Source organism: Carya illinoinensis, chromosome 14 (assembly GCF_018687715.1).
Source record: "Carya illinoinensis cultivar Pawnee chromosome 14, C.illinoinensisPawnee_v1, whole genome shotgun sequence".
NCBI classification, from domain to species: domain Eukaryota; kingdom Viridiplantae; phylum Streptophyta; class Magnoliopsida; order Fagales; family Juglandaceae; genus Carya; species Carya illinoinensis.
Genome location: NC_056765.1, coordinates 5,881,108 through 5,953,196, shown reverse-complemented (window position 1 = coordinate 5,953,196; position 72,089 = coordinate 5,881,108). Strand labels below are relative to the sequence as shown.

At 34.5% G+C, this 72,089-nt stretch overlaps 5 protein-coding genes and 1 long non-coding RNA gene across 14 annotated transcripts; 2 read left to right on the top strand and 4 right to left on the bottom strand.

Moving 5' to 3' along the window:
* Window positions 1-26,549: 26,549 nt before the first annotated feature.
* Window positions 26,550-26,999, bottom strand: LOC122293491. Its single transcript, XM_043102069.1, has one exon. The coding sequence runs from the start codon at window positions 26,997-26,999 to the stop codon at window positions 26,550-26,552; it is 450 nt and encodes a 149-aa protein (XP_042958003.1).
* Window positions 27,000-29,235: 2,236 nt separating this feature from the next.
* LOC122293490 lies at window positions 29,236-29,910 on the bottom strand. The gene has a single exon (XM_043102068.1). The coding sequence runs from the start codon at window positions 29,908-29,910 to the stop codon at window positions 29,236-29,238; it is 675 nt and encodes a 224-aa protein (XP_042958002.1).
* A 1,823-nt stretch (window positions 29,911-31,733) lies between these two features.
* LOC122293489 lies at window positions 31,734-32,419 on the bottom strand. The gene is made up of 2 exons (XM_043102067.1): window positions 32,263-32,419; window positions 31,734-32,221 (listed from the first exon to the last, which is right to left on the bottom strand). The coding sequence occupies exons 1-2, from the start codon at window positions 32,417-32,419 to the stop codon at window positions 31,734-31,736; spliced, it is 645 nt and encodes a 214-aa protein (XP_042958001.1).
* Window positions 32,420-41,155: 8,736 nt separating this feature from the next.
* Window positions 41,156-46,647, top strand: LOC122293253. Its single transcript, XM_043101776.1, has 4 exons — window positions 41,156-41,235; window positions 44,520-44,583; window positions 45,262-46,017; window positions 46,563-46,647. The coding sequence occupies exons 2-3, from the start codon at window positions 44,523-44,525 to the stop codon at window positions 45,765-45,767; spliced, it is 567 nt and encodes a 188-aa protein (XP_042957710.1). The 5' UTR covers window positions 41,156-41,235; window positions 44,520-44,522; the 3' UTR covers window positions 45,768-46,017; window positions 46,563-46,647.
* A 4,555-nt stretch (window positions 46,648-51,202) lies between these two features.
* On the bottom strand, window positions 51,203-51,870 carry LOC122293368. The gene is made up of 2 exons (XR_006237254.1): window positions 51,606-51,870; window positions 51,203-51,524 (listed from the first exon to the last, which is right to left on the bottom strand). It is a non-coding gene; the product is annotated as an uncharacterized LOC122293368 (long non-coding RNA).
* A 3,399-nt stretch (window positions 51,871-55,269) lies between these two features.
* Window positions 55,270-57,981, top strand: LOC122293290. Of its 9 annotated transcripts, XM_043101818.1 has the most exons (8): window positions 55,271-55,733; window positions 55,856-55,896; window positions 56,115-56,223; window positions 56,365-56,415; window positions 56,618-56,723; window positions 56,818-56,853; window positions 57,432-57,485; window positions 57,702-57,981. In XM_043101818.1, the coding sequence occupies exons 3-8, from the start codon at window positions 56,171-56,173 to the stop codon at window positions 57,885-57,887; spliced, it is 486 nt and encodes a 161-aa protein (XP_042957752.1). In that variant the 5' UTR covers window positions 55,271-55,733; window positions 55,856-55,896; window positions 56,115-56,170; the 3' UTR covers window positions 57,888-57,981. The 9 variants fall into 9 exon arrangements, 6 of the variants coding, with proteins under 6 accessions (XP_042957756.1, XP_042957752.1, XP_042957753.1 ...); XM_043101819.1 differs by lacking the exon at window positions 55,856-55,896; XM_043101817.1 differs by having other exon boundaries at window positions 55,271-55,896.
* The last annotated feature ends 14,108 nt before the right edge of the window (window positions 57,982-72,089 follow it).

Below are 72,089 nucleotides of genomic sequence, written 5' to 3'. Positions count from 1 at the left end.
TATTAACAGAATTATCATCATCTCATTTTCTAGACAAGCCCTAAAATGCAAGGTGAGAGTGAACGATCAACCTCAATAGTTTTTTTATGATCAAAGCTTGAAAGAGAGGAATCAAATTTGAATGAGTAATGTGGTATATTATGATAATATTATTCCTTTTGGCTTTTACTATTAAATATTATGCTCTCACCATCATATTATGTGCTATTAAATGATTAAAAAATATATATTATATTCTACTTGTGAATCAATCATTTGGTGCCATGTTAAAATATATTAAGATGATGCTAATAAAAATGATATTGAATATAATTTCAATTTGAAAACGGCATATGATTGATTCAATTTGTTGAATAGAGCCATTCATGACAATTTTAAATCAAATATTTGTTTAAAGCATATTAATATATATATATATATATATATATATATATATATATATATATATATATATATAATGTCATTCAAGCATTTAAATTAATGTATACAAGAATTTGAAGTAAGATTACATTTACTAAATTCAATAAGAATATAGTATTAATTTAAATAGATTCAGTAAGCATACAATCTATGTATTTGACCTCATTTATCATCATTTTTGCCTCAAATACTCTGGTCTACGAAGAAGATAAATACTCTCAAGTTATAATTAAGGTCATGATATGGTAGTATTTTGGGCAAAACTACAAATTAAATAAAATATCACATAATCATAAAAAATTTTCTTCATAATTTGCACCTTTATTTGCTTTCGGTCACATGCCCACCTTTTGTCCAGCACATAAGGATATATTTACTTGCAGACTACTATTAACAGTTTATGAATTTATTTTTTAAAATACATTATTAAAATTCATTTTTTTTATTTGACATATTAACTTTTAGAATATACCTTATATCAATTTTTTTTTAATTTTTTTACATCATTTAAATGTTATATATTATTTAATATGTTGTTAGGCAAAAAGTACAATGACAGAGAAACTATTGTGGGGGATAAAGTACATGAAAAGAAAAAAAAAATAAACAAATTTTTTTTATATTTGTGTACATTTCACACTATAGCAAAATGTAAAATAGATTTAAAGATACATAATCCGTTGGAGGTAATTTTGAATTACTTTTCTTTAAATGTTACATAAAAATAGATTTTACAAAACCTATTGGGAGTGACCTCCAAAATTGAGAGAAATGATATAGAAGATTTTATTGATTTTCCAGATAATCCTTACAGAATGGTCCCACTGCTATTTACAGATCTTGCCTCAAGACGTATTCCCTGACACAACGGAAATGACTAACAAAATAAAGGACATTAATGTAAAATCTTACTATCATTTTTAGTTGTGTAAAAAAATCGATTAATCAGTAAATCAAACTAGACCGGATTAAATTGGTAGGATCGATTCGGTCTCGAATTTTGTTCGGTTGGATACTGATTTTATTTTTTTTAAAATCGGTCAAAATTAGTCATGTTCTAATTTTTCTTTTTTTTAAATTAGACGGGACCGAACGTGTTTATATATATATATATATATTAATTTTTGATATTGTATATAATATTTATATATAATATATAACTATATATAAAATAGTTTTGTATTTTATGATAAATTAATAATTAATATAATATTAAATTTTAAAAGCTTATATCATTTTGTTTATTATATTAATAGTAATATATCACTATATATTATAAGGGTCCGGCTTGGGTCCTGTGGCAAATATAACAGGAAATTTCTTGTTAATCAAAGCGACGCCGTGTAGTGATTTTATGTTCGAATCTCTGTTTTTAAGTTCTAATTTTTTTCCCACAAGTTACAATTTCGATTCCAAGCAAAGAAATATTAGTACTGAATTCTCGACATTGAGGCATTAAATATTATTTATTCTAAGCTAACACATAGTAATATTGTTCATGAATTTTAAATAAAAAAAAATATCACCTAAAGAGTTGCTTACCATAATCTGTTAACCCATTTAGACCCCATTTAGATAGTAAACATATTTTATCTTATTATTATAATTTTTATAAATTTATATACAAAATATAATAAATAATTCAATTTTTTTAAATTTTAAAATAATAATAATAATAAAAAATAATATTTTAACAATATTTTATTTAACTTTTATATAAAATCATATCATCTCATCTTAATATCCAAATCACACCTTAAACCAATTTTTGTTTTCTTTGAAGTACTATTTTTATTTACAATTTTACTTGCATAACATGTGTCAACTACTAAAAATAGTAAAAATCTTAAAATTCAAATTCAAATTAAAAAAAAAAAAAAGTCTTATTGAATGGGAAGTACGTATAATATTGTGCATGCGTAGCACTATATTTCTTATTGAGTAATTATAAATACATAATATGTAAATGTCGTGTACTCATTAAAAAAGGTGAGGCCCCCATTAAAAATAGAATTTCTTATATAAATAAAATTTTATTTACATTTTTTAAACAATATACTTGAAATTTATGACATCTTAAAAGAGATTTAAAATTATTGTAAGGCAAGATCCATGAATAGCATTAAATTTAAAAGTTATTATTATTTAGTCATTTTAACCAACTGAAGATTCCAAAATCCAATAGTATTAAACTCTCGTGTTCTTAACCTGTTAATTAGATATTAAACTCTCATATTTTTTTCCTTTAACTAAACATTACAGAGCGTCGATTGGACTAATCAGGAAATTTCCTATTGTTTTCGCTACAAAACTTAAGCCAGACCTATATTATAATATACTATAATATATCATTATAGTCTATAATATAATTATAATATAAATTATAATATACTATAATATATAATCATTATAGTATTATATATTATATAATAGAGTACATTAAAACTTATGAAATAGGATTGAACCGGATCAAAAATCTGTAAAACTAAAGTATTAGTTTAGGAAGGTAACCGGTACGTAATCGGTTTTAAAAAATATAAAACTGGTGCATATCAATTTAATCTTAAATTTTATTCAAAACTAGACCGATTATATCCATAATCATTCTAGATTACTACTACATCTGATCTGGTCCATGGCCTTACAATAATAACTAAAACAAAAGAAGAAAATAAGCTATGGTTCCTTCTAAATGACTAAGGCCCACTCCAGCCTTCAGCCCAGTTCCATCAGCAGCCTCTAATCCATTCCCTTCAGACGGCCCACGACCCACCATCAAACCCATCATCACCTTCCTTCTGGAGCCCTAGCCTTGCGATGGTTGACACTTTCTTCCTTTAAAAAGGTACTTTCTTTTCTTCCCTGGTTTTTTTGAACTAGTTGAAACTCAAATCCTAATGTTACCTTTCTTTTATTATTTTTAAAAACAAAAATTGTTATTAGATAAAACTTTTGATTTCCAAGGAAAATTTTTAGAGAAAAAAAGTTATGCATATATTTTAAAGTATCTCAAAAAATTTAAAACACAAAAAGATATATTTAGTATTGATTATTTTTTACCAACTCTTTTTGTACAAAATTTATGCATATAATTTTCAGTATTTATGATTTTTCTTTTAAATATCTACATTTACTCAAATTTATACACTAGTTAATTAAAAAATTACTTGAGTTTTTGGTATTTTATCTCTGAATCTGAATTTTTCAATCTTATTTATAATTATTTTTCAACACAAAATGATATTCGTTAATTAATTACTAGTGCTATTAAAAACATTGAAACAACGACACATATTAGCTCTCAAGATTTTAATTTTGGCTTGGTTAATTAATCTTGTCACACACTATCTAATACTTATGCATTGGGACTACAATATTCAAAACTAAACATTAAAAAAAACACATATAATACCATTCAAAAATAAAGAATCAATGATACTTAATGGTCCATACTGATTTGAACAAAATACTTTTTGTGGAGGAACATCTAAAGAGACAAGATTAAGGGAACCAAATTAATGTAGTACCTTCCTTTCATTTTCCGACATCCAAAAGTATTGGGAACCAACGACCAACTATCTAGCTAATATTCCCTTCTTTTATTAATTGCCGGCTTTCAAAAGTTGCGAAAATGAACCCTAGCTAGCTCTAATACCTTGCTTTCATTAAGCAAAATCGAAAGCATAGGTAATAAAGTGACCCCCTTTAAAATCTCGCATTAGTATTCTCACATCATGAATAACGCATATTGGTGTCTCCAAATCAAAGCAGTCTTTCTTTATATTTATACTATTTCTAAATAATTTGGTATGTATGGTTTTTGCTAGAATTTTAAGATTTAGAGTGTGAGAGAGATAAGCAAAGTGGATCTCACAATATTTATTGAGCATTTAATATGTCTAAAAACGTTATTTGAGCAATTATAAATACTATAAAACTCACTTTATATCTTTATTATTTACCCACTATAGACCCTAAAATTCAGATAAAAACTCTAGAAAATCTAAATCTTTCATTTCTATCCGAGGAAAAAAGAGATAATGTTACATCATTAGGTATGCTCAAAAATCCACATGATTCCATAAGAAAAACTCGTACAAGTAAAAAGTTATTTATTTTGATTTGAACTTCCTTGATTCAAATTTAGTTTTAGCAAAAAAGTTTTTATGAGAGAATCTACACAATTTTGAATTTTGCAGTTATTTTATAGGCTTCATAAAGTAATCTCGAATTTTACTATTAATCAACACCTTTCAGAGTCTTTTTTCTGTTTTATATCTTTTCTTAATCTCTAATCTCTAGTTTTCATTGATTAACTAATCGTCAAGATAATTCTACTTCTGTCCGATGTCACCATGAAAGGAGTCTTTCCCCAACCGACCCTGAAAGCATGACATACTCTTTATTGTGTTTTGAAGGATATATATATATATATATATATATATATATATATATATATATATATATATATATATATATATATATATATATATATATATTAATAGTTTTTGAATTTGGATCTCTTGAAAGTTTTACTGAATCCTAAAGTTTAGAATATGAAAAATATAAAAATGTTGATTTTTTAATATTTATTGATTAATTAATGTTGCCAAAGAAATTAATAAGGACAATTATAAATATTATGAAACTCACTTTATGCATGTATCTTTCATTCGCACTAGACCTCATAATTCAAGCAAAAATTGATCTAAGAGATCTAAATTCTTCTTTTTCTATAATCTGAGATGCGACAAAACTAAACATTCCATGAGAAAAATGTTAGAATATTTTAATAAAATGTGGGCTACTGCTTTAACATTTTGATCAAATGTGGGCTGCTGCTTTAACATTTTAAATGTGGGCTGCTATTGATTGCTGCTTTATAAAACGTGTTAGATATAAATAGCTCATAATGGTACTTTGGTTGAACCCAATAAGTTAAGTGATCATTTTGGGGTTCATTGCACCTTAGTAAAATAGGATTATATCCTATTTAAATTGTGGTTAATTGTATGTAGGCCTAGAAGTTAAAAGAGTCTTATTCTGTTTTTCTAGACTCATTAGGTTTTGGAGTTTTTAATGGGAGGACTCCATATAAGACTTCTATATATATGGCTAGGTCCCCTCTCCTCTCTATATACGTATTGAATTTATCAGCTTGTCCCATTGATAGCTAATTTTTGTGAGGAGAAGGAGGGAAAGAGTTGGCCACTAATATTTACCAGTGGGATTTCAATTTGGTCTCTGCAGATGGCTTCCGCAGGTATGATTTCTATATTTTTTAATCCTCTTGTTTATTAAGATTCTTTTCTCTAGCATGTGTTTCTGGTTTTTCTATCAACATGTGGTATCAGAGCCGATCATGCTAGAATTAGAATCCTTCGTATAAATTGGTATAAGATATTACCTTTCTTCCGTTTCGTTTGTTCCAAAAGCAATATTGTTTGTAAATTTCTTTACTTCTCCGTGGGTTTTCAATTTACATATTCGGTTGAAAAATCAATTGATATCTCAACTATCCTCCTTTTTCTTATTACCCATGTCGTTATTGTTGTTTTTCCTTGTTAAAGATTATATGGATTACATTTAATTTGTAATTTTCTTTTAAGTTGATACCCATTATTTTAAAACACTATATATGTGTTTTTCGGGTGTTTAATATTGTTTCCCCTAAATTAATTTTAATTTTTGATCCAAGAATTGCAAGAAATTGAGAAAAATCCATTTGAAAAACCCTTGACCCGAATTTCAAACCCGCGACCCGTTTTTGACCCGGCTGGAGGTAGAAGATGAATTCTCCTCCAGCCTTGACAACGCCCACTCGCACCAAGTGGCGCGTGCGGCGCGTGACGACATATAGAGAGTGAGTTTTGCTCGTTTCTTTTTCCAGTATTCATTCACTCGCCCTATTAATTTTTTCTATATTATTTGAAAAATTTTTGTACAACCATAAGACACTGTTTTATAATTTAGAGCATTATTTATGCATTTTTTCAGGAGCTACATTATACTGAAAATTGTGATACATTTTCTGGTGAATATTCAATGCCTTATAAGATCTATGCATATGTGTACTCTCTCTAAGCATGAATGTGGATGCATTTTATTTTTGTAACTTGTTATAAACATTCTTTTAAAAATATATACTTTTCAAGTTCATATTCAATTTTAGACATATCTATTGTCTTATATGCTTGATCTGTTTATATTATTTTTTGTCTATCAATCACATTTGTATTCTGACTTTGATGATTATGATTATCATTTTGTGATTGAATTTTTATGGGCATTATGATTATCCTTGTTTTCTCTTTAAAGAGAAATCTTTTGATCTTTTTGAGGGTGGTAGCCGCCAAGGTGGTACACTCATTGATATTAAAAAAAAAAAAAAAATTTGCACATAATATCTTGCCCAAAGGTGTTATTGTGTGTGATATTTTAGAAAATTGTGAGAAGTAGTTAATGAGATTGCATTAGTTTAGAAATTTCCTTCTGCCTAAAGGTAATGGTATTTTGAAAACTGATATGATTTTATTAATTTATTTCATGATATGTTTTAAGAGTACCTTATAGCATGTTGTTCAGTTAGCCCAAATGTGACTTTACAATGATGCATCAAGGCTCTTACTGATATGTTTTAAGAGTACCTTACAGTATGTTGTTTAATCAGCCCAAAGGTGACTTTACAATGATACACCAAGGCTCTTATCGTAATGAAGCTCATATGGTTCCGAGCTTATTTCGAGCTGTCTAATTAATAGCCTATATTAATTAGACAGATTTGTTATCATCCATTAATTGCATGCTTTAGTTTTGGATGATATTTAAATAATATGTATTATTTAATGTTTCCGCAGTTTTGAGTGCCTCCTCTATTTCAAGTCAATTGTCTGCTATTGAAACTTTGACTGGAAATAATTATGTGAGATGGAAAAGAGATGTAGAAATTGCACTTGGTCTTTTGGGATTGGATTTTGCCTTGGAAGAGCAGCCTTCAAAACCTACTGATAAGAGCACTGCTGAATATGTGGTTGAGTATCAAAAGTGGGAAAGAGCTAACAGGCTTTGTTTAAAAATCATCAAACGTTCTATATCTAATTCCATTATGGGAGCTATTCCGGACAATGACAATGCTAAAAACTTTTTGGGTGCCATAGGACAAAGGTTTATTGAATCTGATAAAGCTGAAACTGGAGACCTGATGGATAGACTGATGAGTATGAAATATGATGGTTCAAGTGGAGTTAGGGAATACATTATGAAGATGATACATATATCCTCCAAATTAGAAGCCCTTAAAATTCCCATTGCAGAGCCTTTTCTAGTGTATCATGTTCTCAATAGCCTTCCTAGCCAGTTCAATCAGTTAAAGGCTGCTTATAATGCTCAGCGGGATAAATGGGATTTAAATGATTTAATTGTGGTATGTGCCCAAGAGGAGTGTAGGATGCGTCGTGAGACTGTTGAAACTGTGCAATTAGCTTTTCAGCCACAACAAAACAAGGGGTCTTCTCATAATCATAAGCCTAAATTTCAAAAAGGTTATAAGTCACACCGAAATGAGCACAATAAAAGATTTGGAGGTCAGACTTCTGGTGGTTCTAAAGAAATTATAATAAATAGTGATCAGTGTAAGTTTTGTAAAAATAAAGGTCATTGGCAAAAGGATTGTTTTAAGTTTAAGACATGGCTAGAGAAAAAGAAGAAGAAGAACTTGACAGGTATCTCCTTGGCCTTAGTTTGTTTTGAGTCTTCTTTGGTTGATGTACCTTTAAATTCTTGGTGGATAGACTCAGGTGCAAGTATTCATATTGCAAATTCGTTGCAGGGGTTCGTAAGCAAAAGGAGGCCAAGTGAGAATGAAGTGAACTTGTGTGTTGGGAATGGAGTTCAGGTGAAGGTCGAGTTTATAGGAGTAGTAAAGTTATATTTAGATTCTGGTTTTTCTCTTGTTTTGGAGAACACAATTTTTGTACCCACAATGAGACGAAATTTGATTTCTATATCAAAACTTGATAATTCTGGTTTTTCATTTAAGTTTGGTAATGGAAAAGTTGAATTGTTTTATGATTATCGTCTGGTTGGAAATGGTCTCTTATGTGATGGTTTATATAGAATGTCTTTGAATTCTTTTGGTGAAGTCTCTTGTGTTACCAATATAGCGAAGAAAAGGCCTTTAATCCGTGAATCATCTTCTATGTTGTGGCACAAGAGATTAGGACATATTTCAAAGGATAGAATGGAGAGATTGATAAAAGTTGAGATACTTCCCGCTCTAGATTTTTCAGACTTTAACACTTGTGTGGACTGTATAAGAGGAAAGTTGACTAAATCCACAAGGAAGGGTTCTACTAGGAGTAACAGTATTTTGGACTTAATACATACTGATATTAGTGGACCTTTACCTTTTACCATATGTGGAAATAAGTACTTCATAACTTTTATTGATGATTTCTCTCGATATGGATATGTTTATCTGATTAATGATAAATCTCTTGCTCTTGAGAAATTTAAGATTTTCAAAATAGAAGTAGAGAAACAATGTGGGAAAAGCATTAAAGTTGTAAGATCTGACCGTGGTGGTGAGTATTATGGAAAGTATGATGAATCTGGTCAAAATATGGGTGATTTTGCAAAATTTTTACAAGGATGTGGAATAGTGCCTCAATACACTATGCCTGGAACACCCGAGCAAAATGGTGTTTTTGAAAGACGTAATCGGACTATGAAGGATATGGTTAGGAGTATGATGAGCAGAACAAATTTACCAGAATATCTATGGGGTGAAGCTTTGAAAACTGCCATGTACATTTTAAACAGGGTTCCTAGTAAAGCTGTTTCAAAAACTCATTTTGAATTGTGGACAGGCCGTAAGCCAAGTTTAGCTCATCTCAAAGTTTGGGGATGTCCAGCTGAGGTTAGAATTTATAATCCTCTTGAAAAGAAATTAGACCCAAAATCTACCCCTGGTTATTTTGTTGGGTATCCTGATAGATCAAAAGGATATAAATTCTATTGTCCTAATCGTGGTACCAGAATAGTTGAGTCCATTACTGCTAAATTTTTGGAGAATGATGTTGGTGACAGTGGGAGTTCTGTATTGAAAGAATTTTTTGTTGAACCAGATCCAGTTGTTGTTCCAATCCTTGTTATACAAGAAAGAGTTGTTTCTCAACCAATTGAAATTATTAGTGAAGAATCTGGGCAACAAGAAGAACTTCCAACAGTGATTGAATCAGTTTCTGAGCCACAAGTGAGAAGATCACAAAGGGAAAGAAGGTCTGCATTGCCTATTGATTACATTGCATATTTGTCAGAAAGTGATTTTAATGTTGGGCATATAGTTGATCCTATTACTTTTAAGCAAGCCTTAAGATGTCCTGAGTCAGATGAATGGTTAAGTGCTATGGAAGATGAAATAAATTCTATGGAGAAGAATAGAGTCTGGGAACTTGTTGAACTTCCTCCAAATGCTAAGGCTATAGACAACAAATGGATTTTCAAAAGTAAACTGGACTCAAAAGGAAATGCTGAACGAAAGAAGGCAAGATTAGTTGCAAAAGGATTTACTCAGCGAGAGGGCATTGACTATACTGAAACATTTTCACCAGTTTCATCAAAAGATTCTTTTAGAATTATCATGGCACTTGTAGCACATTATGATTTGGAGCTTCATCAAATGGATGTGAAGACAGCGTTTTTAAATGGAGATCTTTGTGAAGAGGTTTATATGAGACAACCTGAAGGTTTTATTGAGAAGGGAAAAGAAAATTTGGTATGTAAGTTACATAAGTCCTTATATGGCCTGAAACAAGCATCTCGACAGTGGTATTTGAAATTTGATGAGATTGTAACTTCTCTCGGTTTTGTTGAAAATAAAGTTGACCAGTGCATATATCGGAAGACTAGTGGGAGAAATTTTATTTTTCTCATTCTATATGTTGATGATATTTTGCTTGCTAGCAGTAACTTAGGATTACTTCATGAAACAAAGAAAATGTTATCTGCTAATTTTGAAATGAGAGATCTTGGAGAAGCTTCTTTTGTGCTTGGAATTGAAATTTGTCGTGATAGAGCTCGTGGTTTATTGGGACTTTCTCAGAAAGCTTATATACAACGTGTACTACAGAGATTTGAAATGCAAAACTGTGCACCTGGTGATGTACCCATTATAAAAGGAGATAAGTTCAACAAAACTCAATGTCCTAGAAATGAGCTCGAGAGGGAATCTATGAAGAATATTCCGTATGCTAGTGCTGTAGGGAGTTTGATGTATGCTCAAGTTTGCACTAGACCAGATATTGCCTATGCAGTCAGTGTTCTTAGCAGGTTTCAATCAAATCCAGGGCAAGAGCATTGGAAAGCAGCTAAGAAAGTTATGAGATACTTGAAGAAGACTGAATGTTATATGCTCACTTTCCAGCGTTCAAATCACCTTGAGGTGGTAGGCTACTCAGATTCTGATTTTGCTGGATGTCAAGATGATTTGAAATCAACCTCTGGTTATGTTTTTATGTTAGCTGGAGGTGCTATTTCTTGGAAAAGTGTTAAGCAAACTTTGGTGGCGTCTTCTACTATGCAAGCTGAATTTGTAGCATGTTATGGAGCTACTATCCAAGCTGTTTGGTTAAGAAATTTTATTTCTGGACTGAATGTTGTTGATTCCATCTCAAAGCCTATTACTATTTATTGTGATAACAGTGCAGCAGTGTTCTTCTCAAAGAATAATAAGAGCTCTAGTGGGTCCAAGCACATTGACATCAAGTATTTGGTGGTCAGAGACAGAATTAAGGAAGGACAGACAAAGATAGAGCATATAAATACAGAGGCGATGTTTGCAGATCCTTTGACTAAGGGACTTGCTCCTAAAGTTTTTAAAACACATGTTACTAATATGAGTATTGTGGAAACATTTGATGTTTTTGGTTAGTGGGAGTTACTTATGTAAAAAGAACTACGTTTTGGCTTGATCCCTTTACAGGGTACGCAACCCATATGTTATTTGGGTACAACTTCTTTCAATAATAATATATATCTCCCATATCCATAAACTATGTTTTGAGCATGCATCTAGTTTATGTCTTTTATTATGATATTATTGAAATCTCGAGATACTATGGATAAAGACATAAGATGAGTCTCTTTTAGAGACATGTGACTTCATTTTGAAGCATTATGAGGACTGATATGAATTAGCACAGCTTTTGATCACATTGGTGCTAAGATCATACTACATACTACCACATTTGGTCGGAGGATGGGGATCCATGTCGATGGGGATATTAGCATTTGTAACTGTGGAGTGGTCTTACATCTTTTAAGTGATGTAACGACTTCCATGTTCGATGTTAATATTCTTGTTGGACCGGATCGTGTTTTCTAAGGTGCTGTCATTTGAGCTATTTTATGTGGCCACCTATGTTGTCTAACCCGTGAGTCTTTTTCAAAACAAGTTTTATTTTACAGCAATCAAAATTGCCTAAGTGGGAGAATGTTAGAATATTTTAAAAAAATGTGGGCTGCTGCTTTAACATTTTGATAAAATGTGGGCTGCTGCTTTAACATTTTAAATGTGGGTTGCTATTGATTGCTGCTTTATAAAACGTGTTAGATATAAATAGCTCATAATGGTACTTTGGTTGAACCCAATAAGTTAAGTGATCATTTTGGGGTTCATTGCACCTTAGTAAAATAGGATTATATCTTATTTAAATTGTGGTTAATTCTATGTAGGCCTAGAAGTTAAAAGAGTCTTATTCTGTTTTTCTAGACTCATTAGGTTTTGGAGTTTTTAATGGGAGGACTCCACATAAGACTTCTATATATATGGCTAGGTCCCCTCTCTTCTCTATATACGTATTGAATTTATCAGCTTGTCCCATTGATAGCTAATTTTTGTGAGGAGAAGGAGGGGAAGAGTTGGCCACTAATATTTACCAGTGGGATTTCAATTTGATCTCTGCAGATGGCTTTTGCAGGTATGATTTCTATATTTTTTAATCCTCTTGTTTATTAAGATTCTTTTCTTTAGCATGTGTTTCTGGTTTTTCTATCAACAAAAAACTCATGCAATTGACAAATTATTTATTTTGATTTGAATTTTCTTGATCTAAATTTAGTTTTAGCAAAAAGTTTTTTTTGAGGATGAAGGGAGACGTGCAAAGAGAGAGAAAACTAGCTATGTGATCCAGATGTACGAATATATACCGCACCTTCAATTGCCGACATCCAAAAGTTGTACGAACCAAATTTCTGATACATTGATTTCATTCGACGACATAATAATTTCAAAAAAAGAAAAAAAAAAGAAAAAAAAAGTAAAAAGAGTAAAAAGGAAGGAATAAATGGAATAAATTAAGCGACAGTACTATTTCGAATTACTCTTTATTCCCATACAACAATCCATATCGAAATGTTGGCAACTTGATTAAGAGCATTCATATCTGATTTTTCATCTCCATTTTTATAATTTAATTTAAAATTATTTTTATTTAAATTTTTTCTTAAATTTTATTCATCTTTTAAAAACCTCATACATCTCATTCTCTATCTCTATCTCTATTCTATTAAATAATATTTTTCTATTCTTTTTTTATTACTTTTTTCTTTCACTTCTATTTACAAATTTAATTACTCAATATTTTTTCTTATTTTTTGAATTATTACTCTAGTGAATATTTTAAACAAAAATTTAAATTATTTTTTGTGGGTATGATAATATTTTTATAATTAATTTTTTTTATATTTTCGTAATTATTTAAATTATTTTTACAATTATTATTTAAAACTATAATAAATATGAATATAATAGAAAGTGTAGATGATTAGAAGTAGAGAAATATAATAGAAAGTGTAAATAATTAGAATAAAATATTAATAAAAAGCAATATGGGGAATCACTGTACATTTCACAAATACTTTCTCCAAAATAGAGATCCGGATGTAGACATCATTTTAAGTAAAACCCTAAAATTTCTATCAAATTATGGGGATAGGTACCCTTTGCGGTACCGAATGGGGATGCTCTAAGACTATCTTTTGAGTATGGAGATCACTCTATTATTATTTAATAATTTATTATTTATTATTTATTATTATTTATTACTATTTAATATTTTATCAATACCCTTTTACTATTATTGACAAATCATTTTTAATTTGTTAAAAGTTGTTCTAATTTGAAGCTGACATGTAGAGCACATTATATAGCTATATCATGACTTAAATAATAAGATTTGATTTATAAGATTTAAATTTTAAAATTGATCTTCAAATCAAATTATTCCATATAAATACTTCAAATCTATATATCGATTTGAGAATAAAATTTTTTATTTTTTAATAATTAAAACTTTTGATTTCTGAGGAAAATCTTTAGAGAAAAAAAAAAAGTATATTCTTTAAAGTTTCCCAACACATTTAGCTCACAAAAAGAAATATTAAGTATTTATTATTTGTTACTAACTCATTCTATCCACAATTTGTGCATAGACTTTTCAGTATTTATTATTGGTTTTTAAATATATAAACTTAATTTTATACATGTATTAGTTAAAAATTAGCTGAATTTTTTGTATTCTACTCATGAATATCAATATATATATATATATAATTTTACTTACCCCTAAATTTTATTCGTAATAATTATTTAACACAATATTTTTTGTGGCTTCAGTTCTTATCACAATCTATCTAGTGCATCGGGAGAATCATCAAAATTATGCTAATCAAATGGTACCTTTCTTTCATTTTCCGACTCCCAAAAGTTGTGGGAGCCAACTCTATTATACTTTGCTTTTATTTGCTTACTTCCAAAAGTTGTGAGAATCAACTCTAATACCTTGCTTTCATTTGGCAACATCCAATGCAAAGGTAATAAAGTCATACCCATTGAAATCCCTCTTTAGTCTCACTAGTTATAATCGTGAATAGAACATATTGATTGCGCCAAACTAGGCGAATTTGTACAAATATGACTAGAAAAACTTAATATTCCTTAGATTGGAGCTATATCAATTGTTTTTTTCCAAATCTTTTCACTTTTGTCTTTTTAGGAAATATTTCATTTCAAGATTTGGACGTGATTCTGATTTAATTTCGATATTGGCTAAAGTTTTAGCAAGCTTCTTGCTTATGTACGTACATAATTAATTTTCATTCAATCATTCGGATTTCTACTTTTTGGAAAAATCTTCATAATTTCGAATTTTGTAGTTTTTTTGGTGGGCTTCATAAAATAATCTTGAATTTCATTATTAATCTGTTATAAACTATCTTGAATTGTATGACCACATTTATCTAGTCGTCAAATGCATAGTGTATAGTGCTAGCATAGTACTAGCATAGTGAATGATCGACATATGCACAGTGCATAGTGCCAGCATAGTACTGACATAGTGAATGGCCGACATATGCATAGTGCATAGTGCTAGCATAGTGCCAGCATAGTAAGCTAGCATAGTTCCCTTTGTACGCCTATATATATCGTTGAATTCTTTAAGAAATTCATAAGTTTCATAACTTCTCTGAACTCTATCTCTTTATCTTTCTCTCCTTTAAGAAAGTTTTATAACACGTTATCAGCACGAAAGTTCTGACGATTTTGAAGCTAGTAGTCCTCTACTTCAAGTAAGTTTTTCAATATATTTTTATATTCCTGATTTATATATGTAAAAAATGTCAAATCTTACAAAATTGAAATTTGTTGCTCTTGACATTTCTGGAAAAAATTATTTATCTTGGATCCTTGATGCTGAGATCCATCTGGATGCGATGAACCTGGAAAATACAATTAAAGAAGGAAATCAAGGGTCCCTGCAGGACCGTGCTAAGGCAATGATTTTCCTTCGGCACCATTTTCATGAAGAATTAAAAACTGAGTATCTAACGGTGAAAGATCTACTTATTTTGTGGAATGATTTAAGGGAGAGATATGAACACCAGAAAACTGTAATCCTCTCAAAAGCTCGTCATGATTGGATGCACCTAAGGTTGCAAGACTTTAAGAACTCTGCACTCTTTAAAATTAGCTCGCTATTGAAATTATGTGATGAAAAAGTCACTGATGATGACTTGTTAGAGAAGACATATCCTACTTTTCATGCCTCGAATGTGCTCCTGCAGCAGCAGTATCGAGAGCGAAAGTTCAAAAAATATTCTGAACTTATATCTTGTCTTCTATTAGCTGAGCAAAATAATGAGTTTTTGTTAAGAAATCACCAGTCACGTCTTACTGGTTCTATATCATTTCCTGAAGTGAATGGTACTAGATTTACATCATTTCCAGAAGCGAATGGTGCATCTTTTCAAAGAAAACGAGGGCGTGGACGTGGTAGGAAAAACTATGGAAGTGGAGGTCCTAGAAGTAACCACACTAAAAGGGACAATAATAGATATACACCGTACCACCAGAAGTGGTTCAACTCAGAGAAGGGCAAAGGTCCCCAAAACAAATTTTTAAAGAAAGATGAAGATGGATGCCATAGATGTGGTATGACTGGACATTGGGCTCGTATCTGTCGTACAGATAAGCATTTGGTTGACTTATACCAATCTTCTATAAAAGAAAAAACAAAGAAATTTGAAACAAATTTTACTGAACCATCATATGCTTTAGATTCTATAGATGGAGAAGATATTACAAGTCTTGATATTTCTGATTTCTTTGAGGATTCTAGTGGTAGAGTTGATCATGAAAGTGTTCCTTTTTAATTAATGTATTTCCTTTATCTTATTATAAAATATTTTTATATTCTGCAATGTTTTGTAGTAATGAAAGTTTTATTTATTCTTTTATACTTGTTATAAATTATTGATGATATGATTTATCTGAAAATGAAAATGGAGCATCCCTGAAGGATCTCCCTAAATCAATAATTTTATTGAGTATCTCATATGAGTGATACTTGTACCAAAAGCTCATTATGATTTATGCACCTGAAGTTGCATAATTGAAATAGTGGAAAGAATATATATTTGAATGAACGTCTCGAATGTGCTCCTGAAGTAGTAATATCGAGTATGCTCCTGAAGTAGCAATATAAAATGTAAACGTTCACAATATATTATAAATTTATATTAGGTCTTTCAGTAACTGAACAAAATAATGAGCTTTTAATAAGAATCATTAGTCACGTCTTACTAGATCTATATCATTCCCTGAAGTGAATGATAATGAATTTATATCATTATATTCCCTGAAGTGAAAAGAATAATGCGTTTCATTCAAAGAAACTAAGAGATTGGACGTGATAATGAATATCTTTTCGGGCCAGAAGCTCGTATTGGAAAAGCTGTAAGCTTTCTCTTTGAGATGATATTATACAAATTATTGAATCAAATATTATGATGCATCAAAAGGTGATATGATTCAAAATATTTATATTTTTTCATGGTTATCTTGATCATCCAAAATCAATTACGATAAGTTGAATGATTTTCATATGGACGTCCATAAAAGAACCAGAAGATTCTTTTACTATAAAGTCTTACCACCAGAAGTGGAAAGAAAAATTTGCTTGAAGCAAATAAGATGAAATTATTCAACGTTATCTTAATTATCATATGTGAACCAGAAGTTCAGATGATAATTAAATTTTGGATGCAATAAGATAAAAATGTCTCATATTCTAGCTGCTAAAATCCCAGCGAGGATTGAAGTCCCTGTAGGACAATTAAGAAATTCAGTAGTCTGGAAGCATGTGAGACGTATTGATACAAAAGATAGAGCATCTCAAAAGAGAAAAGCACAAATAATTTGGTGCTCCTGAAGAGGCCATACCCACAGAACAAGCAATAAAGTCCATCCAAATTTTCTGTATAAAATTCTCCTGTATAAACTCTTAAAGAGTATAAATCTCCTAAAGAGTGCCTCCTGAAGAGGTTTTTCATGAAAATGTCTTCCCTTGAAGAGGGACAGGTACCTGAAAATAACGAGATCTCGATACATTTCATGAATATTGGAGAAATTATGGATAGAAATAAAATCGTTGTCGACAACGTATTTTCATATGAGATGGCAATTGATATTACCAGAAGTAATGATGAAAGTGAATCAAGAATCGTCGAAGAATACGACGTAAAATATTGGCTAAATTTGAAAGAAAAAATTCCTGCAGAATTGATTCACTAGTAAAATATGATGCATCGGGACTTATAGTCCAAACACTTAAAAGAGGTGATTCTTGTTAAATGTCAGTGGGTATTTATGGAAAGGAAATAAAAATGTGATATATATAAATCACGAGTCAGTTTCTCAATTCCTGCAGAATTGATATCACTAAGTAAAATGTGATAAATTTGGACTTGAAGTCCAAACACCTAAAAATGTGATTTTTGTTAAATATCAGTGGATATTTATATACATGATATAAAAAGCCTGAAGCTTTTAATATGAAAATGTGATATAGAAATCACAAGTTAGTTTCTCGAAGAAACTATATTGATATGATTTTAAAGTGGTTGAAATCATATTGAGATTTTTATTAGCTTGAAAGTTACCGAGAGTTTGGATATGCATGATTAACTACATATTTATATGGATCATTGGATCATGATATATATATGAAAATCCCTGAAGGATAGAAAATGTCTGAAACTTCTAATATGAATATATCTGGAAATATGTATTCTATCAAGTTTCAAAGATCCTTATATGATCTAAAGCAATCCAAACGCAAATGGAAACAAGCTATTATTGCAGTTTATATATATGATTTAAATGTCATTGAGGCTCCAGAAGAACTCATAAAAACTGCACATATTTGAAATATAAATCTGAAACCCTTGCGGCTTCAAGGGAAAGATGGATGATGTTATTAGTCATGAAATACTATCTTTTAATACAATTAGTATTTCAGATTTATATTATGGGTTTGATATGAAGTGTGCATTATTAAAAAAGAAATAAAAGGGAGCACACAAAACATCTACCAAAAGATAGAAACACAAATATGAATATTTGTGAAATATTATTTTATTATCTTGAAGCAAGAATTACAGAAATTTGAGGCACTTTGCCTCATTCTTTAAATGCTCTTGTTCTTCAAGAATCTGCATGGCATCCCTATCTAAAAGGGTGGGCAATCGAAAAGAAGATTTAAGCAAGGATTTTAAATTCCTATTCTCTTGCTTTATTGATTCTATCTTCATGTTGGACTCCAGAAGAAGTCGCTGAAGTATAGCAATATTCTCGTGGAGATTGTCAACTCCACAAGTTCTGGATTGCAGTCGCTGAGAAAATGTGACAATGGATGATGAGTATCGGGTACCGAGACTCACAAGCTCATAGATAGCTTCATTATCTGACCTATGAGTCAGATCATTATATTGTATGATAGCACCTGTGGTACAAGCAGGAACAGCTGATGAACGAGGTGCAGAGTACCTCATATATTGGCCACGAGAAGATCGCTGAGCCATTGTAGGATAAGAATGTAGAAAGAGATTGCAGAGTAAAAATGCAGTATGATTACAGAAAATTGAAGAAGATGAAATGCGAATGAAGATGAGCTGAATATCTCTTTTATAGAGAAAATTATGATACAGCATCTCTCGTGAAGCAAGAGAAAAGAGATGAAATATAGCTTCATAGCTCTGCGGCGCCTGACAACACGCCTGACAACTGCGGTGCCTGACAGCACGCCTGACACCTACAGAGGAGTTGAAAATCCGCGGTGCTTGTCTGATCTTAAAAGGTTGGCCACCGTTTTTATTAAAAATAAGGTTAGCGGTTTAATGTTGATAAATTCTCCACTAACTGTGTTATTTACAAGAACTCCGGCCAGAAGAGTACAACTCCAGAAGAGTAGTGATGAGCAGAAAGATCCAGTTGTGATTATTTTATCAACATAGATCAAGTCCACAGTTAGTTGGATGTACAGATGCGAGTTATCTTTCAGATACACACAAGAAGATCATTGCAATTCATGAGAAGAAAGTTCAAATTGATATCAAGAAGGTACGCTCAAGTAAAATCTGGCAGATTTATTCACTAAAGCATTACCAACTGCAACATTTAAGAAGATTATGCAGAACATTGGAATGCGGAGGTTTGAAGACCTGTTATCATGCACTACCAATTGCAACATTTAAGAAGATTATGCAGAACATTGGAATGCGGAGGTTTGAAGACCTGTTATCATGCACTTTTCAGGGGAAGTAATGTCTTGAAGACTTGTGCTGATTGTACTCTTTTTCCTTCGCTAAGGTTTTATCCCACTAGGTTTTCCTTTGCAAGGTTTTAATGAGGCAATCCTAAAGCACTCGGCGATACACATGAATACTGTACTCTTTTTCCTTCGCCATCGGTTTTTTCCCACAGGGTTTTTCCTTGGCAAGGTTTTAACGAGGCATATTTTTTAAATATGGCCATCCAAAGGAGAAGTGTTATAAACTATCTTGAATTGTATGACCACCTTGAGCTAGCCGTCAAATGCATAGTGCATAGTGCTAGCATAGTACTAGCATAGTAAATGGTCGACATATGCACAGTGCATAGTGCTAGCATAGTGCCAGCATAGTACTGGCATAGTGAATGGCCGACATATGCACAGTGCATAGTGCTAGCATAGTGCCAGCATAGTGAGCTAGCATAGTTCCCTTTGTACGCCTATATATATCATTGAATTTTTTAAGAAATTCATAAGTTTCATAACTTCTCTGAGCTCTATCTCTTTATCTCTCTCTCCTTTAAGAAAGTTTTATAACATAATCAATATTTTTAGGGTCTTCTTTCTGTTTTGTATCCTTTCTTAATCTCACTCCTAGTTTTTGTGATTAACTAACCATCAAGATAATCCTAATTTTGTCGGGTGCCACCATGAAAGGAGTCTTTCCTCAATTGACCCTAAAAGCATGACATACTCTTTATTCTGTGTCGAAGGATCGAGCTTGTATATATATATATATATATATATTAATAGTTTTTGAATTTGGATCTCTGAAATTTTTACTGAACCCTAAAGTTTAGAATAGGAAAGATATAAACAAATAATTAATGTTGATTTTATAATATTTATTGATCAATTTAATGCTGTCAAAGAAATTAAAAAATGTAATTATAAATATTGTAAAACTCACTTTATGCGTATATCTCTTATCCGCTCTAGACCTCATAATTCGGGCAATAAATGATCTAGGAGATCTAAATCCATTTTTTCTATCATTTGAGATGTGACAAAACTAAACATTTCATAGAAAAACTCATGCAATTGAAAAGTTATTTATTTTGATTTAAACTTCCTTGATCTAAATTTTGTTTTAGCAAAAGAGTTTTTTGAGGATGAAGAGGAACGTCCAAAGGGAGAGAAAACTAGCTACGGGATCCAAATGTACGTATATATACCGAACCTTCAATTGCAGACATCCAAATCTCTAATACATTGCTTTCGGGCCATCATCTAGGTTTGTTTAAAAAAAAAAAAAAATTGTTAAAAATAAGATTATTGTATATTAAAAAAAATAGAAGAAGAAGTTACAATGATTATATATTTTAAAATTTTCACTTCAATTGCATTGTGATATCATCTATGTAAAGTTCAATTTTACTAGATAATGTGTCAATCCTCACTCCATTAGGCCCAAATTGAAATTAATGAAGACCCATTAGAGAAACAAACCCAAGCACCAGCCCAGTTCAACTCATTAGGAGAGATTAAGGGCTTGTTTGGGAGTGAGATGATCTCATTTCAAAGCTTTTTAAATATTATTTTCTTCATAAACATCACTTATGTGATGCTCCCAACTTCCACGTACAAACGTGTGGAAATCATGGCATCTGGATGTTGACAACACGGGTCACACATCCCATTGTCAAGTGCCAAGTGTGTGTACATGCAACACGTGTACAATAAAAATAATGTAGCAGATAATAAATGTCAGTCTACTAAGTACCAGAATTTTTTTTAAATACAAACTCGCTTAAAACAAGCGTAACAAAATATTACAAGTTCCAATATCAACATAAAACCAATAAAGACAGAGAAATAATTTTTCAATAAATAACCAAAAGCACCAAATCAATCCTCCGGCGGAGCCGCCTCCTCAGGCTCAGCCACCTCATCATCTGCATCAAAATCTATGGTACCAAAGGCAGTACTACAGGTAAGTAGCAAACCAAACAAGCCTCAAGATAAAAAATGCATTCATGCAATAACCAAATGCGTGAACATGATGACATATGCATATGTCCCGAAAATCATCATTTCCCGAAAATGATCATTTTTTCAACGCACACCAAAATTCCATTTTGGCCCAAAAACCCAATACATTAAAACAATCGTCATTTTCCTAGAAAATGACCCACATATCCAAGTCTTGCCATTTTTCCAGAAAATGACCCAATAACCAACCATCAGAGCACTGTAGGCAGGAATCACAGGTGAGACTCTACCACCATCCTTACTTACTACCGTCCCTACGCGTACACCGTAGGCAGGAATCCCAAGCAGGACTCTACCACCGTCCCTGTTTATCACCATCCCTACAAGTCCATCTGTAGGCGGGACTCTACCACCATCCTTATGCATGTACCGTAGGTGGGAATCACAGGTAGGATTTTACCACCATTTCTGTTTACCACCATCCCTACAGTGACTCTCTGTCAAACCGTTCAATCAATTTGTTTCAAACACATATAAAATCCTTTCTCGTATAAAAATCCAGTTTCCAAATATGCACATGAACATGCATGCAATTACACAAAAACCTAATTTTCATTTTTACAAATATAAGCATGCGTGCACTATGCAATGCATGACATGAAACCAAACATCATCCAAACATAAATAACTCCATCCTCAAATCCATTCGACCCCCGACTCCTCAGACTCAATCCGGCATAACCAACTAATCACAAATTATTGTTAAAGTAAAAATCCATTTAAATCTTAAAAGAAGTTTGGAAAATACTTACAGTTACAACGCTATAAAATATTTTTTGAATGATTACGAAGGTGAAAAAGGAGACGGCACTGCAACGTAACAATGCAAAATGCACTGTGCCCGTGGGTCACAAAATACCCACTTTTGAATGGGGACAAACTAAAACTTTAAATTGATAGGAAATGGCTTAGAAGTGTTGGTGAAGCTAAAGGAAGTGACAATTGGCCGTGGGTGGTGGTGAAAACGGCAGTGGAAGGCCAAAAAGGCCAAATCGGATTTTAGCTTGTGGTGGTTGCTTCGGCGACGGATCAGAGCTGGAAATGAGTGAGTTAGGTTGGAAAGAGGTTAGCGATGAAGTGGTGAAGAAATGGTGGCTGGGGGTGGAGCGATGGCGACGCTGGAGCAAAAAGACACTGCGGATTGGAGGAGCTCGTGGTAGCTAACGGTGGTACTAGGTGGTCTGAAAATTGGTAGAGGTGCTCACCGGCCGGAGGGGAAGAGAATGGGAGGGGCGGTGAGAAGCATGGTCAGCGGACGACAGTGCTACGGTGGGACGAAAAAAATGACGAGGGAGAGAGGAGGAACAGGTCGCATGGGCTTGGGGGGGAAAAGGGAAGGAAAAGAAGAAAAAGAAAAAAGAAAAAAGAAAAAAGAAAAAAGAGAAAATAAAAAGAGAAGAAAATAAAAAAGAAAAAGAAAAATGAAGGAAAAGAAAGTGAAATCCAGTCCTCACAACTTGGGTCACTAAATTGATCCAATGAAATTTATTTTTAAAACAATAAGTTAAATAAAATAGTTCAAATGCAGTAATTAAATAAAATAAAATAATAAGATCCAAAAACACAATAATTTTAAAGCCCAAAAATAAACTAATTTCAATTAAAAAGTAATTAAAATATACTATAATAATAAATAGTAAGAAAGCACGTTAAAATAATTTCACCACTTAAAATTCATAACATAATATTGCAAAAATCACCTTTAATTTAAAATAAGAAAATCACTAATTATAATAATTTAAATAAAAGCACTCAATAAAAATACAGGTAAAATTGAGATATCACAACTTAATTACAAATACTTTTTCAATTACAAATCTTTAACTTTTTCATTTAATAATTATGATCTAATCATTATAATTTTTCCAAACAAAACTCAAAAATCAATACAAAATTTTTAAATCTTAAAATAAAAATTATATAAGAAAATTATATTATAACAATATTTAATTTTATAATATTTTTATTCAAATTTCTCTATCTCATTTTCCAAAATCCAACAAAACATTTTAACTCAAACCATTTTTTTACTATTCATAAATTATTTTAATACTATTAACAAAATTTTCATATTATCTCACTTTCTAGACAAGCCCTAAAATGTAAGGTAGGGGTGAACGATCCTCGGCAGATTTTTTATGGTCAAAGCTTGAAAAAGGGGAATCAAATTTGAATGAGTAATGTAATTTATTATGATAATATTATCCTTTTTGGATTTCACTATTATTCTCTCACCATCATATTATTATGTGATTAAAAATTATATATTATATCCTACTTGTGGATACATTAAAAGATGTTAAGATGATGGTAACAAAAATGATAGTGAATATAATTTCAATTCAAAATCGGCATACGACCGATTCAATTTGGTGATTAGAGCTATTCATGACAACTTTAAATAAAATATTTATTTAAAGCATATTAAAAATATATATAATGCGATTCAAGCATTTAAAATTAATGTATACAAGAATCTAAAGTATGATTTCATTTACTAGTTTCAATAAGACTATAGTATTAATTTAAATAGTTTCAATAAGCTTACCATCTATGTATTTGACCTCATTTATCATCATTTTTGCCTCAAATACTCTCGTATAGGAAGAAGATAAATATTCTTAAATTATAAGGTCATGGCCCATGGGAATGGTAGTATTTGTGCAAACCCAAATATTAAATAACATACTCATCCTCCCCTATTTTATTTATTCTTTTTATATTCAATTAAGGGGGAAAAAAAAAAACTCCTTGTTTTATCTTTCAAATTTGCTCTACTTTTAATTGAACACAAGGATGAATAAATTAATATATGTTTAGATCTCTATTGTATTTATGTAAAAGAAAAATAAAAAGGAACTTATTTCTCAAACAAAATAATAATAAAAAAAGAGCTTTAAATTAGTTGAAATTGGTTCAAATGGGTTTGAAATGAGTTAGAAATTAGAATCTGATTGAATAGACCCATTGGACCAGTTCTCTGAGCGATTATTAAAATCTACTTGGTTTTCAACTGATTAAAAAATTAATTAGACATTGAAATGCCCAATACTATTTATTTTTAGACATGATATTGATCATATAATGCCATCTTAAACTATGCATGATATGCAGCAGATAAAGATGAACCTAAGTTAAGTAGCTTCACAGATAAACTGGACAATCTGCAGCAACTTTAATCTACATGCACCAAACTTATTTTTGCATTTCTTTGAATGTATTTTGAGTCATTTACCACCTTAATCTGCATTTTAAGCTGGATATGGACTGATGTCTAGTATCACGATCAAGGACCGGGGTTAAGGATAGCAGTAATAATACAGACACAACCTTTTTCACACTTAAGAAAAATTCTAGTAAGTACTAGCCCTACATTACAGTTACTAAGCGAAAAAAATAAAATGAAAGAGTTTTTCTACTTAGCATGTGTTTGGTGTAGGGCTGGTGAGTAAAATAACTCTTTAAAATAAAATATTAATTTAGCCACAAAAATATCTCATAAAAATAAATTTACAAACTGATATAGTTTGATGTGGTATATTAGATATTAAAAGTACTTTTATTATAAATTAGATCTAACATGTCATACAAAATCATGTCGATTTATGAGTTTAATTTTGTGGGATCTCTTTATGGTTGCAACATTTCTTGTTTATAAAATTGTTACTTTTATAAGTTATTTTATAAAAATGCATCTTATTCAAAATATAATTGTGTAAAAAGTTTCAAAAAATATTGTGAGTGCATAATTTTCTAACAATCTAATGGAAAAATGAATGACCTAGCTTGAAGATTAATGGACAAAAATGTAACAAAGGAGGGTGTTAACATTTCAAATTAAGGAGATTATCCCATGTGATGCGCACACTATTGGAATTAAATGGGAGTGTTAAACTTGATTGGTCTAAAGATCTTTGCTAAACATAAATGTTGTTTTCCATGAGTAGTTTTGCCTAAGCATGCTGCCTGCACTATGCGAGCAGGCAGGCATTCTGTTGCCATGACCTAGGCGGGGGGCCCTCTTTCTATCCTGGCCACCCAACCCCATCTTATGTGAGTGAGTGGCCAATAGGATGTCCGACCACCCGAGACAGAGACCAAGAGTTTGACAAAAAACGAGATAGATAGAGACCAATATCCAAACTACAAACCCAAATCCAACAAAATTTTGCAGTAATCTAACAATGAAAAATCATCCAACAAAAATCAAGCTAAAGGAAAGCAACAAATAAATCAATCAACCAAAATAGAAAGAAAATCCAATGAAAAATTGAACAAGAATCGATTCGGTAGCAGAGAACGTTGTACAACCATGGATCTCTGGTTCACGATTAGAAAACGACGTCGTGTGGCTGTGGATCTCTAGATCGTGACTAGAGAAACACAGCATTAGACTTACCAAAGACGAAGATGAAGAACACGAAGAAGAAGAACAAAAAGAACGTGAAGAGCAATCAATAGAAGAACAAGGCAAAGAAGATAAAGAAGAAGAAAAAGAAAAGGGCATAAACACGAGAAGAGAGAGAAGGCCAAAGAAGAGGAAGACAAAACGCTCAGGACTCTAAGATGTGGCAAGGATAACTAGGGTTAGAAAGTCAGAAACTTAACTTAGTGTTTTTTTTCATCTTTATATAGGTGGGGCAAGTAGGCTGGTGGACATCTTGCCCGTAACCCCCCTCGCTTGGTTAAATATTGTTTCCTATCCAATCTGCCAACCTGATACCTCACAAGCTGGGGACCAGAACTCCATTGCCTAGACCTAATTTTGCCCCTCCCCCCCCCCCTTTTATATATATATATCAAAAGGGGACAGGACATCCATTTATTGAGAGTAGCCTCACTTATGGTGAAGGAATACCATAATACAGGACCCACTTTAAAGTAAAACAAACACTAACATTACCACAAGAACAATGCCTATCGAATTCGTAAATATGGAAAATTTAGCTTATCCATGCGAATAAGTCCTCAGAGCTTCGTCGACAGTTGCGAGGTGTTGTGCCAAACTCGATCATGTCCCTTAGCACCATGCTTTGCTAAGAAATCAGCAGGGGCATTTCCTTCCCTAAAAACATGCTGAATCGAGTGTCCCCCTTCTATCATTAGTCTAAGGATTTCCTCCCAGAATTCTTCAAGGTACCACACTCCACACTTATCACTGCTAAACCACTGAACCACCATCAGAGAGTCGGTTTCAACTATCACTCCCTTTATCCTTCGTTCTTGACATATTTTCAGCCCTTGGAGGATGGCTTTAATTTCTATTGCTATGCTGCTACTGTTTCCCAATTTTGTCGAGTATGCAAAAATTAAGTTGCCCTGCTCATCACATAGAAGACCCCCTGCACCCGAGTCCCCTGGGTTATTCAAGCTGCATCCATCTGTATTTAGCTTGAGTTTTCCTTGTCGCGGTTTCATCCATCTAACCACCTAAACCTATTTTGGTTTCACCGAAAGAGCTTTGATATTCAAAGCTCTTAAAGTTTCCTAATCTTCACTTGCCAACTTTTGAAATTTTGTTGTTTCCTTCATTATTCTTGTCAGCCATAACCGAACCACATGCCATATATCTTTTGTCGTTTCTGCGTGACCCTCCATACATGATCTGCACCTTTTGACCATAGTTTCCACATTATAATAATAGGAAGGATTCCCAATATAACCCCCATTTGAGAGGACCTAGATGCTCGCCTGAACCACAACTTCAAGTTTTCTTTCCATGTAATATACTCCCGAAAAGGAAAACCAAAGGACTGAGCATATTTTCTCCATATCTGCAGAGCGAATTTTTCGGCATATAAGACGTGATTAATGTCCTCATATCCTCCTTCAGTACAACAAGAGCACTTCAACACCACTGAGATCCCAATCCTCCTCAATCTATCATCCACACTTAGGCTGTTATTCCACGGTTTCCAAACCATTATCGACATCTTCTTGGGAAGGAGCTCATGCCATACCCACGCCGACCATGGTGTCTCGGGGGACTTCACATGCAGACAATCCCAAGCACTCCAGACCTTGAACTGTCCATCTAAGGCAGGGGTCCATACTAGCAGGTCCTTCCCCTGTCGAGGATTTCCCAGCTCTTTAATAATCTCCTCTGTTTTTTCCACTCCAATCAGTCTCTCCAGGAGTTGGACGTCCCACTCATTATCCAGTTTTCAGTCATAGATCTTTAACCCTGGGAATTTCGTAAGCTTAAGAGAGTCTGCTAAACGACCACCTCCAGTCCATGAATCAAACCAAAAAGAAACTTTACCTTCATGCACTTTCCATTTTACTTTTTCCAAAACATGCGAAATTTGCTTCATTACCATTTTCCAGAACCGGGTTCCTTTTGTTTTATCAAGGAGGGAGAGATGATTGTCCTTCACATATTTTCCCCTGAAGAATTGTGCCCATAGAGAGTTATCTTTAATTATTTTTCATGCAAGTTTCATGTGGAGTGATTTTTGAACCTCCTCAAGGTCCTGACAGACCTAGGCCTCCTTCATTTGTTGGCTTGCAAATTGTGTTCCAAGCACACCATTTTTTTTTAGGAATACCATCAGATTCTCCCCAAAAAAAATGTACTGAAAATTCAGTTGATAATGCCTAAAACTAATTTCGGGACCTGTAACACGGATAGAAGATAAATTGGCAAGCTCAACAGGACATGTTTTAATAGGATAAGTTTACCTCTAGCCGACAACAATCTAGTCTTCCAGCCACTTACCTTATCACGAATTTTGTTAACAAGTTCCTCCATATGGCTAAAAGTGAGTCTTCCCTCGACTATGTCTACATTCACCCCTAAATACTTCATCGGAAACCAGCCCTCTCCAAATCCAGTAAATTGCAGGATGCCCCTTCTACGAGTTTGTCTTATGTGTTTTGAAAATATTATTGCCGATTTTTTTCTATTCACTAGCTGACTCGACCATTTCTCATATAGTTCAATAACTTTAACCAATTCCTTAATTGACCGTTTGGCTCCATTTGTAAAAATCACAATGTCATCTGCGTATAATAAGTGAGAGATTAAAGGCGTACCTCTAGCTTGAGAGTAACCTCCAATTAACCCACTCTCATATTTTTTTTTCTTTAGCATTCTTGTGAAGACTTCTTCCATTAAAATAAATAAATATGGCGAGAGGGGATCCCCCTGTCATAGTCCCCTTTCTCCCTTGAAGAATCCCTTCATGGTTCCGTTTAGAAGGATGGAATACCACGGCGTCGTGATGCAGTTTTTAATCAACTCACCTACCTTCTCTTCGAACCCAAAATAAGCCAAGACATGCATCAAAAAATTCCAATTTACTCGGTCATACGCTTTGGACATATCCACTTTCAACAGCACATTGCCGCCATTTGTCTTTTTGTGTATAGATCGGACCATTTCTTGCGTTAGGCTAATATTTTCAAAAATGCTTCTATTGGGGATGAAAGCACCTGGTTCCTGAGAGATCAACCTCGGCAATAAATTTGTTAACCGACCAACAATAATCTTAGAGTATACTTTATAAATCACAAAACATTGGCTAATTGGCCTAAACTTATCAAAACCCGTTGGCTGCTGTACCTTGGGAATAAGAGCCATGTATGATGCTGTATGGTACCTTGGGAGTTGTTTACCTTCAAAACATTCTGCAATGGCTTCCTCTACATCACTCTAGACAATATCTGAGCAAGCTTTGAAGAATCCCAACCCAAATCCATCTGGGCCCGGACTGCTCTCCACCGGGATGCTATAAATTGCCTGCCGAATTTCTCCCATCGACGACCTCTTGTATATGCTTTTGTTCTCATCTTCCGTACTTACTTGATCAATGAAGGGACTCAAGTCTGGCAGCTCACCTTCAGTTTTATGGCTTAGAAATTCTTGATAGTATTGGACTGCACCCTCATGTATGGCTTCAGGAGTGTTGATCGAAGTGCCATCTAGTTTAGTCATTTTGGTGACTTGGTTCTTCTGCCTTCTCTTCAAAACTGCATGGAAGAACCTTGTATTGTTATCTCCTTCTCGTAGCCATTTAATTCCAGCCTTTTGAGCGATCAAACTGTCCTCTCTTTTTTTCCAAGTATCTAGATCTATTTTAGACACCAAGAGGTCATGTTCCAGCTCTGCCTCGTATCCTTCTTGCAAGTTAGCTTCGAGTGACTCAATTTGATGCTCTAGCTCTTTAATAGTTAAATCGACGTGACCAAAAATTTCCTTGTTCCATCTTCTCAACACCTGCTTCATACACTTCATTTTATAAGCTAAATTTTCGAACCCACCTCCCCGTCCTTCTTCTTTCCAGCTCTGCTTGACACAAGAAAGGAGCTCCCCATGTTCCACCCACATTTGCTGAAACCGAAAAGGCGATGGTCCATATCACTGGTAGTTTTGGTCACACGATACTATCATCGGGGCATGATCTGACATGTTACGCCCCAAGTACTTTAGCAAGGAGTGAGGTAGAGACTCTAAAAACTTGGTATTTACCAAACCGCTGTCGAGACGCGCCCAGCTCCTAGCTAAACCTTCCTGCCCATTACACTAGGAAAGACTATTGCCATTGTAATTCATGTCCATCAATCCACAACCATTTATCCATTCATTGAAATCCTCCATCGCTATCCTCAGACGGGGAGAGCCCCCCCTCCGTTCTTCATTACTTTTGATTATATTAAAGTCCCCTATAATCATCCATGGGTTATTGTTGTGATCATCCTCTTGTAAGTCCCTCCAAAGTTGTCTCCGAAGTCCATAATAGCATTTGGCATTAGGGGTGAAAACTGATCATTCGGTTTCGGTTTTGGACCAAAACCGAAACCGAACTGATATCATTGAAAGATGATGAATCTCGACCGAAACCGGCCGTTTAAAGGAGAGAAAACCGTCTACATCGGTCTCGGCGTCACTCTGGTCGGTTCGTCGGCGTCTTCGGTGGCGACGGAGCCTATTTTCAGGTGATGACGCCGCAGTGATTGCCGAAGGGTGAGACCGTGAGAGAGAGAGAGAGAGAGAGAGAGAGAGAGAGAGAGAGAGAGAGAGAGAGAGAGAGAGAGAGAGAGAGAGAGAGAGAGAGAGAGAGAGACGGCGTCGAACAAACGAAATGAGAAGAAAATGGAGGAAGAAGAAGGGTACCGGGGGACTTTAAACCCTAGAATGAAACGGCACCGTTTGGCTTAAGCCAAACGGCACCGTTTGGCTTAAGCCAAACGACACCGTTTCATTAAGTTTTTTTTTTTAAACTTCAGATATTAAACAACGCCGTTTCACTTATTTAAGTGAAACGATGTCGTTTAAGTAAGGTATAAATCAAAAATTATATACCTTATTAAGTCGGCCGGTTCAGCAGTTTGAACCAGGGTCAAACCGCTGCCGAACCAACGTTGATCGGTTTTGAAGAATAGCTACCGTCCGCCGACCGGTTCACGGGCGGTTCCTGACGCGGCCGGTCGATTCACGTCGAAGGCGGCCGATGGCGTCGGTTTCTGTACACCCCTATTTGGCATAAACAAAAGTGATGCTAAGAGCCATATCCCCTTCGAGTACTTTGACCGTGATAAACTGGTCACTCATGAGCACAATGGTCACATCTACTTTTTTATCCCACAAAAGCCAAATCTTCCCAGCCTTTAATTGGTTTGAGCTACCCTTCTCCAAACATAAATGCCGCATTAGTCTTCCCATACTACTGTCATCCACAAAAGTCTCTGCCAGTGCAAATACCTTGGGTTTAAATTCCCTTACCAACTTCTTTAGCCTTCCCCTTGAGGTTCCCAGACCTCTTATGTTCCAATACAAAATGGGACCTATCATAGATTTAATTTAGAGGGACGGTTGATGACCCGTTTGGTGCTTCTTGATGTTTTCGATCCACTTTTGCTCTTTTTCCTTTTGGAGCCACTCTAATCCTCCTCGAAGTGATAATCTTTTTCTTTTCCTGTTACCACATTCATCCTGTCCTCCTCCTGCTCTGATAAAGATTGTTGTTCCTCTATTTCCTCAACTAGCACCACATCCTCTAGCCAGTCCTCATTTTCATTGTCACGTTCCCCACTTTGTAATACACAAGTCCCTTGTACCATACTATCTAGGACAACTTCATGCTCTTCTATACCCCCAACCTCCTCCTCCATGTTTTTCTTATTCTCAGGGGAGGTCAAGCTGTCGAACCCCTATTCTTCCTGCTGCTCTTCGATTTCCCCTTCAACCCTCACCGGGCTGTTACTTTTCTGGTATTCTTGGTTCTTTTTCTCTCTTTTACAGGTTGCTTTGTTGTGACCCTGCATCTTACAACTTAAGCAAAATGCCGGCAACATCTCAAATACTACCTCCTGTTTGAAGCCAGTCCCAGGAGCACCAATCCAGAAGGAATCCAAATGTTGTATTGAAGCATCCATCTCTAAACAAACTCGAGCTCCGTCCGTTGTTGTCACACACCTGGTGGAGTTATCAGACCGTATGAACTTTCCAATCTGTGCCGTTATTATTTTGAGGATAGAGTCGTGATAGAAGTTTGGAGGGAGGCCTAGTAGCATGACCCAAACTGGAACAAAAGGCATTTCCTCATCTTCTGTGAATCCCGGCGTCCAATGGAATGCTCTATAAGGAACTCTATTTATCTCACAAGCCTCTCGAGAAAATGCCTTGTTGAAATCTTCTTCTGAAATTAAACGAACAAAGACATTACGGTTTTTTTCTCACGGTAGAGACCACCACGTTTCCCATTAATCCCCATCTTTGCCAAATAAACATCCGTATAGCATCTAATGTCGGTCTCTACCGAAGAAATTTCAAAACCAGAGAGTATTTGAACGGTGCTGTCGACTGCATCATTTCTTCCTTGGAGAACATGTAGCATACCTGACCATCAATTATTTTTGGGGGCCTCATTGGAAGGTTAACTTCTGGAAGAGGTTGAGGAACATCCATTACCAAGTCTGCAAACGAGCTGGCCTTCGTTGCCGCATGGGACCACCAGGCGGGGCCAAGGTAGTTGCCATGACGGCACAGGCACAGGGACCCTCATACGAGGAAACCTAAAAATCTCACCTTTATTTGTACAGTTCTTCTACGAGCAGGGAACTTGGTGCAGGTATTGCGCAGGAATGAAGGCTCATTGCCATGTCAACTATAATTAAAAAAATTTATAAAAAAAAAAAAAGAAAAAAAGAAAAAAATTGGGGAGACTGAAACGCACAATACCATTCCAGAGGCATTCGTCGACGTCGTCGTTCCCTGCCATTCAAGTTTGTCTCCCTCATTTCTGAAACAGTGAGCTTTCTTTTTTAAACCCATTTTCGAAACAGTGAAGACTTCACCTCCTCCACCCATTTTAAATATTTATATTAAATTTTTATTAGTTATAAAATTATTGAAATTTGGAGTGTAGATTTCAAGAACTGCCATTGTTTCTTTTTCCCAATAGTTCTAACTGGAAATGATCCCATCAGAATTTGGAGGAAGCAAATAAGTTGGACAGATTTGCATCCGAATCTTTGAATTCAGTCATGAAACAACTAGAGGGAAATAAGGATTTATTGAATGATACAGAATCTGAAATTGCTGCTCTAAAAGAGAAGGTGGGGTTGCTGGAGATAACAATTGGAAGACAGAGAGAATCTCGAGGAGTCAAAACGCTGTCTTGACGTGGCCAAAGAAGAAACTTCTGAGATGGCGCCAGAAAGGTCGAGTCTCCAAATTCGGAGTTTGACACTGTGGAGGAGGAGAAAACCCAGGCCTTGAACAATGAGAAGCTTGCAGCTTTCAGTGCTTAGACCCTATTAGAGGAGAAAAATAAACTTTTAATGAATTGGGAAATTCCATGGATGAAGAGGAGAAGAGCAAGAAGGCGATGGAAAGCTTAGCTTCAACCTTGCACGAGGTCTCTGTTATTCAGTCAAGGTGAGAACGAAAATTATGAGACCCAAATAGAAGATCTGAAGTTGGCCTTGAAAGCAGCGAGTGAGAAGTATGGAAGCATGCTTGATGAGAGGCGCTTGATGAGCATGAAAAGCCTATCTTGGGTCTTGGCTGTGCTTCGGATATGGAGGACAATAAGAATGGAGGAGGGAGATGCGGAAGATTAGGATTCAGAAACCCATATTGGGTCTGGGGAAAGCTTCGGAGATGGAGGAGAATGGAGGCGGGAGATGGAGGAAGGGAATCAAGGGATCCGAATGGGTCTTGTTCGTGCGAAACGCACCGTATCAATTTTCACGTAGATCGTTCGTGCCGTGCACAATCCCTGCGCCAAGTCTCCTGCATCTATCATTTTTCTTGTATTCTCTCTCTCTCTCTAACTTTGAATCGTATCTAAAAGTTAAGATTGCTAGTTATTTCCGACAATTATGTGACAAAAAGTTTTCGCTAAAAAGGTGTTTTGCAACATAAAATTGATTTTTTACTATGAAAATATGTTGTCTCAAAAAACTATATTTTCTATCGCAATCCTTATTTTATATAAATATTCGTCATTTAAAATATATTTACCTAAAAAATTCGAAAAAATGTGTCTATCATTTACTATCTTCTTCTTGCGCAAACTACTGGACTTAAATAAAAGTCTACCTGACCAGTAAGTATTGGATTTGGGGGTGGTGTAAAGATGGCTTTTACGTGACCCGACTGGTCTGGAGGTATTTTCCAGAAAGTTTTCCATGGTTCTGACAGTAAATTGCACCTTTATTTGCTTTCTGTCACATGCCAACCTTTTGTCCTGCACACAAGGGATATACTCACTGTGAGAGCCTCAAAGAGGACGAGAAAAATTATGTAAAAGATTCTGTTGATTTTCCAGATAATCCTTATAGAATAGGGAGCTATTTAGGTATCTTGCCTCATACGTATTTCCTGACACAGCGGAAATGACTGACAACCTGGCTAACACAATAAAGGACATTGATGTAAAATGCTTACTATCATTCAAGACTACTACTACGTCTGATCTGGCCCATGGGCCTTACAATAATAACTAAAACAAAAGAAGAAAATAAGCTACGGTTCCTTCTAAATGACTAAGGCAGTAAGGCCACTCCAGCCTTCAGCCCAGTTTCATCAGCAGCCTCTAATCCATTTCCTTCAGACGGCCCACGACCCACCATAAAACCCATCATCAGCTTCTTTCTGGAGCCGTAGCCTTGCGATGGTTGACACTTTCTTCCTTTAAAAGGTACTTTCTTTTCTTCTCTGATTTTTTTGAACTAGTTGAAACTCAAATCCTAATGTTACATTTCTTTTATTATTTTTAAAAACACAAATTGTTAGTAGATAAGACCTAATTTTGAATTCCAAGGAAAATTTTTAGAGAAAAAATTATGCATATATTTTAAAGTATCTCAACAAATTTAAAACACAAAAAGATATATTTAGTACTTATTATTTTTTACCAACTCCTTTTATCCAAAGTTTTGCATATATTTTTTCAGTATTTATCAATGCTTTTTTTTTTAATATCAACATTTACTCAAATTTATACACTAGTTAATTAAAAAATTACCTGAGTTTATGGTATTCTACATTGAATCTCAGGAAATGTAATTTTTCGATCTTTTTTGTAATAACTATTCAATGCAAAACGATATTCGTTAATTAATTAATAGTGCTATTAAAAAAATTTAATTAATAAAGTGACCCACTTTGAAATCTCCCATTTAGGAGAGGTTTGGATAATGAATTAAGTCGAAATGAGATGAGATGAAATGATAAATATTAAAAGTTGAATAACGCATAATGGTGTCTCCAAATCAAAAGGGATACTAGATATATACTAAACTCTCAAAGCAGTCTTTCCCGAACCAATCCTGAGGTCACTTACTCTTCATTTTATATTTTTGCAAGATCCTTTTCTTTATATTTATATTTTTTCTGAATAATTTGGATCCCTATAGTTTTTGCTCTAATTTATTACTAACTCATCTTATCCAAAAGTTGTGTAGATCTTTCCGTATTTATTACTATTTTAATATATATATATATATATCTATACATAAAAAATTTTATACACTTATTAGTTAAATATTACCTGGATTTTTGGTATTCGATCTACTTATGAATCTCAATATATAGGATTCTTCCTTACCCCTATATTTTATTTGGAATAATTCTTCAACACAAAATAATATTTATGGCCTCGTTTCTTGTCACACTGTATCTCATGCATTGGGAGAATCATAAAAACTAAACATAAAAGAATTAAAAAAAAAAAAACACACACACACACTCACACACACATACCATTCAAAAGTAAATGATCGATCATCCTTGATCCATATTGACTTGAACAAAATACTCTCTGGAGGAACATCTAATGAGACAATATTATGGAAACAGATCATATAGTACTACCTTGCTTTCATTTTCTGACATCCTAACGTTGTGGGAATCAACTCTTTAATAAGTACCTTGCTTTTACTTGCGTGACTTCCAAAAGTTGTGAGAATTAACTCATTAATACCTTGCTTTCATTCGGTTATATCCGAAATAAAGGTACTTAATAAATTTGTTGAACATAAGGTTTCAAGCTTTGTGTAATTATATATCTACATATGGATTTTGATGATAACAAATGAATTCAAAGAATGAAGGAGTCTCAAGCTCAAGTTGTCCACACAATGGAGTCAAGCACATCAAGGAACCAAGCATGAGCAAGAAGGGAACAAGTTCACATTAAAATCATAGAGTAATATGTAAATCTCTTAAAAATTCGAAATTAGGATTAAGGCTCAAAAATTAATATTTTATCATAAAGCATTAAAATACATTTTCCACATGTGCATGAATATTTTGAAAATTAAATTTGAAAATTTTGAAAGATGATTGATTGTCATCTTTCACATGTGCATACCTTGATTAAAGGGTTGAACTTTAAAAATATTAAAGATGATTGATTGTCATCTTTCAAATGTGTATGTTTTATTTGAATATTTTCAAAAGTGATTGATGCTTTTTTTAGACTTATATAAAAGATAGATGATTTTGTTTGAAAAATTTGAAAAGTAAAGTGTGCTCCTTTTGTCATATGCAAAAAGTAAAAGATTAGATTTGAATTTTTTGAAAAAAGAAAGTGTGCTCCTTTTGTCATATGCCAAAAGTAAAAGATTAGGTTTGAAGTTTTTGAAAAATGAATGATGTTGTCTTTGACAATTGAAAAGGAAGAACCTTTTATTTGAATTTTTTGAAAAAGTGAATGATGTTGTCTTTGACATGTGAATCTTTTTAAATTTGAATATGAAGTCTCATATGCCTATAAATAGATCATTTGAGAGCTTCACATTCACAACATCCAGAGCATATAACATTCATTCAAAACTTTCATTCTCTCTTCTCTAAGCATTGAGCCTTAATTCTTATTCATTTTGAGAGATATAGTTTGCGCTGTATTGTTCTTATTTCACTCATTGAGGAATGTTTTCTGATAACCTACCCACTATCAGCTCTTGTATCAGAAAAAGGGTGTGTATAACCCTTGTGCGTGTAGAAAGTATTCTACACGGGGAATAGTTGAATCACCACGTGTAAGGTGATTGCAAGTGTAGAGGGTGTTCTACACGGATCCTTTGTAGCGGTGTTGTTCAAAGGTGTAATAGGTTTCTATCTCCACCTGAAGGAGATTGAATAGTGAATTCGGGAATTCTCAAGGGGTAGCTTGAGGCGAGGACGTAGGCAGTGGGGCCGAACCTCGTTAACATACTGAGTTTGCTTCTCTCTTACCCTTACTCTTTATATTTATTGCTATTTAATATTTTGTTTATATTTTATATTATATATTTGATTTATAATTGTTATTTTTTTTAATACAACTCAATTCACCCTCCCTCTTGTGTTAGTCATCTGGGCAACAAAATTAAGTTACCGTTTTGAAATCCCTATTTAGTCTCAACATGGTGAAGAAAGCATATTGGTGTCGCCTAATTTAAAGAGTCTTTCCCAAATCAATCTCGAGGTCACATATGCTATCTTCATTGTGTTTTTGAAGGATGATTGTCCTTATATATATATATATATATATATATATTTTCATATAGGTCCCATATTAAATCATTTTTTTCAAAAAACTTGCGCGGCGTTCGCACAAATATACACAATTGTAATTTACAATGTATGTGTTTTGTAATATTTTAAGCAAATCAGTTCAAACAATGTAATATTTAGTGGATTTTTTTTTTCTTTTTAGGTTAATTAGTTGTTTAAAGCGTTAGCTTATATGTATGTGTTAACTATAATTAGTTGATATTTTTATCATCATGGACAAAATGATATAAAATATAAGCTTTTATATAGCAAAAAAAAAAAAAATTGCATTCAACAATATTTCTTGAAAAAGTTGCAATAAAATAGTGGATATGTTTATAAACATTTTTTCAACATAAAAAATTAATAACAGAATGATTTGAATTAAAAAAAAAAAAACCGGGTTTTATCCGGAACCCGGATTTCCGGGTTATAAAAACCCGGATCAATCCGGGTTTCGGACCGGGTTATAACCCGGCTATATCCGGTCCGGAACCCGGTCCGGATTTTGAATTCGGATTCCGGTTTGGGTATACCCGGATACCCGGTCCGAAATCCGGTTGAACACCCCTAATTGTAAAAATCATTTTTTTTATATATATGTATCTCATTTCTTAATTTGGATTTCGTAGAGTTTTTTCACCAAACTTTAAAATACCGTCATGAGTTATGCAAGTGCCGCCTACTCATTTTAATCCATTTAAAGTTTAAACTATCCAATACGTTAAGGGTGATTATCAATTAGTACTGTTTACAGCTATTAATTAGTCCGATTAGATAAATAATGTTTGAAGTCCAACTTCTCACCCATTCGTTCGTTTTTAGTTTTTGGCAAGATGATTTCAAAATAATTAAGAACCTCTTACTTATAAAGGCACTTTGACATGTTTTGTACACTTTTTTCATGTTTTTGTGCTAGCTTCTTGTGCATATATATCATGCATGCACAACTTGGTTCAAAAAATTGTTTGCTTAGATAAAACATTTCTCAAGTTGCTCTATCATTTAAATGATTGAAGAACATTTTATTATATAATTTGTTAAGCAATTATTTATTGCCACATGATCATAAAAATTGTGAAGATGATAATAAAAAGAATGATGAATAACATTTTTATAATATAATATTTGATCCTTGTGAGCATGATCTACTTCGATCTTTGTTTGCGAACTTTTACCTAATGTTTCCTACACGTACCCCCGGATCAATTAATTTATGAATGATCGATCGATAGTCATGATGGACCAGTTTGTTTGTTTAGTGTTTGAATAGTTGTAACTTGATGCAGTATATCATGTTAATCTATCATATTACATAAACCACATCAATTTATCCTATATATATTGATATACTTAGAATTCTTGTACAAAATTTGATACCTTAATTAGGATAAGAACACAATTTATGAGATCTACGCCAATTCTTGCTAATCGAGTATGAATAATATTAGATATAATTATATATTGTGTAAGTGTTGCGTACTCATTTTTTAAAAAAAAATTGAGTTCATCATTAAAAAATTAATTATTTTAGATGAGTTTTATATTTATTTATTTTTTAAAAAGCAAATACACGACGTTTATTGATATATGAGACTCAAGAGGCTCAGCTGACAGGTGCAACGTTAGAAACACTTGCCTACTTCAAGTCTACTTTGCCTGGCGGGAAGAGATAAAGATTTGGACAAGGAGCAGCAAATTTGAGAGAGGAGACTTATCTCTTGGTTGGACGAGGAGATTTATAGCTCTTTTTGGTGCGGGCATGGGCCCCTTCTAGACTCTAAAATCAGCCATTGTTACCACCGAATAATCTATTTTAGTTAATTCTTTCATTTTTAGATAATTTATTTTATGGTAATATTTATCTTTAGTAATTATTTTATTTTGGATTTTATTGTTTGGCCTTAATTATAATTTTATTATTTTTGGTTAGTTATTTAAGCCCAACTTGTGGGTTTCAGAAGTGATCTTTTGATTGATATTATTTTAAAACCTTAATATTAGAGTTTATCTCTATTTGTGAATTTTCTCAATCTCAATTTCTAGTTTCCTTTGTTTAGCTAGCAAGAACTTTCTATTATGATCTGGCGTCATTTTTGCATTTCTTTGAATGTATTTGCATCATTTACAAGATACGTACTGAACCCACATCTTGATTTGAACAAAATGCTCTCTTTGGAGGAACAAGAGGAACATCTAAAGAGGCGAATCATGGGAACCAACTGTAGAACCTTGCTTTTATTTTCCGACACCCAAAAGTTGTGGGTACCTAGTATTCTCTTATTATATCCTTGCTTTTATTTGCCGACTGCTTCCAAAAAGTGTGAGAATCAACTCTCTGGCTAATACCTTGCTTTCATTCGGCAATAACCAAAGCAAAGGTAATAAAGTGGCCCCTTTGAAATCCCTCTTTAGCTAGGCTCACCATCGTGCATAAAGGCCGGATACGAGTTAGTTAAACACATACTGAACCATCAAAGAAGTATTTCCCGAATTAGGTATATTGTCCGTGTCTTTTGGGTGCTAACAACTTCTAAAGATCATCTGAACGGAAATTCTTTTTTTGAATTATCTTAAGTACACTTAAAACAAAAAAAAAAAAACTCATTCGTAATAGTTTGTACATCTCCAAAATTAATCAACTTTATTATTGTACAGTCCGTGCCATTAAACAGAAATACCCTTATAGCATGCTTGAGTAATGAGATGAAACGTGAATTTTGTGAATAATAATAAAATAATTTGTGAATACTAGTAAAATAATTTGAGTTAAAAATGTTTTATTGTCTCAAAATAATATTATATAAATGACTTATATTATTTTCTAAAAAAATGTTTTATTGGATTTTGAGAAATGAGATAGAAAAGTTGAATAAAAATATTAGAAAGTTTAATACAATTTTTTTAAAATTTTTAAAATTTGTATTGCCTTTTATGTTTTGTTTGAATGCTTAGAAAAATTTTAATGATTAGATAATGATTAAATAAAAAAATTATATATTTACAATTAAATAAATTTTAAAAAGTATTTTATGTTTGAATGGTATTTGAAAGATAAAGTATAAAAAGCCTTGAGATAAAATGGAATGATCTGAAACATGAGGTAATAATATCCTTATATCTCATTTATTACTGTTTTACTACCTAGTTTTTTTTCCCTTTTGCACTTTGAATCCGAAATAAAAATCTCAGAATACGACCTTATTGCATAATCTCATAGAAAATAAATTTAATCAACTAACATAATCATGTGATTTAACTAAAAATAATAAATTTATCTTTAGTTAAATTAATTATGTTAATTGATTGAATTTATTTCTTTTTAAATTATGCAAGACAATCATATACTGAAATTTTTAATTCAGATTAAAAAAAAAAAGAAAGATAATAAATAAATAGTAAAGGAGGCATAAAATACAATTGAAGGGGTCTCTCACTAGGCCCTCTATTTGGCGTGTGGGCCACTCGGTCGGATAAAGTGACGCTGGACGAATAATTGACTTACTTGTTGATCAACCATGCATGGTACCTTAAATTGCGGTGGGCATGTGACCACTGACCAATATCTTTGGTAATTGATCGTTCACCAGCAAAGCGACCACCACTGCAGTGGATTTTAGAGGCAGCAGTTTTGGAAGACTGTCCATCCATCACTCTTGCTGGCCAGTAAGTACTTCGTTCTTGCATCACCCTTTAACTAGTTTGCATCATTATTTTCTGAAGATGACGCGGTATATGTAATTATTTACATATATATTGTTGCTTCATGAGAACCGAACTAAATCACATACATTTGGGTAAGAACACCGACTCTCTACTCTCTCATTTTTCTTCGTTCTTTCTTATTTTTCTTCTTATTTTGTTCGAAGTCTGATATCTATCCACCACCATCATGTTATATACACACGCTCATGCGACCACTGAAATTTACACCTAATATTGGCGCACTCTAATTAAGAGTCTAACAGTGGCTTTGGTTATTGAATCTAATTCAACTCATCTCAAATCAATTATTAATAGAACTATTACTTTTTTTATTTTCTATAAAAAAGTTAAATACATCTCAACCTATTTGATACATTTCAACCTAAAAAATTAAATCCATCTTTTTCAATTTTACTACATAAAGTCACTTTTGTATACTCTTTACGCATTCTACTGATATAATTGGCCAAAACAATTATTTTATATTAAAAAAAAGTGACGCAGCCAATTATATTAATAGAATACATAAAAGATATGCAAAACTGACTGCATATAAAATTCTTGTTTCATAAAAGTGGGATCAATCTTTTCTGGAACTCATTTTTTAGGTGTTAAAGTTGATCACTCCGGCTTGCCTCCAATTATCTGTGAGCCATTTGTTAAGAGCTAAATCTGCTAAGTTTCTTTATTACATTCTTGATTTTACTCTAGAAAAAGCATTATCTTTAAATTCAGTATAGACTTATTCAAAGGTAAAACACTGATAGGTGACTTTACATTCTTGATATATAAAACTTTTGATTTTCGACGCAAATATGCATATTTTTTTAAGTTTCCCAATACATTTAAAACACAAAAACATATATTAATTATTTTTTATTTTTTACTATCCCATTTTATCCAGGATTTTTGCATAGATTTTTCAGTATTTATTATTTTTTCTAAATATATATACTTGATTTTATACACTTATTAGTTATAACTTTTTATATTATATATATATATATTTAAATTATATATGTTATATGCTAAATTGTTAATTAATAATATAATATGAAATTTTAATCTTATTATTCAAGTCTATTAATCTTATAACATAAAATTAATTAATATAACATTTTATATAAGTTAGACACTACTTATACTAGTATAATTAGACACTAATTATATTATTTTAATCTTATTATTCAATTTTATTAGTCTCACTCATAACTATTTTCTAGTATAATTAAACATTAATGAATTATTAATTATTAATAATAGATACTAAATTCTAACAATTAAATTTAGTATTGAAACAATCATGATACTAAACTTATATAGTGCCATATGTGTAAATGGTAAACTGGAAAACTTTATTGAACCTGACCAAAACTAAAAACATCAGAAGTTTTGGTTTTGATGATAAATCGATCCGCATCGATTCTTAAATTTTTAAAACTAGTATATATCGGCTTAATTCTAAAACTTATCCAAAACAAGACCACTTACACCCCTATATGGAATGTGATAATTTGAAATTTTGATGACATGTTCATGATTATAGCACAGCTGTGACATGGACATATAATGTTATAATGTCGTTATTTTGGAATTTAAAAAAATTAAATTTTTTTATTATATTTTATTCAAAAATCTTAAAAAATTATAATAATTAAATAAAATGAGTTGAAATAGTTTTGATACGTAAGGGTTTAATGAAGTTGGTGCAAAAGTTAATGTTGAAATTTTGATGACACAATTTAAAGGCCGACGATGACATGACCCTCATAAAATTATTAAAAGAATAAATATTAGAAAGAAAATAATTCAATTAATAACCAACCTTTCTCGTTATTTTTAGAGAAAATATATTTGTAATTGTGAATTATGTAATTATCGTATAATTATTTTGAAAAAAGTGAATAAAACATGAGACTCACTTGAAAAGTATTAGTTTTTTTAATAGTGGATCTCACTCTTTTCCAAAATGATTATGCGATTTTTATGCGCCTCACAGTTGTATATAGAATTATTCGTTAGATAAATGCCTCTATTTCCTCAAACACTTTTTTTTTTGGGTTAGTTTCTTCTCTCACTGTTGAAAGCTCTAACTTTTTCTTACATCACGAATAGTTTTTATTCATTTTCCTTCCTATATTTGTTGGAGGAAGCTTCCTATCGTATAAAAAAAGTGGCGTTGAATTGGCATGTTGGACCGGTCAGCATCTACATTGATTTATGCATATGTATATGCAAAGTTATATTTGCATAATATGAGCTTAAATTCATCTATATTTGATTATGCATCTTCAAATATTTATATATTTATGAACAGTACCTTTACCTATTTGAAGATCTACTATTTACTCTCTAAAATATATTTTACTAATTCTTTCTCTCTCCTCCCACTCTCTTTCTACATATTTTACCTTTACATATTTTACTTAGTCACTCTCCAATAAATATTTTGCTCAAATAGTTTACATATTTGAAGATCAAACCTGTGCACCTCTTTCTCGTAGGTTGAGTACATATATTAGGTGCTAATGGAATTTCTTTGGATGTTAATTGCATGTTTTAAAATAGTACATGTATTAACCCATTACATAGAAATTGCAAACTCTATATAGAAAAAAAAAGGCCAAAAAAAATTAATAAAATGATAATATTTTATTATTATTTTGCCTCAAATTTGCAAGTCAATGTAGAAGTTTTGCTTGAATGGAAAAATGAATTTTCAAAAGATGTGATTTTGCATATGCATATGTATAAACCAATGTGAATTGAGTGATTAAAAGAATGTATTAAAGTCAATTTAATTTCAATGGATTCAAATTGGATCAGCTGAATCATTTAAATTGAACCACTTCCTTGAGTCATGCTTCTTGAACTTCAAAATTCTAGGAATGTATCCTTTAAATGCAGTTTATAATGAATAAGTTTTGCTACTCATTATTCTCACAAAAACATATCCTACTTATTTTTAATTATTATTATTTTTTTATTCTTCTTAGACTAATTAAATTATTCTATTCATTATTCATACACCACATATTTGGTAAGAGAAAAAAAAATAATAATAAGTGTAGTTTGTGGACCTGGATGATGAGTAGAAATTTTTATAATGAAATTAGTAGGTAAAACATGCATTGTTTAGATTCAAAAAGCCTCTCAACATACCTCCAGAAATTGCAGTAGGTTTTCTACCTTGCAGTTGAGCAAGGAGACTCTTACATCAAATATCTCAGATATTGTACATGCAGGATATGCCAACGGGGACTGAAGCTAATCAAATGTTTGAGAGAGGAAGCTCTTCACACAACCCAGGTCTCTCTCTCTCAATATGCACATAAATTATTGCAAGAAAAAAAAAATAGCTTTATAATTCTAGGAAAAATCGAGAATTTCTAAGTAACCATCTAAAACTCTTGTAAGTTAGTTGCAGTTCCTGATCTTATCATTCAAATCTGAGAATTAAGTTTGAATCATCGTGATAAGAAGATATAATAATTTTTTTTAGGAAGGCTACTCTATTGGCTATTGTGTTTTTATAGCATTAATATTACGTAGAGTAATGATACATTTACAAAAAAAAAAAAATTACAACTTTTGAGATTAAAGTGACACTGTCAAATTGACTAGTTATAAATAGGTGCTATTGATATACCATTATTCATATTTAGGCAATGGTATGATCAACTTGAAAACTGTCGAAATACAGTTTTGATCCCCTTCTTCAACCCGTCGGTTTCATATAGAACACTTTTGATAATCACCTAAAATATCCAATACCATTATACCCAGTAGTGAGAGATATTAAAAGACTAGTCTTTGTATTTTTAGTGCAAATGAAATTCCGCTTTCATATATAAAAATGATTAAATGAGGGGTAGTAAAATTTATATTATACTAATTTTTATTGAAATCACATGCATTTGCATTAATTCATTGATTGAAAAATCTGCTATAAATAATTTTATATAGATTAAAAAAAATATATGGCAGGGAGCCCCATTAATTATCTGGACTTAGTGAAGGCTGTGAAAAGAGGTGATTGGAACGCTACCAGAGATTTCCTAGTGTCCCACCCCGATGCATTGAGAGCGAGAATCACAGTTACGGGCGGGACGGTTCTTCACGTAGCTGTTGCTGCTGAACAGGAACATATAGTGGAGGAGTTGCTGAATATGATTTCGGAAGAAGACTTGCTAATATTAAATAAGGACCGTGATACAGCTCTAGATGTGACTATTGATAGAGGTAATTGCCAGATGGCAAACCGCCTGATTAGAAAGAACAAAAGCTTAGTCCACTTCAAACGGCGTCCTTGGACCGACCTTCCAGTTGTAAGGGCTATGGGAATGGGGCATAAACAATTGGCTCGCATGCTCTATTCTCTCACTCCGTTGGAAGAACTAGAGGCAGAAGACGGTAAGCAGGGATCTAAACTTCTTTCCTACGCTATCGATGCCAGAGATTTAGGTAAAGTGCTCTACTCTACTCTCGTCTAATTAACCATTCATTTTCCGATGATTGGATATATTAGTTGGGGAATGTGATTTAATTAATTCCCTTTGTTATTTGTTTTATATACGTACGCATGCACCTACGTTACAACAACAAAAGAACTCGCCTTGGATTTAATTGAGCGTTGTCCATCTCTCTTACAAAATCTGTCCCCTTGGGAAGCATTGGCTATTGGCATGATTAACAGCGAATTCGCGAGGAGAAACCGGCTCGCGCGTTGGATCTGCAATCACTGTTAGTCCCATAATGCACTCTTTTCCTTAGCTTTTAGGTAAAAATTGTTCCTTTTTTGATAAATTGAACTTTCATTTATAATCATTGAATGTTATCACTTATCAGCTAGCTATTAGAAAGGAATATGTAGACAGTTAGTTTTTTCATTTTTTATTAAAGGTAAAATCACATATTTTAAGTTATCCACGTGTACAACTTAGTTTGTTTGTTTATTCTCCAGTACATGTATATATATATAATGGACACGTCGTGTACAACTTAGTTTGTTTGTTTATTCTCCAGTACATGTATATATATAATGGACATGTAATATTGTAATTAGTGAACAATACAATCAATACATTTAGTTCTCTCTCTTTACATTTTTGGTTGATATCATTATTTTAGCCTAAATAGTAAATTGTAACGTCTCATGTTAACAAAGAAATTGAAGTAACATCACAAACAATAATAATTAAACACATACATGATCTCCTTTTATTTTATTCAAAATAAAAATAGTACATATATCAATTGACATTTATTTTCCTCATATTTTTGGGAAGGTGTACACATTTCACTTGCTCGTGCTACCGATCAATTCCGTTTGGATATTAATCAAAAGGATCAAGAAAGAAGTATCGGATCAGGTACGTACGTACGCTAATGCCTAAACTTAATTTCTTTTCCCTAAGGTCTTTTAATTGTGACAATGTCAATCATAGCTTCAAAGGCTTCCTTTTTCTGTTTGAATAATGACCTTTTTTTTTTTAATAATCAAATATCATTCATTAAATCAAGTCCTTACAAGAAATTGTCTATCAAGCCAAATTGCTTGAGATACAAAATAAGGATAAAAATCCCACCACATAACTATATCCTCTACATGACTTGCATATCTTGCTAAAAGATGAGCAACCTTGTTACCTTGCCTATTTACATGCAAATATTTCACCTCTTAAAACGTTTGAATCAATCTTCTAATATGATCAAGAATATTAGCAAAATCAATTAAAAATTCTGAAGTAGAGTTCAAAGCTTTCACAAGGAGAAGACAATCGGTTTCCACCATAAGCTTGGAAATTCCCCATTGAGAGCAAATCTATAATCCTCTTAACATAGCTATCGCTTCTATAAATTTTGAGGAAGAGACTGCATTCTCCAACTCACTACAAGCTGCAACAAGATTACCCTCATGGTACCTTAAAACCAACCCAATACCTGCCTTTTCTACTTCACCAAAAGTAGCACCATCCACATTTATTTTCTAAATACCATTAGGAGGTGGATTCCAACATAACACTCTTGGTGCCTCTCGACTAAAACCATAAAAAACTTGCACTTTTTTATATTCAAATTGCATAGATAAAGCTATAGTAATCACAGAAAAAAACTTGAAGAACAACATTCTCATAAATAAATTTGCTCCTTCTATACCGCAACCCCCAAGAAATAGCAATAAAAGTCATAAAATCTTCCACTATACCCTTTTCCTTCACTGCTAGTGCTAACTCCCAAAAGGACCTCTCATGTCCTAAATCCCTCATCGATGGCAAATACTGTAGGCATAAACTGTTAACATCTGAATGATAAAATAAAGCATGTGCAGCATCCTCTTTTATGTTATGACACAAAACACATACATCCTCCCTCAGAATTTTCTTCCTCATCAAATTTTGGTAAGTTGGCAAATTTTCTTGACATGACCTCCAAGCAAATATCTTCATCTTCTTTGGCATTTTCAGCTGCCATAGACACTTCTAAAATGAAGAGAACTGATTTGCTCTTGACCCTTCAGCTTCCATCTAAGAAGTAGCAAGCTGAAGCATTTTATAGCCATTATGAACTGAATATTGCCCATTCTTTTAAGAAGCCTAGTACCAAAATCGGCTTGAGTAGTAGACACATTAATCTTCAAAATCTGAGACACAACCCTTGGATTGAAGAGGGATCTTAATGTTTCTACATTCCACCAACCTATATCAGTATCCATTAAATCATTTACTGTCAGACTTTCTTGACTAGTAATATGTCTCACCTCTTGGTAATCTTCCATTTGGATTCTAGGAATCCAAGAATCTTGAAAAACCCTTATTAGTTCCCCATTTCCCACTCTCCACAAGCAACCAGATTTTAAGAAATTAAGAGCACTATGAACACCTTTCCAAACACACAATGAATTAAATCCAATTTTAGAGTCAAACAACAAACACTTTGGAAAGTACCATGCTTTAAACATTTTGTGGATAAGGGAACCTTCATTAGTAAGTAATCGCCAACCTTATTTTGCTAGGAGAGCCAAACTAAAATCATGCAAATTTTTGAAACCCATCCCACCTCTAAATTTTGAATCACAAAGCTTCTCCCATCCAACCCAATGAATTTTTCTCCCTTGAGATTAATTACCCCACCAGAATTGAGCCATTATCATTTTCATTTCGTGACATAAAACCTTTGGGAACAAAAAACATCTCATAGCATATGTCGAGATTGACATAGCTACAGCTTTTAGGAGCACGTTCCTACCCCCTTGTGATAACATATTTCCTTTTCACATTTGAAGTATTTGCCACAATCGTTGCTTAATTCCAGCAAAAGCTCTCTATTTCAATCTCCCAACCATTGGAGGAAGTCCCAAATACTTCTCAAACTGCTGTGTATCACCACCACCCCACATTAGCAAAATATCCACTTTCAAATCTTCCTTTGCATTCCTACTAAAAATCATTGAAGTCTTCTCTTAATTTATACACTAACCAGAAGCTTTCTCATATGTATTCAAAAGAGATGGGATTTTTGCATTAGTCGTGACCTCAGCTTTACAAAATATGATACTATCATCGGCAAATAACAAGTGATTCACTTGTGGAGCTCCTCTACATATTTTAACCCCCTCAACCATCCCCTGACTAGCATTCTTTTTCAACAACTAATCAATCTTTCAGTGCATAAAAGAAACAGGTAAGGGGACAGAGAATCCCCTTGCCTGAGACCCCTAGTAGGACAAATTGGACTTTTCGATTGCCATTCACAATAAATGAGAATGGCACTATGGAAACACACTTCATAACCAGATTAATCAAAGTTTAAGCAAAACCAAGAGCACTCATCATTTCTCTTAAGAACCCTCACTCTACTATATTGTAAACTTTACTCATATCTAATTTGAGTAACATGTACCCCTTCTTCCCCTCCCTTTTATTTCTAAGATAATGTAATAGTTCATAAGCAACTAAAACATTATCTATAATTTGTCTCACGGGGACAAATGCACACTGAGTTTCAGAAATAACCATAGGCAGAATTTTTTTAAGCTTATTTGGAATTACTTTTGACAAAATCTTATAGAGTACCTTGCAAAGGCTAATAGGCTTAAAATTAGCCACTCTCAAAGGATCATTTTTCTTAGGGATTAATGTTATAAACTTGTGGTTTAGATCCCTAGGAAAATTCCCCATGATTCAGAGAATTCAAAACAAAGCTAGTAACTGATTTCCCAATCAATCCCCAATATTTCTGGAAAAAAAAAAAAAAAGATAGGAGACATACCATCAGGTCAAGGAGCCTTAGAGTGATGCATTTGCCAAATAGCTTCTTTTGCTTCCATTGCCACATAAGGAGTAGTTAGAGCCTCATCCATTTGTGGAGTGACCTTTACTTCCAACCCTGATAAAATCTCATTCATTTCAGTTTGATCAGCAGCAGTGAATAAATTCTGAAAAACCCCCACTATCAAATCTTCCATTTGGTCCCCTCTCCTTTAATTTCCAAACTCATCTTACAGCTGTAAAATACGATTTTTCCTTCTTCTAACATTAGCTTTATGATGAAAAAACTGTGAATTACTATCTCCTTCCTCCAGCCACAACACCCTTGACCGTTGTTTCCATATTACTTCATCCCTCTCAAGCCACTTTTGAACATCTTCACGAGCAATTTTATGGATAGAACTTTGATGATAAGTAGGATCCAACTCTTGAATTTCTTTTAATTTCACTTTAGCCGAAGCTAATTCTTTTTTAACATTTCCAAAATAGTCTTTATTCCACCTCTTCAAATCAGTTGCACAATTAGATATTTTGTCCATAATCACTACAAAAAAAAGCAAAATTGGCGGCGTTTATATCCGCGGCATTTGTTTATGCGCCGGTAGATATAAAACTTTACCGGCGCTTAATATTTTCGCCAGTAAATTATTGAGATTCCTGGCGTTTAAATTTTTACGCCGATAATAATGTATAGGTTTAGCGGCATTTATAATAACGCCGCCAAGATAGCAATTATGCGCTGGGAAATTAGTAATTTCCCGGCATTTAGATTGTTACGCCGGTAATAATATATAATTTTGGTGGCGTTTACACAAACGCCAATACTTTATTAATTATACGCCGTTATATTAACCGTATTTGCCGACGTCTTTAATATACCGCCGGTAATAATATATTGCATCAGTGGCATTTCACAAAACGCCGACAATTGATAGAGTTTACGCCGATAAAGTATTGAGTGTTTTGGCGTTTATTTCGTTTGAACACATGTCGGCCATTGATTAATTTTACGCTGGTAAATAAGTAGTTTTTCGGTGTTTATATTGTTACGTAGGTAATAATTATATAGCATTGGCGGCGTTTACCAAATGCTGAAAATTGATCAATGAAACGTCAATAATTGATAAATGCGCCGAAATATTTATTGTGACGCCGGTAATAATATATAGTGTCTGCGATAAAGGCTATTATAAATTTATTGATAATAAAATAAATAATAAAAATAATAAAAAAACTTATTTAAATGATACGAAAATACCCACAAAATCTTAGTTGAATTTCTAGGATGCCCTACTTGTAAATGCCATATATCGCATTCCAGTTCTAGAGGGAGGGAGGTTAAATAGAACTAAAGAAGAGAGTTCACGCGTCAAGATCTTAATATGACGCCGTTTAATTTCTTTCCTTTAATATTTAATAAGTAATGTATAATACAGTAATGTAAGTATTGTGCATTCCTTTTAAAAATTGTGTAAGTGTCGTACAATATTCATTTTGAAAAAAATAGTCTATTATTAAAAATTTAATCTTTTAATATGGATCTCGTATTTATTCTAATTTTTTTAAAAAGAATGTGGCGTTTGCGAACTTTATGACAAAATATGTTAAACATCATACTAAGATTCACAACTTCCAAAAAGAGTAGTAAAACTAATGTATAATCCAGCACTTATCCTTTTATAATCCGTCCTGATTCCAACTTAGCAAAACAGAGCAAACATCAATATAAGTCATAACCATAAATTTAGTCTTAATTAAGGAAAGTTGCAAATACCATCAAACAGAGCAAACGTCGATATATGACAAATACCATAAATATAGTCTCAATTATAGTCTAACTTATAATCCTAACCCTCAATCATTGTCCTCATCGTTCTCTTCCTCTTCTTCATCTTCCTCTTGATCTTCTTCCTCTTCAGCATTTTCCTCTTCTTCATCTTTATCTTCCTCTTCATTCTCATTTTGATTTTGTCCTAAAGCCTGAATATAAATTCAAATGAGTGGCCAAAAATTTCAAAATAAGGTTGACTAATATCAACTAAACATATGTATAGTGCTCACCTTACGTAATAAGGATGAACATCTTACATAATCCACATTTTCTACATGGGCAACAAATCGACGAATTTGTATCACAATTCTCGCACGCAAACTTCAAAAACTCATTGACACCATCAACATACTCTTTTGTATGTCGAGGTCTTTTCATCCAATTTTTGTCCATAGTTTAACTATAATATTAATATGTAAACAGAAACCTATGAGAATGCAAGATCATCAATAACTTAAAACATAGTATGGAAAATAATTTAATTGTATAAGTAAAGCAAAATAAAGCTTAAATTTGCATATAATCAGAAGCATAAATTTGCATATAAACAACCACAAGAATAAACAAGCCAATAATGCTTACGGTGATACAACTAATGTTTTAACATGAAATTTTAACCACAAGAATTTATATTTTATATGAATAAGGACAGCAGCCCACAATTCATGACACCGGTAGTAATATTTTGAAGTTTTTTTTATTATTTTATTTCAAAATTGCTAATTCACTTCATGCAGTATTTTAACATGTTTGTTTAATAAAGATTGCTAATTGCTAATTCATGCCAGTCTAATAAAATACTGGGTTAGAGAATCTTACGTACGGTAGTGTATTATAGTCTAATAAAAACTGCTAAATTTAAAATTGCTAATTCACATCATAGTCTAATAAAGATTTTATTATACCTACTGAGAAACCCTTTATAAGAATGCCATGCAGTATTTTAACAAAAGAAAATACACAAAAAAAATAAAATCTTTATTAGACTATGTTGGTTTTTAGGATCTTTTTATGTATGTTTAAGTAATTTTTCAAGTCTTTTGACTGCTTTGATCGAAAAGTACTGCATGTACGGTATTATTATGGGTTTGCCGTTTGTATTATAACGAATATGAGGCTGTAAGAATGGACAATCGAAGTGTGCATCATATACGGCAACGATTTTGGGGATGTATTATAACAATTAAACAAGAGTTAATAGCGTTTGTATTATAATGATAAGCAGAATAATGGTTAAATTGCAGGGACATCATGTGCGGTAATGGTTAAACTAAAGGGAATAATGAGTTAGAGAATCTTACGTACGGTAGTGTTTGATAGTGGAGAGCTGTTCTCTGGCGCCCTCTGCTGATGGTCCCGGTATCGTGTGTGGTGGGCCGTGGCTATGACGTTTGAACTGCAGTTGAAGTGCTCTGTTTTGAGGGTGAAAAACAGAGCACGTTGCAGTGATTTTAAGGGAGGAAGGCTGGTGTTTTTTAACTGCAGTGTGGGGACATTGCTATGTGGAAGAGGAGATGGGATTAGCCGGCGTTATGATCAAACGATGTGTGGAGGCGTTGCTGTTCGGGAACGTGATGCACGATCTATGTGTTGTGAAAACATTCGGCAGCCCTAGGCGTGTTAATGGGGAAGATGTTTAATGGGAACGTGATGCACTATCTGTGGGGCCGTGGGGATATATATTTGAAGGATAATTTGGCTGACAATGTTTAATGGCAAGGGTTCTAGAGTTCTAATCCAATTGGAAGAGTTGTACGGCCGTGATAAGCTTTAAACCACTTCAGAATTTTTTTTAATAAAAAGCCTTCAATTATTTTTTATTTTTAATTTTGAAAAAATTCATAGCAAGAAGAAAATATTAACTTATTTGTTCACAGTTAATGGATTTACTAATGAGTATATTCGTACTAATGAGTATATTACTAATGAGTATACCCAATTTTGGACTTATCTTGGCCCAATATAACTCCCAAAATGGAGATTATACGTACTGCAACTAAAGAACCCTTTTCATATAATATATATATACACACGTTACTACCCTAGTTGAACTGAGATGGGCTTGACTTTTAAAATTCAGACAGATATTTTAATTTGGGCTTATTTTTAAATAGACTTTTGATTGTTTGGGGAATATTAAGTGAATGTCGACGATTTTGGGAAGTGATGGTAGCTTAGAGTTATGAGCAATTTTAGATTTTTTAGAAAATAAGCTAATTTAGTATTGAAAAATTCTATACAATATCAATAAGTCTATATGCAACCGGCTTATATCCCCGTTGCGGCCTCAGGGCCTATGTGGCATTAAATGATAAACGACGCCGTTTTATTGTGAAAGATCATGCTTCTAGTCTGATCAACTTTTTATTCTTGAAAAGAATGCTGCTTGAAATTGTTGTAATGAAGTTTTTTTTATTTGTCTCTATGTCTTAGGTAGGATATTTCACTGTTATTTTTTTATGAAATCTGAGTTAAAACTTTTATTCCTTCGTGCTAGTTTTTGTTGTCGTCTTAAGGATTTATCTCAACTTGAATGGATACTTCTTATGCAAACCAGGGGTCATTGACGCAAGAATTCTTCATCACAAGTTCCCCCCGCCCCCCCTGCCGTTTACCTTTCTGCGTTACTTTCCCATTTCTTTTTCTTTTTTTTTTTTAAATAATTATTATTTTTTTATTAATATTTTAATTGCCACGTCAGCCCCGGGGCCGCGGCGGGGTTATTCCCCAGGGGTATGTAGCAGAACTGATACAATATACTATCATCCCACTCTCATCATACCATATAAGATGTGGCATGTTTATCACCATTAGATTATTTTTTATTGGATGATTCTTTATCATCCAATGATAATAAAATGCCATATATTACATAGTGGGATGAAAATAGGAAGAAAGTATGGATTATAGCATTACTCTTTAGTATTTTAGGCTTAAATATCAAAATTTGTGGTTTATTAGAGATTTAAGTAAGTTATGTGTCTATTTATAGGCAACGATTGATTTTCATTTGGCACTATCGTGAGGAAATTTAGAGAAATTAAAAAGTCTACGTAAGCGAGGTTCCTATGCTAGACATTACAAAAAGCAATTGGACTGAGATTGATTTTATGAAAAATATGCATGTTTTGTTATGAAAAGAAATTTGAAAGAGCCTTAGTTTTTTGTTCTGCATTACTCATGAAATATGTACAAAAGAGAAAATATTTTCTATTATAACTGGTATAGACATGAGCTATTTTGCAATATCTTCACAATATTTTTCAGATAATTTTGGTGCTTAAGAATAAGAGATATTAGCAAGGTTTGATGACCATAGAGGAGTAAGTGCCAAAGGGTACAAGTATTTATTAGAGAGTCCTATTTGGTAGATTGATTATTTTATATTATTTTGATATTTTGACTAATGGATATTTCTTAGTCTTTATGGAGACTCTAATTTATTTTATTGAGGTATTTCTGTGTGTTGAACAAATAAGTTAATATTTTTATGAAGTCTCTGGGTATATATAATTGTGTTATTGGAAATGATTTGTAGTTAATGTATATATTTAAAGCATATGCTCAATTAAATATTCATGTTTAAGATTATAATAACATTATTATATATATTTTTAATATTAACATAACATTATAATAACATTATCTTATATATAATATATAATCATATATTATTATTATATATATTATATAATATAATTATATATAATATGAAAAAATATTATATTAACGTTTCAATTATAGATAGGATTGGAATATTGAAAGAGTTAAAAATAATCAAGAAATTAGAAAATAGAGGTGGAGAAAAGGTAATTTTACATTAAGATATACATGCACGAATATTCAGATTTCTCTTAAAATATTGTTATCAAAACAAAAACTAGTGAAAAGTTAAGTTGGCGCCTCATACGTTGCCTCAAAATTTCAGAAAATTCAAAGTTCCCTCTTTTATGCAATTAGCGTCTCTTGTACGCTGCCAATTAGCGCCTCATGTAGTTTCTCCTTCGCACAGTTCCAGATTTCATGTAGTTTCTAGCTTTATTCTCCGTTTCTTGGATCTCAAACATTTTTCTTGATTCATCTACCTTGGCGACCGAATGTCGATGCCTTTCTTGGATCTCCTTAATTCCGTGGAAATTACTCATGACCTTTAATTTGGGTCTCCATCATAGGAAACCTAGGTCACGAGTCCATGTTTAGGCCATCTTTAATTTGTTCTCCCAAATGCTTTATTTTATTTTTTTAAGCGATCTCATGAATAAGTTGTTCTGTTCGTTGTTGGAGGACTTGGTGGCCAGTGACGAGAAGTGACGGTGGAGTTGATGACTATAGCACTTGATTTCTCACCAAATTGCAAGGTGCTGAATGATCTTTTGCCCTCTCTCTCTCTCTCTCTCTCTCAAAGTAACACATCTTTCTTAGCTGTATATTTGAGTTTATTTGGTTATTTTGATGCGTGTTTTATTCGAATTCATGTAAGTCGAGGGAACGGGTGGCCGTTGAAGCCATCATCGTATGAAGGTAGGATTTCCCATCTCATCTTGATTCCAACAGATTTTAATTTCTCTCTATTTTTCACTGCTGTGATTTTCTTTTGGAGAATTGGGTGGTATCATCTTCAAGTTCACGTTGGTAGTAGGTTCACCCCTCTCCTTAAATTTTCAGATTCCTCTCCCCTGCATGTGTTTTTATCTTCTACCTATGCTTTCAATCTTGATAGATTTGGGCTTTCTTTCCAGCATGCTTACAGATTTGGACTCCCACTTAATCAGCTTTCTGAGAAGGAGTGTTGGAAATGAAAAACACAAACACAGAGCAGGAAACAGAGTCTGCGATAGTTATTAATGGGTAGCATCTGCATTATTTTAATTTAAACCTTTGTATCCGTTCTGAGCTTCCCTGCAGCAGTACTCACATCCCTTTTCGTTCTTTTTCTACTCCATCAAACTTGTAGTGTTTAGTATATTAATGGCTGTATCCTAAACATAGGCTATCCATTTCGATTAATGGAGGATCCACCAAACTGCGACGACCCATCATGTAATATTGTTATTCATGTCATACTTCGAATAAAAGAAATTACAACTTGATATTGTTATTCTGACTGAAAATATTATGGGGAAAATAATGTTTCTTTTACGTTGGTTGTAAAATTGAAAATGATAAGAACTAAGCTACTTAACTAGACGACGTTGTTGTATTTTGATGCTGAGGAGCTAATGTTAATTCCTTTAATTTGCAGCAAAATCGTAGCTCTTGGCTTTGATGAAAAATTTATAAGGACATGGAAATATTACTTTGAATATTGTCCAGCTGGTTTTAAGTCTTGTACACTCGGAGTCTATCAGGTAATGATTAATGTTATGTTTCATGTAAAATAAATGTGTCAGGGGCCCGAAATGAGGGTGCTTGCTTCTAAAAATATTACTTGTCATTTCTCAGGTATTCAGAGATATCATTTCTCGGCTTCTATCCCTGGTAATTTAAGCTGGTTGCATCCATTTTTTTACTCACCATATTTCCCATTACTAATTACTATGGTTTTCTTGAGCTGTGAAAAGCAAGTGAATACATCCTTTTATTGGAACGATTCAACTTATTGCTTTAAGACCGAAGTATATTCTTCCAACTCTTCATCGTCTTCCCATGATATGCATAGATATGTTAAATATCTAGATAGACCTCCATATCCAGGGCAGGTGGAGGAATCTTGTCGAATAGAGCAAATATCCCTAATATCGAGGGAAGGCCGTCAATATATCCAAAAATTGCTTCCTGCGAAGAGATTCGAAACGAATTGTTATGCGGTTTTAAGTTTAATTGGCTACATGTTTCTTGTCAATGTGAGGGACCCAACAATTGCTACCTCAATGACGTGAATAAAATTTAATGTGATAATGGTATGTACGTACGCAGAAGAATGCATGCTTGAAAAATATGCAACACTTTCAAGTAGTAGTCGAGATCTTGTACGTGATCTTGACTATTTCTATCTTTTTTAAAATTCTTCGATTTCTAATTTTTTATATATTGGTTTGTTTTGGTTGTCAAAACAGGATTCTTCAAAGGATTGGCGGATGTATATAAAGGACTGGTGGACGTATACAATGGTGAGACTAATTATATCTCAAAAAGTTGTTTGAAGTCAATAGTATACATGATATAACGGCAAACATACGGTTCATTATGCTTGGTTGTAACATAATTTGAGGAATATTAAAATATTGAGAAGTATAAATTCTTCTCCGTCCTAAAATATTTTAGCCTCAACTACCCTTTTCATGTGGTAGATATTAATGGTTGCATTGCAATTTTTTATATTACAGCATTCAAAATTCCAAATCCATGATGGGCGCACTTTGAGAAATTCTTATGTCATGCCTTCTCACCTTCCAGCTGGTGGAGTTATTGGATCAATCTTGGTGGTCGTTTGCTTGTTTTGGGTTGATCTGGTAGAAGAAGAACTACCCATGAAAGAAATGGTCGGAAAGTTAACGACAAACATAATGTAAAGTAAAATAATTATCCATGAAGAAGAGCTTTCATGTAATGTGATTTGTGTTACTTTTTTTTTTATTATTATATGAATAATGATCCATTATATCATATTTATTATTAATTTATTTATTATGGTATATCATATTATTGGTGTGTTCTAAAGGTTGGTAATTAATGCAATGTGCTGGCAACATTTTTGTAGCAACGTTTATAATAACACCGTTAATTTAAAAAATGCGCTAGCAATGAACTAGTGGGGGTGTTTACATTACGTTGTTAATTTATGCAATGTGGTGGCAGCAAACTCATGGTGGCATTTAGATAAATGCCGTTAATAAATTCAATGTGCCGTCAACGTACTAGTAGTGGCATTTAAATAAACACCGTTAATTTATATGATGCGCTGGCAACGTAATGCAGTGGCGTTTATGTTAACGCCGTTATTTTAAAAATTAGCGTTGTTTAGATAAACGCCGTTAATAAATTTGCCAAAGTACTATTAGTGGCATTTAAAGAAATGCCGCCACATTATATGACGAGCGGGCAGTTTACTTGTGGCGGCTTTTAGATAATCGCTGGAAATTAGGTCATTGGCGGCATTTAGTTAAACGCCATTAAATTATTCAATGTGACGCCGCCAAGATACTATTAGTGGCATTTAAAAAAATGCCGCCAATTTATATGATGAGTCGGCAAATTACTAGTAGCGGCATTTATCGTAACGCCGCTATTTGAAAAAATGGTGGCAGTAGAATAAACGCTGTTAAAAAATTCAATGTGCCGCCGCCAACGTATTATTAGTGGCATTTAAATAAATGTCGTCAATTTAACTGATGGGTCGATAATGTAGTAGCAGTGGCGTTTATGGTAACGCCGCTAGTATATGCCAGGGGATGGCAACGATAAAGTGGCGGCATTTCGAGAAACGCTGTTAATATTAATTATTGTGGCGGCGTTTCATGAAATGCCGCTAAATTGATCCAAACGCCACTAATGAGATTTACAAATACCGGCGTTTGCGCAAACGCCGGAACAATGAAAATAGCGACCCTCCATTACCGGCGGACGGTTGCGCCGTTAGAAAAACGCCGCGAATTAATTAGCGGCGTTTTTTTTATAGTTGCCGGCATATAACCAACGCCGGCAAATCTGCTTTTTTTTGTAGTGATAACTCAAAGAAATTACTCCATCTCCCCCATTCCAAGCCTTCCCAATAATACCTGAACACTCGCTGTCCCCCACCCACATAGCTTAGAATCTAAATGGCCTTTCCCCCCTCCTTCTAATCAACCCAGCATTAGTATCCAACCATAACAGAATATGATCAAAATAGGCGCCTAGGAGCAAATAAACTTACCAAGTCTAATTCCCATTCATAATATTACCAATTTAATTACTTAAAGTCAATTATCAATCGAATACCAGACATACAAAAGTACAACAACTTAATAAAGTACTGGTATACCAAACAACACAAAGATTTTTGTAACCACGTGATCAAAACCTACTTCAAAAGAACCTTAAATCGTAAAGCCAATCTGAGGTCAACCATTCCAAAGGTTTAATCCACTTCAAAATCTTTGTACCGGCCTAGAAGATCCAACTTACAACCATGAAAAATGATATGTTCACCTGTCACTGCAATGGCTTTTGAACCTTTGGTCATTTTCTATATGGATCGATCACATTCAAGAAAAAACCATTTTCGGAAAAATGGAGATCGATCTAGTGGTTATAGGCTTTTGATCTCTAGTTTGGCACGAAGAAAAACTTAAACTGTTGTAAAAGTGTCTTGTGGCTCAATGCGCATCAATAGATTTTCTTTCATGGAAGATAATAATCTCTTTATAAAAAAATGATATTTGTAATCATAAAGTATTGCACAGGTGTCATACATTCCTCTAAAAGAAAAAGAATAAATATAGGACCAACCATAATATATAAACTGTCGTGTCCTCTCTCAACCATAGTATTCCGCGCGTGTCTATATATATATATATATATATACTTAAGAGTTTGTTTAGGTCACTCCAAGACGTTACTAAAAACGCTCTCTAGGGTTTTCATCGTATTACTAGGGCTGGTGTATATGTGGCCGTCGCCTGGCCACTATGGCGGCTTCTGGGTCCTTGCCTGACATGGTGAGGACGCTTGCTGATATCGTTTCGTCACGTCCATTGCCTATGCCAGAGGTAGTGGTACCCATGCGTGAAGCAAAATTGATTGAGGTGGACCTTTGCTTTGTTTTCAACAAGGAAGAAATCACGAGAACGTTGGCTCCATTTCGATTCTCAGTGGTGTTAACATTCTAGCAGCGTCGACGTCCTTCTCTGGATGTTATTCGGGGATACATTAAAAATCGTTGGGGAGTGTCCTCAATGCCGTTTGTTGGTGCCATGAGAAGGGCTTGAAATGTCTTGGTCCGAATGACGAATGTAGCTGATTTTGTTACTGCTATGTCAAGGGAAGTGGTGGATATTGCTAACATTCCCTATAAAATTTTTCAATGGACTCCCTCGTTTAATGAGTATGAGGAATCGTTGTTAGCACGGTATGGATTTTTTTACCAGGGTTACAACCGCATTTTTTCCATGAGTCTACGTTGAAGATTTTTACAGGACCTTATGGTAGATATCTGAAAAGAGACAATGCAACGGCCTGTGTTTCAAGGCCAGAGGGAGCAAGAATGTGTGTGGAGATGGATATTTCTAAAAAGCATAGGCATTATTTTTGGATTGGTCCTCCCAATAAAACGGGAAGCCATTTTCAGGAAGTGATATTTGAAACCCTACCAGCATGTTGTTCGACGTGTCGTCAACAAGGTCACTCGAATAGTGCGTGCAGAAGGGAAAAGTTACATGCAGGAAATCAAAAAAGGGCCTTGCCTCAGGCTCGCGGAGATTTCAAGAGAATTGAGAGACAAAACCGGGTGTGGAAATCAGTGAATAAAAAGGATCAAATGCAATCATAGGAAACGGAGGAAAAGGCAATAGAGAAACCGGTTTTGTATGATATGCAGGATGGGGTGATGGTGTCATCCTTAACAATGGATGATCAAAATGCAAAACAGCAGGATGGCCAAACACTGAAATGTATTGAAAGAGGAACGACAGAATCGAGATGCAGGGATATGAACATGGAAGTGGTTCTGGATTTGGTTACCATGTCTGATGTTCCGAGGGATACAGAAGGGGTTGAAAATATCCGAGGTGAAGCATCATTACTATTGAAAGAAATTGTGGATGCAGAATTAAACAGGATTTCTGATCTTGTGGTAGATGGTGATATTGGAATGGAGGACAGTACTGGCTTGCATGAGCAGACTGGAGAACAGGAGTTAGCTTCGGGTACAACCCATATACAAATAATGCAATTGGAGTATGGCAATAGTTAGGTTGTGGGGAGGACATAGACGAAGAATCATCAAGGTTGACCCGAATGAAGGAGGGAATGGCTAAGAATTTGGAGGCTGAGGGAATTAATCTGCAGGTTTTGGGAACTGAAGCGGATTTGTCTATTAATCCAAATGTGGAAAGATGTAAATGGCATGCCATAGTTGCGGAAATGGATGTGAACTCAGGGATGAAGCCTAGTTTTCGTCAGGAAGGAGATGATATTGAAGGATTCGAAAATACAAAGAATGTAGTAATGGAGACAGAGCATGAAACTGAAATGCCAATTGCAAAGTTGAAGAAGAAGAAAAAAGTTATAGCTGCACCACCGAGTATGATCACTCGGTCCTCTAAACAAGCTTGATATGTTAGACAACATTTTAGTCTGGAATGTGAGGGGTTGTGTAGTTCTTTTCTACAATTACAGAAGAATATTGTTGAGACACAACCAGATGTACTGGCCATTTTGGAACCGTTCGCAGCTGAATGTCGTATTAAGAAATGGGCGACGAAATTGAAGTTTGATAATTTCATGACTAATTCTCAACAAGAAGGCAAGATATGGGTTTTTTGGCAAAAGGATGTTTCTATGCAAATTGTATCCTGTACTAAGCAACAGAATTTTGGACTGTATAAAAAAGATGGAATTGAGATACTGATATCGTTTATTTACGCGAGTTGTTTTCAATCTGGGACAGTGCAACGTCTTTGGCAAGAGTTGGAGACAGTTCAAAGACACGACATTCCGTGGGTGGCTAGGCGTGATTTTAATGTTATACAGTATGATCATGAAAAAGTTGGTGGCTTTTAAAGCCTCAGGGAGTTAGAGATGATTTTAGCAATTGCATAATGAACTGTGGACTCTTGGAGATTCAAGAAGAGGGTTCAAGATACTCATGGTGGAATGGGCAAGAAGGGCGAGGCTGAATATGGCTAAACTAGATTGGGTAATGGTTAATCAAGAATTCATACGGAAGTACCCTACCGCGAAAGTTTTTATTTTGGCAAGAAGTACTTCTGATCATTGTCCGCTGCACCTCAAAATTTCAACTTCTAAACAGTTTTATGGACCAAGGCCTTTTTTTTCCGACGCATGTGGACTACACATGCACAGTTTAGAGACATGGTTGCAAAAAGTTAGGAGGAAGCTACAAAATTCGATGGCCTCTTGAATTTGGCTGCCAAGTTGAAGCGTCTGAAACATACTTTAAAGGAGTGGAATCGCGTCTCTATTGGTAATGTTTTAAACAATATTGCACGATGGGTAGATCGGATCATTCAATTGGAAGGTAAGGTGCTGCAATCGGGTAATACTGAGGATAACAGATTGTTAGAGGAAGCTAGAAAGGGGTTTATTAAGGCCTCAGACATCACAGCTCCACCATAGTCTCAGTGGTCCAGCGAGTATGAGAACAATCAGCATGTAATATTCTAGAATTTGGTATCAAGAGCCAGGTTGACTCACGTCTGATTCCATGGCTTCTCCCGACAAAACCAACCCTCCCACCACCACCACCACCTCCTTCATCATTATCTCAGCCTCTCATTTACACACAGTCAAGCTTAACATTGACAATTGCCTTTTATGGAAAGCCCAGATAGTCCCATTTCTAAAGAGCCATCAACTCTTTGGCCATGTTGATGGTTCTTTACCTATTGATGGCAACATTAATCCCGCTCATACTCAGTGGGTACTGCAAGATCAATTGCTCATTTCGGCCATTAACTCTTCCTTGTCTGACTCTGTTTTGTCATAGGTTTTGGATTGCCAAACATCGCATGACATCTGGACCACCTTACAAAACTTATTCAGTGCCCAGTCTACCGCCCAATCGCCCATGTTATGCATTCTCAATTCCAACTTGCCACTCTTAAAAATGTTAGGCGCTTGTGGTACGAGGCATACAATTACAACTGAAGTGGAAATGAGAAAGAATAAAAGAAATAATAAGGAACTCCAATTGTAGAAAAATTTTACTTATAGCAAAAAGATTACAATAATTTCTCTCTTGAATAAGGAGAGCACAATTGACAATACCCTCTCTTATAAAAGGAGAAAACTCACTCTTTCTTATAAAAGTAGAGACAATATATAGGAGAAACCTCACTATTTTTCTCTCTAAAACTCTCTCTCTTTCTTTAAATTTTTCTTTCAAAATGGGGTAGGTTTCCAAAAGCAAAAACATGTATTTATAGGAGCTAAAAGAGGTGGAAGATGGCGAAAGCAAGTGGAAGATGGCAGAAGCAAATGTGAACGCAAGCTTGATGTAGGTTGTCAACTAGCCACCATTTTTTACCCATAAATAAGATAGCGGAAGCAAGTGGAAGATGGCGGAAGCAAGTGGAAGATGGCGGAAGCAAATGTGAATGCAAACTCAACTAGCCACCATTTTTGACCCATAAAAGTCCATAAAAGTGGCTTTACCGCTATATATCTCCCACTTAAAGTCACTTTTGTAATCCTTCTATCTTTTCTACACTTTCCATCTCTATGCCGCTTACATATCTGCTAGGCCTAAGGAGGATCGACACCAGATAAACTTGTCATTATTAATTGGCTTTGTTAATATATCTGCTAGGTTGTCTTTTGTATGGATTTTTTGTATATCCACACTTCATTCTTCCACCTTCTCACGAACGAAGTGATACTGAACTCGTATGTGCTTTGTCCTTGAATGAAATGCTGGATTCTTTGCCAAATGCAAAGCGCTCTGACTATCACAAAATAAATCAACCTTCTCTTGTATGTGTCCGAGCTCTTCCAGTAGCATTTGCAACCATATTGCCTCTTTGCTAGCTTGTGTAACTGCGACATATTCTGCCTCCGTTGTAGAAGTAGCCACGATAGACTGCAATTTTGAAACCCAGCTTACAGCTTCTCCAGCAAGAGTAAACACATAACCTGAGGTGGACTTGCTCTTGTCAAGATCACCTGCATAATCTGAATCAATATAGCCTCTGACAGTAAAGTCTGATCCTTCATAACATAATGCGACATTTGAGGTACCCTTGACATATCTCAGGATCCTCTTTACAGCACTCCAATGCTCTTTACCAGGATTCGCCATGTATCGACTAACCACTCCCACTGACTGTGCAATGTCTGGTCTTGTACAAACCATAGCGAACATTAAGCTACCCACTGCTAATGCATACGGTACTCGAGACATTTCCATCCTCTCTGCTTCATTGCTAGGACTCATACTTGAGGATAACTTGAAATTAATAGGAAGAGGGGTAGAAATTGGCTTACAATCTTGCATGTTGAAGCGTCGCAAGATTTTCTTCAAATAATTTTTCTGAGAAAGCCATATCTTCCTATTATTTCTGTCTTGGTAAATTTGCATCCCTAGAATCTTGTTTGCTGGTCCCAAGTCCTTCATTTCAAACTCCCTAGCCAACTGTGCCTTTAATTCTGTAATACGATCTTTGTTGGGGCCTGCTACCAACATGTCGTCAACATACAACAACAGAATAATGAAATTACCATCACCAAATCTCTTGTAGTAAACACAAGGATCTGAACTATGTTTGTTGTATCCAAGACTCATGATAAAGGAATCAAATCTCTTATACCAACATCTCGGTGCCTGTTTGAGACCGTATAGAGATTTGTTCAACCTGCAAACCAAGTTCTCTTTTTCTTTTTCTTCAAAACCTTCTGGTTGGAGCATGTAAATTTCTTCTTCAATTTCTCCATGAAGAAATGCAGTTTTCACGTCCAGTTGTTCTAAGTACAAGTCAAATGTAGCACACATCGCAAGGACTGCTCGAACCGTTGAGAGTCGAACAACAGGAGAGAATATTTCGTTGAAGTCTATGCCTTCTTTCTGAGCGAATCCTTTCACCACCAATCTAGCACGATACCGCTCCACTTGATCATTGCCATTTCGTTTGATCTTGTAAACCCATTTGTTTCCGATGACCTTTCTTCCTTGTGGTAGTGGTACAAGATCCCATGTTTTGTTTTTATGGAGAGCTTCAATTTCTTCTTGCATTGCAACCATCCACAGAGAAGCTTCTTGGCTATTTGTAGCCTCATGAAAATTTGACGGTTCTCCATTTTCTGTTAGTAGACAGTATGCGACATTTCCCTCCATGATGTACTCTGAGTGCCAAGTTGGTTTTCTTCTCTCCCGAGTTGACCGTCGAACTTGTGGAATTGCACACTCAGCTTGTTCTTGTATTTCGTGCTCTGATATTGCTTCAGAAGAATCTGGAACTTCTAATTCTTGTCTTTCTTCAATTTGAACTGTAGTAGTCTTTGGTTTCTCTTTTGAAGCGCTATCATTTTCTTTTTCTTGTACCTTATCTTCTACAAATACAACATCCCTGCTGATTAGCACCTTGCGGGCAGTGGGATCCCACAGACGATACCCCTTGACTCCATCAGCATACCCTAAGAAAATACATTTTCTAGATTTTGGATCTAGTTTTGATATTTCTTGGGTGTTGTACATAACATAAACTGGACTTCCAAATGTATGTAAGTGAGAATAATCAGCTGGCTTATCAGTCCACATCTCCATCGGCGTTTTCAGATCAATTGCGGTTGATGGTGACCGATTGATCACATAACAGGCAGTCTTGACTGCTTCTGCCCAAAATGACTTGGTCATTCCTGCAGTTCTCAACATCGCTCTTGTTCGTTCTGACAAGGTTCTGTTCATCCGCTCTGCTACTCCATTTTGTTTTAGAGTGTATGCCACCATGAGCTGCCTTTTGATACCTTCTTGTTGACAGAAACTATCAAATTCAATACCAGTATATTCTCCTCCATTGTCTGTCCTTAAACACTTGATCTTCTTTTTAGATTCAAGCTCAACCCGCGCTTTGAATATTTTGAAAACTGGAAATACATCTGCTTTATTTTTTATTGGATACACCCAACATCTCTTGGAGTAATCGTCAATAAATGACACAAAGTATTTTGCTCCTCCTAGGGACAAAACTGGTGCTTGCCAAACATCAGAATGGATTAGTTCTAAGATAACTTTACTTCTAGCAGAGGAACTACTGAATTTCAATCTGTGCTGTTTACTAGTAACACAATGCTCACAAAAGGGTAATGAAACCTTTTTGAGCCCTGGAAGAAGCTTTTGTTCAGCAAGAATCTTCAAACCTCGTTCCGACATGTGGCCAAGCTTACGGTGCCACATCATTGTTAATTCTTCTGCCGAACTTGCCAACGCAGTGGATGCTTCTCCTTCTTGTTGTGTTTCTCCTTTAAGCATGTACAAATTTGCAGCTATCTTTTCCTCTTTCATCATTACAAGCGCGCCTTTAACTATTTTCATGATCCCATCTTGAATATGGGTTTTACACCCACTATTATCTAATTGTCCTAAAGACAATAGATTTTTCTTCAGGCCTTTCACATGTCATACCTCCTGAATGGTGCGAACTGTACCGTCACACATCTTCAATTTGATGGTACCAATACCAGCATTCTCCAAGGCATGATCGTCTCCCATGAACACAGATCCTCCTGAGATAGGTTCATATTGATGGAACCATTCTCTCCGGGGAGTCATATGCCATGTTGCTCCTGAGTCAATAAGCCAGACATCAGCGAATCTTCTTCTACCTTCAGTAACTGTTGTTGCCTCACTGTATAAAATTTCACCATCATCTGAGGTGCTTGCTACACAACCCTGAGCTTTTGACAACTCAGGGCCTTTTCCTTTGGCTTCTTCGTTCTTCTTGAGATGCCAACACTCCCTTTTGTAGTGCTATTTCTTGCCACAGTGATGACACTTGACATTCTTTTTACTTCTGGATTTTGATCTACTCTGATTTTGACTCCCACTGGGGCCACGTTCCGTTGATCTTCCTCTCGTCATTACCAAAGCTTCGGCTTGCTGTGAACCTTCTGGTCTATCTTCTTTGCTTTTGCGCCGACTTTCTTCTTCAAGAACTGCAGCTGCAATATCATCGAAGACTAGAACTTCAATGTTGTTGGTTAAGTTGATGATGAGTTGATCATACGAATCAGGTAGACTTTGAAGTAGAATTTCAGCACGTTCACCCGTCTCTATGTTATGCCCCATTGCTGTGAGCTGTGAAAATAAAGTGTTGAGGGTGTTGATATGGTCTGTCACCATAGTTGACTCCATCATCCGAAGGGTGTAGAGTTTTCTTCTCAAGAAAATTTTGTTGTGTAGTGATTTGGCCTCGTACAATTTTGTCAGAGTATCCCATATCTCTTTTGCTGTCTTTTTCTCTGCCACACTTGACAATACTCCATCAGCTAGTGCTAGGTGCAGATTAGCAATAGCATTGCCATCCATCTCGTTCCACTTGCCATCGTCAGTGATTTCATCGGGCCTATCTCCAATTGCCGTCAAGCAATTATCTTTCCTCAAAATTGCTTTTATTCTCATTTTCCACAATGAGAAATTACTCCCATTGAACTTCTCTATTTCGTACTTCGTCGCCATTATTGAAGATGCCTCCTTTCCACTAACTGGATCTAACTGTAGCACGAAAACCGACTATAAACCTGATGCTCTGATACCACTGTTAGGCGCTTGTGGTACGAGGCATACAATTACAACTGAAGTGAAAATGAGAAAGAATAAAAGAAATAATAAGGAATTCCAATTGTAAAAGAATTTCACTTATAGCAAAAGGATTACAAGAATTTCTCTCTTGAATAAGGAGAGCACAATTGACAATACCATCTCTTATAAAAGGAGAAAACTCACTCTTTCTTATAAAAGGAGAGACAATATATAGGAGAAACCTCACTATTTTTCTCTCTAAAACTCTCTCGCTTTCTTTAAATTTTTCTTTCAAAATGGGATAGGTTTCCAAAAGCAAAAACATGTATTTATAGGAGCTAAAAGAGGTGGAAGATAGCGGAAGCAAGTGGAAGATGGTGGAAGCAAATGTGAACGCAAGCTTGATGTAGGTTGTCAACTAGCCACCATTTTTGACCCATAAAGAAGATAGCGGAAGCAAGTGGAAGATGGCGGAAGCAAATGTGAATGCAAGCTCAACTAGCCACCATTTTTTACCCATAAAAGTCCATAAAAGTGGCTTTACCGCTACAAAAAAGGGATCTGAGTCCATCTTTGAATATTTCAAAAAGGCCAAGAATCTTGCATCCACTCTTGGGGCCGCTGATCACCCATTAACTGACCAAGAGTTTTCTGTATTTCTCTTAGCCGAACTTAGAACTGATTATGAGTCCCTTGTCACCTCCCTTACCACCAGACCAGACTCCCTTTCTCCCCACCAACTATACAGTTACCTTTTCAATCATGAATCCCATCTTTCTCACGCAGTTCAATCCCTATTTTCTGGAACAAATCTTGCAGCTCACAATACTTCAGTTCGTCCCCCTTCCACCCCTTCAGTAAATCGTGGTCAAGGTCCCTCTCGTGGTGGACGTTGTGGCCGTGGCCTAGGTGGCTCTCGAGCTCCTTCCAATTATTTCACAAATCGCTCTCTCTCCAGTTTGTCAAGTGTGTCACAAGCCAGGCCACTCAACTACTTCCTGTTACCATTGGTTTGATCATGCTTATAACACACCTACTCTGTCCTCTTTGGCGGCCAATTTTACTGCGTTACCTGCTTCACCTGCTCTAGCTTCGGCTTGGTTCCCCGATACGGCTGCAACCCATCATTTCACCTCTAATTTTTCTAACCTCAATCTTGATTCTATGCCTTATCAAGGATCTGACACAGTGAGTATTGGAGATGGCATTACCCTCCCAATTCAACATCAAGGCTCGGCTCACCTCAACACCCCTTCTGGCAATTTTCTCTTACACAATTTACTTCATGTTCCTTCCATTTGTCATAATCTTCTTTCTGTTCGATAGTTTTGTCAAGATAATAGCGTCTTTTTTTAGTTTCACCAAAATTATTTATTTGTGAAAGATTCGCATTCCCTGGCTATTCTACTTCAGGGGGCTATTGAAGACGGGTTGTATGTTCTTCCTGCCGCTGCGACCACCACTTCATCAACTCCCTCTCCTTAGGCTCACATTGGTGTTCGGACCTCCCCTTACCTTTGGCACCTTCGCATGGCACATCCATCTTCTAGAATCATTGCTTTTACCCTTCGTCACTTCAACCTGCCATCCACCAGTCTCTCTCATTGCTCAGCCTGTAATCAGGCCAAGGCCCATGCCTTGCCTTATCCTAGTTCTCCTTCCCAGTCCAATAAACCTTTTACTTTGTTGTTTCTTGATGTATGGGGTCCGGCCCTAGTATTATCCACTAATGGCAATCGTTATTACCTTTCCATTTTAGATAATTTTACTAAATATCTCTGGTTATTTCCAATGCAGTCCAAATCCAATGTCTCTTCTTTAATTTTGGCCTTTTTACGCTTTGTACATAATACTTTCTCTACAAAAGTCATTTCCGTGCAATCCGATTGGGGTGGGGAATCTCGTCCTTTCTATTTAATTTTTCAACAATTCAGCACTACCCATCACATTACGTGTCCTCATTCTCATCCTCAAAATGGGAGTATTTAACGCCAAACATAAACTAGACTATAGGTCCTTATCTTGTGTCTTCATGGGATATAGCCCAAATCATAAAGGGTATCTCTGTCTTCATCTACCAATGGGCCGAACTCAAGAGATGTCATCTTTAACGAATCTCTCTTTCCTTTTGACCGAAAGCCCAACGCTACTTCTTATCCTCCTTCGTCTCCCCCTTGTTACATTCCTCTTTCTTTAGTCTCGTCCACTAATTCTACTGGCCCACTTGACTCCAACCCATGTCCCCATTCACCCATAAGCCCATCCACTATCACACCTAGGGCTTCACTTACATCCCCTTCTTTGTCTTCTCTTCGACAAACTTCCCCCAACACAGATAGCTTGTCGTCTCCCACTTCTTCGTCTACTCCTACTCCTCCACCACCCATTCATCCTATGACAACCCGATCTCGAGCCAACATCCATCGACCTCGTATTCTCACCAATGGAACTATACCCTAGCCTCCACCGAAACCCACTACTTCCCTCACAACTGCGCTCTCTCCTTCAATACCAGAGGAACCTTCCTCATTTTTTGAAGCCGCCAAGCATCTCGAATGGCGCACAACCATGAACCAAGAGTTCCAAGCCCTTCTCTCCAATCATACCTGGGATCTCATTCCATCCTCTCCTCAGTTCAACATTTTGGGATCTAAATGAATTCTCAAAACCAAACATCGGGCTAATGGGACACTTGAATGATGCAAAGCACGTTTTGTTGACAAGGGATATCACCAACAACCTGGTGTTGGCTTTTCTCAAGAATTATTGCGTAATTTAAATAGAAAGACTAGGGGAGGAAATGTAATGCTGAAATTGGATATGATGAAGGCATATGATAGGTTGGAATGGAATTTTCTATGGGAGGCCTTACATGCTTATGGTTTTTCAGATCAGTTTATTACTCTTCTAAAAATTGCATGCAGAATTGTAATTTCTCAGTGATGCTTAATGGAACATATTGAGGGTTCTTTCAATCATCCAGAGGTATTCGGCAGGGGATCGATCCTCTTTCACCATACTTTTTTATTCTAGTAGAGGAAGTGCTCACAAGGTTGGTAAAGCAGGCAGTAGACCATCAGAAAATCAAACCACTCTTAATTCCTATAGTGAGAACGCAGGTATCCCATTTGCTTTATGCTAATGATGTTGTGTTCTTTTTAAATGGGGATCAAAATCAGTAAAAAGGCTCATGGATGTTATTGCTACTTATTCTATGTGGTCGGGACAAAAGGTGAATACAGATAAATCTGCCATTTATTGCTCCAATCGTATTTCATATGTGAGGTAGAAATGGTTACAAAGGATCACCGGATATGGGCTTGGGAATTTTCCTTGTACATATCTGGGTATTCCTATAGCTTCATCCATGATTGGAGTGCGCTGATTTGGGCATATTGTTAATAAAGTTCGGACAAAGCTTGATGGTTGGAAAGGGATTCTTCTAACAGCTGGGGGACGTATTGTAATGCTTCGACATGTGCTGTCTAGTTTACCTATCCTTCTTATGTCAGTTATGGATGTTCCAAAGATGGTTATTAGAAAACTTAATTCTATCTTCGCTAGTTTTCTTTACAGGGGCATGGAATAGCATCGTAAAAAGCATTGGGTGTCTTGGCAAAAAGTCACTAAACCAACACAAGAGAGAGGGCTAGGCATTCGTGACTTAATGGAGGTGCAGAAGGCTATCCAAATGAAATTAGCTTGGAACGCATTATATGGTAACTATTTATGGGCAAAATTCGTGAGGGAAAAGTATTGCAAAAAACATCATCCTTTTAAAGAAGTGGCTCAGTGGAAGTCCTCTCCTTTATGGAAGTCAATCTCATCCTATTTTTTGGTTTTCATGGAGCAATCAGGTTGGCATATAAATGAAGCACAAATTCTGTTTTGGTGGGAGAACTGGTCTAGGCTTGGCATTCTTGGCAAACAGGCAGGGATTATACACTAGCCAAATTTGATGGTACGGGAGATGATTAGTGGAACATAATGGAATGAAGAAAGGCTTACGGAAATGATAGGAAGAGAGAAGGCGCGGCACATTTGTTTGAAGGTGTTGTGCCTCCGGCCTATCCAAAAATCACACAAGACAATTTTAAAGTGGTTTAGCAAATTGCTTACGTCCACTAGAGCCTCTTTAATAGAATTTGTACGAGATTTACAAAACACTCTACAAAATTCTATTTCTCTCTCTCACGTCCCTCTTTCTCTCTTCACCCACTGCCTCAATTACACTAGCAGAGCTCTCCTTTTATAGGAGAGCAATGGGGGGGCACACACCCACTCCTCTTGACCAGAAGCGCCTCTGGAGGTGAGTGGATTG

Bases quoted from the DNA above. Each gene is read 5' to 3' on its own strand.
- LOC122293290 (XM_043101819.1), top strand. From the start codon at position 56,171: ATGAAAAACACAAACACAGAGCAGGAAACAGAGTCTGCGATAGTTATT. The intron at 56,416-56,617 runs GTAATATTGTTA...TTTAATTTGCAG, and splicing joins AAACTGCGACGACCCATCAT to CAAAATCGTAGCTCTTGGCT. The intron at 56,854-57,431 runs GTAATTTAAGCT...TTGTCAAAACAG, and splicing joins TTTCTCGGCTTCTATCCCTG to GATTCTTCAAAGGATTGGCG.
- LOC122293489 (XM_043102067.1), bottom strand. From the start codon at position 32,419: ATGCTACATGTTCTCCAAGGAAGAAATGATGCAGTCGACAGCACCGTT. The intron at 32,222-32,262 runs GTGAGAAAAAAA...GTTTAATTTCAG, and splicing joins GAAACGTGGTGGTCTCTACC to AAGAAGATTTCAACAAGGCA.
- LOC122293253 (XM_043101776.1), top strand. From the start codon at position 44,523: ATGCCAACGGGGACTGAAGCTAATCAAATGTTTGAGAGAGGAAGCTCT. The intron at 44,584-45,261 runs GTCTCTCTCTCT...AATATATGGCAG, and splicing joins AAGCTCTTCACACAACCCAG to GGAGCCCCATTAATTATCTG.
- LOC122293491 (XM_043102069.1), bottom strand. From the start codon at position 26,999: ATGAAACCGCGACAAGGAAAACTCAAGCTAAATACAGATGGATGCAGC.
- LOC122293490 (XM_043102068.1), bottom strand. From the start codon at position 29,910: ATGTGGGTGGAACATGGGGAGCTCCTTTCTTGTGTCAAGCAGAGCTGG.